Source organism: Nicotiana tomentosiformis, chromosome 9 (assembly GCF_000390325.3).
Source record: "Nicotiana tomentosiformis chromosome 9, ASM39032v3, whole genome shotgun sequence".
Lineage (NCBI taxonomy): Eukaryota > Viridiplantae > Streptophyta > Magnoliopsida > Solanales > Solanaceae > Nicotiana > Nicotiana tomentosiformis.
The window spans coordinates 47700679-47761626 of NC_090820.1; the positions used below are offsets into that span (position 1 = coordinate 47700679).

At 38.9% G+C, this 60948-nt stretch overlaps 3 protein-coding genes across 3 annotated transcripts; 1 reads left to right on the forward strand and 2 right to left on the reverse strand.

Annotated features, from left to right (window-relative positions):
- Positions 1-24077: 24077 nt before the first annotated feature.
- Positions 24078-26204, reverse strand: LOC138898734 (uncharacterized). The gene is made up of 4 exons (XM_070184830.1): positions 25690-26204; positions 25301-25574; positions 24537-24791; positions 24078-24425 (listed from the first exon to the last, which is right to left on the reverse strand). The coding sequence occupies exons 1-4, from the start codon at positions 26202-26204 to the stop codon at positions 24078-24080; spliced, it is 1392 nt and encodes a 463-aa protein (XP_070040931.1).
- Positions 26205-38213: 12009 nt separating this feature from the next.
- LOC104096455 (type IV inositol polyphosphate 5-phosphatase 7-like) lies at positions 38214-43590 on the reverse strand. Its single transcript, XM_009602824.4, has 13 exons — positions 42848-43590; positions 42625-42712; positions 42075-42140; positions 41875-41965; positions 41659-41763; positions 40778-41567; positions 40473-40666; positions 40117-40225; positions 39857-40005; positions 39428-39683; positions 38902-38979; positions 38624-38813; positions 38214-38486 (listed from the first exon to the last, which is right to left on the reverse strand). Exons 1-10 carry the CDS (start codon positions 42875-42877, stop codon positions 39461-39463), a joined length of 1845 nt encoding a protein of 614 aa, XP_009601119.1. The 5' UTR covers positions 42878-43590; the 3' UTR covers positions 38214-38486; positions 38624-38813; positions 38902-38979; positions 39428-39460.
- A 2999-nt stretch (positions 43591-46589) lies between these two features.
- Positions 46590-47963, forward strand: LOC138898735 (uncharacterized). The gene is made up of 2 exons (XM_070184831.1): positions 46590-47363; positions 47490-47963. Exons 1-2 carry the CDS (start codon positions 46590-46592, stop codon positions 47961-47963), a joined length of 1248 nt encoding a protein of 415 aa, XP_070040932.1.
- The last annotated feature ends 12985 nt before the right edge of the window (positions 47964-60948 follow it).

Sequence of the window (60948 nt, forward strand, 5' to 3'; positions counted from 1 at the left end):
GGCAACTGGGGCAGTAACCACGGCTTGAGAAATCTGGGGACCATGTGGAATACGTGGATCCAGAGTAGTCGGTGGAGGTTCACCCCTCCTAAGTCTGGGGAAGTCCCTCACCATATGACAAGTATCACCACACTCAAAGCAAGATCTTGGTGGGCATGGATGCTGGGACTGGCTCGGGCCTGGTCGGCAGGACTGACCATTGAAGGCACCACGTGCAAGAGGTGCACTAGAAAGTGGTTGAGCAAAGTGGGCAACTTAAGACCTCGGAATACTCGGAGCACCACTAGAAGCTGGAAGTGCTGAATGAACTGGAAGACTCACATAACCTCTACCATGACAGGTTGTAGCTACAATGTGATCACCACTAAATCCTCTTGTACCTCGAGGCCTCTTGGCCTCCTTGTCCTCTCACGACCTCGCATACTCTCCAACCTTCGTGCAATCTCTATCACCTGCTGGTATGGGGTATCTGTCTCCAACTCTCTAGCCATGATGAATCTAATACCATAGTTGAGCCCCTCGATGAATCGTCGGACTCGCTCTCTAACTGTAGAGACTAAGGTAGGTGCGTGTCTGGACAAATCACTGAATCGAACGGCATACTCCGACACTATCATAGTACTATGGCGCAGCTGCTCAAACTTTGCGCGCCATACATCTCGAATGGTGTGAAGAACAAACTCTCTCAAGAATAACTCTGAAAATCGAGTCCATCTAAGTGAAGCTTCCTCGACTGGGCTACCCTCCTCGTACACTCACCACCACTGATATGCCGCTCTGGACCACTGGAAAGTAGTGAAGGCAACCCCGCTCTTCTCCACAATACTCATAGTACAAAGAATACAGTAGCACTCCTCAAGAAAACTGTGTGCATCCTTTTGAAGCTAAACTGCTAAAGGTAGGAGGGTGATATTTATTCAACCTCTCGAGCCTAAGCTGCTTCTTCTCAGATGTTGTTGTTGTAACTGCAGGCTGAACTAGAGCACCAGGCTGTACCAGTATAATCTGAGGGACCTGATCGACATGGACTCACTGCTCTGGGTACGGGCCGCGGGAGTCTGTGCTCCTCCCCCAACCTGAGATATGGCTATTGCGAGTGGGATCAACCCCACCTGAGATAGAGTACCAAACATGCTCAAGAGTTGTGCGAGGGTCTCCTAAAGTGCAAGGGTGGCAACAAGCACCTCAGGTGCCTGCCCCCTAACTGGAGCTACTGGTGGCTCTTCTATCGTAGATCGGGCGGGTGCTCTGGCTGCACTACATGCCCATCCTTGGCCTCTACCCCGGCCCCAGCCTCTTGTAGCTCTAGCAAGGGGCACAGATGTCTGATTGTTGGATCTAGCAGTGCGTGTCCTCACCATCTGTGAGAGAATAGAAAGACAAAGATTCATAATTTTAAAGTCAACAAATTTGCACGATAAGGAATCAAAGAAGTGAAGTTTTCTAACAATTCTATAGCCTCTCGAAGATAAGTACACACGTTTCTGTACCGATCCGCGAGACTCTACTACACTGATTATGCCTCGTAATACCTATGAACCTAAAGCTCTGATACCAACTTGTCACGGCCCCAATTTCCCTCGGTAGGATGTCGTGATAGTACCTAGTCTCTAAGACTAGTTAAGCCTAGCATACATGAAGAATTTAACTAAACATGTAATAAAACTTTCAATTTAAATAATAGCTATCATAAAAAGGACTCCGCAACACAACTGAACATAACATCAAAATCTGGTGATACCGAGTCACAAGCTCTACACGAGTGTACTGAACATCCCTATCCAACAGTATCTATAAAAAGGATAATGAAATAGAACTAGATAGAGGGTGACTTTAAGCCTGCGGACGCCGGTAGGTGTACCTTGAAGTCCCCGATCCAAGCTCAACTCATTGATGCCTAGGCTGGTACGAAGTACCTGGATCTACACAAAACGTTATGCAGAAGCATTGTATGAGTAAACCACAATGGTACCTAGTAAATATCAATACTAACCTCGGTAGAGTAGTGACGAGGTCGGGTCAAGACACATATTAGAATAAATAAAGAACTGAGCAGGTATAGTATAGTATGATAGTGAAATAAGGGAAATGATACAAGGGAGAAATATAACAAGAATAACTACACTGAGACTAAGGAAATTATGAGATCACGGAAGAAACACATAATAAGAGTGCCATGGAAATGATGCAAACAAAACACAAGTGATGTAATTGAAAGGTATCAACAAAAATCACTATCGAGGTATTGCCTCATAGTCTTACTTCACAATTCAAATCACAATCTTTCCTTATACCGCCGCATGAGCCTTACATTTGAAATAGATTTTGGAAATGGTTTTTTCTGAAATAGCTACACGCACTTTAGCCCACCTTATGACACCGTGTAGCTTCACGTAGTTCACCTATAAGAAACACACACATAAGTCTCACCTTATGCTGCCGTATGCACATTAACCCCAAGCCTTATACCGCCGCATATGCATCAATATCACATCATAATAACAACTCGCACCACAAGTGCCCATATATCACAACTTGCTAACAAGAAACAATATCAATGTTTCAACAACAATAGCCCATGCTCAACAAAGAAGATGTTTCAACAACAGCAGTTTTGCCTCAACGTGATAACGGCCTTTAGTACTTCAGTAGCGATAACTCAACAACGAGAGATAATGTATAACCACGACATTAAATAAGAATAACTCGCAATGAAAGGGATAACATGTAACAATAACTTCAAATAATGGAAATCAACAAGGAAAGAGATAATATGAACTATAACTTCAGGTATGATAATCAATAATGAAAGAGATAACTTGGACGATAATTTCAAATAATGATAATCAGCAATGAAAGTAGTAACATGTAAGAATAATAGAGGAAACAAGTCCAACTAAAGCATGAGAGCAATTTATCACTTAGAATGTAGAACAAGTGTTAACAAAATCATTTAAGGCATGAAAGGATAGACTAACACTACTAAAAATAGATTGACTATGAGAATTTTGAACATGATACTACAATTCAAATAAAGCATGGAAAGAGACTAAGTAGCCTAAACTGGTCAAATAAATCAATTCAATACCAATCCTACGGGGTAGTTCCCCCATACAAAGTTAGGTAAGATACTTATCTCAAACCACACTAACTCAATCCACTAGTAAGCCTTCTCTGCGATTATCCAACTCCGAACGGCTCGAATTTAGCCAAAATAACTTGATACCATATATACAAACCATAGGAAACTATTCTAAATAATAAAGTTGCAATATTTAAAGAAACTTAAAAAGTCAACTCAAAAAGTCAACCTCGAGCTCGTATCTTGGAACCCAACCAAACTTTCAAAATTCAAACACCCATTCGATAACAAGTCCAACCATGCTAAAATTGTTCAAATCCGACCTCAAATCGCCTTCCAAATCCTCAAAATATAGTTTAGGGAATTTTCACAATTGTTCCAAATTTTTCTAACCCAAAATACTAATTAAATATTAAAAACAATGATGGGTTCATGTGAAATAATCAAATCCGAGTTAGAATCACTTATCGCAATCAATTCTTTGAAAATCCCTCTTAAAATCTCCACAAACCGAGCTCTCTAAGTCCAAAAGATGAAGAATGAAATAAAACCCTCGTTTTTTAAATTTAACACTGTTGCACCAGTTATCCTCTTTCGCGATCGCGGACAAACACTTGCGATCGTGGAGAACAATTCTTCCCAGCTCATAAAACCTTCTTCACGATCGCGTGAAGCCAGTCACGAATGCGATGACCAGCTTTCTCAACTTACGCGATCACGCCCTAGGCCACGCGAACGCGAAGAACAACGTATGTCTTAGCCCCAACCTCCCCTTCCTTATACGCTAACGTGATCCACCTCACGCGTTCGCGATGCCCAAGTTTATCAAACTTCGCGATCACGCCCCTTACTTCGTAAACGCGAAGAGAAAACTCCCAATAGTCCTTAAGGACTCTACGCTATCGCAGGAGAACCTCCGCGAATGTGTAGAAGGAAACCAGAATAGAAAAACCAGCACTCCTATTTCAAGAGCAAATGGTCCATACTCAATCCGAAACACGCCTGGGGCCCCTGGGACCCCGTCTAAACATACCAACAAGTCCTAAAATATGATACAAACTCGATCGAAGCCTGAAATTACATCAAACAACACTAAAATCATGAATCGCACATCGATTCAAGCCTCATGAACTTATGAACTTCTAACTTCTAAAACCAATGCTGAAACATACCAAACCAACTCCAATTGACCTCAAATTTTGCACACATGTCATAAATGACACAACTGACCTATTCCAACTTTCGGAATCGGAATCCGATCACGATATCAATAAAGTCAACTCCCGATCAAACTTCTCAACCTTCTAAACCTTCAACTTTCTAACTTTCGCCAATTCAAGTCCAAACGACCTACAAACCTCCAAATCAATATTCGAACAACGCTACTAAGTCCAAAATCACCATACGGAGCTAGTGGAACCCTTAAAACTCCATTCCGGAGTCATCTACACAAAAGTCAAACTCCGATCAACTCTTTCAACTTAAACTACCAACTTTGGGACTAAGTGTCTTATTTCTCTCTAAAACTCACTCGAAATCAAAACCATACACCTTGGCAAGTCCCATAACTAAAATATAATATAGAGGAGGAAACAAATAGGGGAATCGAGCTAAAATACTCAAAACGACAGGACGGGTCGTTATAATTTCAAATTTATTTGATCTTAATTATTAGTCATTAATATCTAATTTCTTGATTTCTTTATTTTTAAGATTTTTCCATCACCTATCACGGAGACGACAGTGTGTGATACTCGATTTCCGGTGACGCGGGATCTTATTCAGGATCCAGATGAGACACTGGTTTGACTATATATTTTTTAAGCTATTATGTTACTATTCTATATATCATATACTAAAATCTTCTAATATTTTGTAGCTTATCGATGGCCCATCGGACGCCTCTACTGATCCTGCTAGCCTTCCAGATGATCATGCTGCAGCGGATTCTTAAATAAAGAGGCGACGGGATGAGGATGATCCGGATAGCTTAGCTAATCGGGATGGTATGCGCCTCAGGCCAACCAATGCACTAGAGCATGTAGGTTGTGGGACACATTGATATTTAGTTTGATTTGTATATATGAATTAAATATTTTTTTAATATTATTGAACTTTTTACATTATAAGCTTTGTGTTTTTAGTTTTAGAATTATTTATTAGGTTAATACTAGAACATAAAAAATACGTCAGATTAACATACATTAAAATATGATATAAAAAATACATAATACATGAAATCTGAAACATAAAATAAACACTACACTTAAAACAACCATGTGTTCGTTTAATCACTATCGCCCATTATTCTCTGCTTCAACCAGTGAAATGTTTCTTACAATCGATAATTTTCTTCTTTTGCCTCTTTCAGTTGCTCATTCACTGCCGTAAGTTGTTCTTCGAGTTTCTAGATTTGTATTTTGTACTCCCCGGTACGATTTCAAAAGTTTAGCAAATATGATTTGTAGTATTCCTGGTTAATGAGTTCGTCGTACCATTCTTCAAAATCACATTGATTTTCTTCCTACAAATGTTGATGATAAAAAAACAAATATTAATGAAGATGTTATAAATAATCTATTAACCAGCATAAATTTCAATATTAATAACTCACAACTTGTTTACACATCCAATGTCTGCGCCCTAGATTGCAAGTTGACCAACATGGATTAAAAATTACATGTTTCCAACAGTAACACCTAGGCACCTCATCATGTCCAGACATATCCTATTGATTGAACTTGAAAATTTATGGAAAATAGTATTCTTTGTTTGGTTAAGTTATGATGATCCGCAATGAATAATGTAAATATGTGGGGTTTTATAGGTTAGAATGAGTGATTTTAGGTTACATAACGCATATTGTTCATGATCCATGTTTCACTAATGAATGGAATAATTATGGTACAAGTGCATACAGGCTTTTTTCAGTTCGACAAGACAAGACGCGCATTAAATTTATACTATTTTCTAAACTGGTGTATAATGCAAATTGTCCATGCGCTATGTTTCACTTACAATGGTGTCACGGCCTAAAATCGGGGAGCGCGACCAGCGCTCAACCGAGTGAACTCGGTCAAGAAAGCATGTTAGATACTTTCTACCCAAACTCACTTATGAATAAAGATAATACATATTTTCGTTAATTAGACCATAAAGAGATCATGTATACAATACCAAATTATTACCACTAGTTACTTCATTTTAAAGTCTCAAATTTCACACACATTTTTCATGGTCTTGAATGGAACAAGTAATTAAACACAACATAACATTGTTTGACTTTCCCAGCACCAATATGCAACCCACACTATATCTACGGAGCCTCTAATAAGTACATAAGAGTATTATGATAATGCCGGCAACAAGGCTCCGGCTATACCTCAAACACAATACACAAGAAACAAAATATACATGAGCACAAAATTAAGTGAGGCTCATCAAGTCAGCTGGGAAGAGGGTGTACCGCTATCACTAATCAATGTCTCCTGTTGTGGAACCACCTGCATCCATTGAAGATGCAGCGCCGCTGGCAAAAGGGACGTTAGTACATATGGAATAGTACTGGTATGAATGATAAAACACCCTCTCAATAGAATGATAAATAACACAAGAATAATTATAATATCAGTGGAAGCCACAACAACATCAAACCTCAAATTAGGATCAAGATAATGTTCAACTAAATTTCTATATCTTAAGTTGGGAAATATTTAGTACCAAAATGCCACCTTTCACAATACCGATGTTCACAATATCAATACCACCGTACTTTTAGCACGAAATCTGATCACGACCCGATCGGCTAGGTCATCTCATTCGAGACATCAACCACAATCACAATTTCAATTACAATTTCCAGCACAATCACCACCATGTGTTTGGCATGGCGTCCGATCACGACCCGATCGTCTAGGCCATCTCATTCGAGACATCATCCTTTTATACTATGACGACCTGGCCGGTCGTCTTGAGATTTATAGCCCCGATCCCTTATTAACTACTTCTCCCATATCTATTTCTGCTATTGTGCCTTGCCGGGAGGTTTCATTTTGGTTTTTGGAAGTGTTTGGGACACTTAGTCCCTAAATGGAGGTTTAAGCCTTGGGATGGGCATCGTAGTCGGAACTTTGTGACGATGACTCCGGAATGGAATTCTGTTGATTTTGTTAGCTTCGTTGTGTGATTTTGGGCTTAGGGGCGTGTCTAGATGGTATTTTTGAGGTCCGTAGCTCATTTAGACTTAAAATAGCGAAAGTCAAATTTTTGAAAATTTTGGCCCGGTAGTGGAATTTTGATATCGAGCCCGAAACGAAATTCTGGAAGTGTGAGTACGTTTGTGGTGTCATTTTTTTATTTGTGTGTAAAATTTGAACTTATTCGGATGAGGTTTGCTATGTTTCAACGTCATTTGTAGAATTTGAAAAATTCAAAGTTCTTTAGGCTTGAATCCGTGAATAATTCATGTTTTTTTATGTCGTTCGATGTGGTTTGAAGGTTCGACTAAGTTTGTATGGTATTTTAGGATTGGTTTGTATTCTTGGTTGAAGTATCGGGGGCCTCGGGTGTGTTTCTAATGCTCAACGGATGAAATTTGGACTTAGGAAAGTTGTTGAGTTCTGCTGGTTCTGGTGTTTCGCACCTGCGGAGGGGAGACCGTAGGTGCGGAATCGCACGTGTGGAAGACCAGGTGCAGATGCGGAAGTTGGAGGATTGACCAGGGGTTGCAGGTGCGAGGAAGTTCCGCATCTGGAATGCCCGCAGATGCACCCTAGGATTCACAGGCGCGGAGGATGACCGCAGATGCGAGGGATTTTCCGCAGATGTGGCATCGCAGGTGTGACCCAAGGCCTGCAGGTGCGAAGATCGTTGAGCAGAAAGGGGCAGAATCGAGGGTTGAGGTTCATATTCACAAATTTGATTTTTGAGCTCGGGAGAAGGCGATTTCTTGAGGGATTTTTATATAAAGCTTTGGGGTAACAATTCCTAACTTGTTTTTGGTTGTATTTCATTAATCTATTGTTGTTTTATTCATTTAAGTAAGGATTTTGAGTGAGAAAGTTGGAAAAATGGGGGAAAAGTTCCCCAACCAAATTTCTGGGTTTTGAGTGGGATTTAGACATCAGATTTGGATAATTTTAGTACGAGTGATCTCGTGAGTGAATGGGTGTTCATATTTGGTAATATTTACCCGATTCTGAGACGTGGGCCCGGGGAGATATTTTGGGCGTTTTTCTAATTTATTGCCTTAGCTTTGATTGCGTTAGCAAGATTAGATTCTTGTAGCTATACTTATGTTATGTAATTGGTTTTGGTTAGATTTGAGCCATTCAGAGTTGAATATTCGTGGAAAGAGCATTGTGACGAATTGATTTGAGCTTGGTTCGAAGTAAGTGGCTTGCCTAACCTTGTGTGGAGGAACTTCCCTTAGGATTTGGTACTGTTTAATATGTGCGCGCCGTGTACGTGCAGTGACTAGTACGTACACGGGCTATTTGTTATAAAACTTTGTTTTTCACTAAGTCATAACTTGTTTTCTCCTTATTGAAACACACTAGCATATGTAACTGTCTTGTTTAGACTAGAATAGCATGCCTACTTGTTTAACTGCCTATTTGGACTCTGTGCAGCAAGTTTAGTGAAATTACCTGCTTTCCTTGACTTGAACTTAGTCTAAACTATAGGATTTCCTGATGTAATTGTTATTTTGGTTGGTTCTGTTGCATATTTACTTTGGCACTACGGAACGATATTCCGGGAGATCCGCTTGTACTGCATATTTACTTTGAGACTACAGAATGGTATTTCGGGAGATCCCCATGTTTTGCATATTTATTTTGGGACTACGGAACGGTATTCCGGGAGATCCCCCTGCACATTTACGTTTGGGACTACGAGACGGTATATCAGGAGATCCCCTGTTGTTATCACTGTGTTCTGAGTTGTTGTCTTTCATTTGATTCTATTCCTGCTAGTTTTCCGTATTTATTTTACTGTGATATTTCATTCTGCCTTATTTCATTATATTTATACCAGTAGGGACCAGACCAGATCTCATCACTACTCGACCGATGTTAGGTTTGGCACTTACTGGGTACCGTGTGTGGTGTACTCACACCCTTTTCGGCACATATATTTTTCGTGTGTAGATCCAGGTTCATCTTACCAGCCTCATCACTAGTTGCAGTCGTTGCTGCTTATCGGAGACTTCAAGGTACATCTACTCGCGCCCGCAAATCCTTGGAGCCCCCCTCTATCCCTTTATGTTCATTTTTCCTTCTTTCTGTAGAACTGATGTATAGAACGGTTAACACTTCTTAGTAGCTTATGACTTATGGTATTCCGGGTTTTGGAAATTATTTTGTACATTTTTTAGAGGTGTTAATTGTATATGCCGAGTGGCATTCAGTTGCTTATTAGATAATTGTTACTGTTAGTAGTTAATGTTTGTGTTTTTGTTTCATTTCCGTAAAGTGTTAGGCTTACCTAGTCGTAGAGACTAGGCATCGTCACGACAGTTCACGGAGGGAGAAATTAGGTCGTGACAAGTTGGTATCAGAGCCCTAGGTTCATAGGAGTCGTGAGTCACAGGCCGGTTTGTTAGAGTCTCGCAGATCGGTGTCTATACTTATCTTCGGGAGGCTATTGAACTGTTAGGAACAAACATACTTCCTTTGACTCCTTGTCGTACGAGTTATTGGCATCAAATTCTAAAAATTCTCTATTCTATTCTTTCTCGCAGATGATAAGGATCCATACCGGAGGATTTGATGACCAGACACCCACGCCCCCTGCTAGAGCTTCCAAAGGCCGGGGTCGGGTAGAGTACGGCCACGCGGTACAACCAGAGCACCCGCGCGAGCTGCGACAAAGGAGCTCCCAGCAGTTCCAGCTAGAAGGCAGGCACCGGAGGTCCCTATTGCTACACCAGCCCTCCAGGAGACTCTAGCCCAGTTGATGAGCATGTTCAGCACCTTAGCTCAGGTTGGATTGATCTCATTAGCTCCCGCCACATCTCAGGCCAGGGGAGGGGCACAGACTCCCGCAACCCGTACTCTTGAGTAGAGGGTCCAGGTTGATCAGGCCCCAGAGTTCATTCCTATGCCACCGGTAGCCCCGGTTCATCATGAGACTAGGACAGCCGCTTCTGAGGCGGAGCAGCTCAGACTTGAGAGGTACCAGAAGTACCACACACCATCCTTCAGCGGATTGGCTACAGATGATGCTCAGGGTTTTCTGGAGGAGTGTCTTTGTATTCTCCATACTATGGGCGTAGCGGAGATGAGTGGGGTCTCTTTTACCTTTTTCCAACTTAGAGGAGCAGCCTATTAGTGGTGGCATGCTTATGAGTTGAGTAATCTGGATGAGGCAGTTTCACTTGCATGGACACAGTTCTCGGACATATTTTTGAGAGAGTATGTCCCTCAAAGCCTCAGGGACTCATGGCGCACAGAGCTTGAGCAGCTGCGCCAGGGTACTATGACTGTGTCATAGTATGAATTTTGCTTTAGTGATTTGGCCCGACATGCACCGGCCTTGGTTTCCATAGTTCGAGAGAGGGTTCGATGATTTATTGAGGGACTCCACCCCAGTATCAGTATTACTATGGTCAGGGAGCTGGAGATGGATATTCCTTACCAGCAGGTTGTGATTATTGCTAGGAGATTGGAGGGCATGCTTGCCCGGGACCGAGAGGAGAGAGAGGCCAAGAGGTCTCGAGAGACTGGTTTTTATTCTGGAGCTTGTGCCCCAGCATCCCTCCATGGAAGGGGTTATGTAGGTCTCCCCGTTCATTTAGCTCTTTCAGCCGCCAGTGGTGTTCCAGCCCCTTCTAGGCCCCAGGTGCCTTATTATGCACCGCCAGTATCTAGTGTGCCTCTTGCTCAGGGTACTTTTAGTGGCCAGGCCAGCAGACCTGGCCTGAGTCAGTCACAGCAGCCACGCCCTCCGAGGGGTTGTTTTGAGTGTGGCGACACCCGCCATATGGTGAGGGATTTCCCCAGACTTATGAGGGTTGCACCTTCATAGACTTCTCAGCCACCACGTGCTCCACCGGGTCTCAGGCCATGATTCCAGCACTAGCTACCGCCCTACCTACTCATCCAGCTCGAGGTGGAGGTCGGGGAGGTCGAGGTTGCCTAGAGGGGGAGGCCAGCCAGGTATTATGCTCTTCAGGTTCGTACAGAGGCAATTGCTTCCGACTATGTCATTACAGGTATTGTTCCAGTCTGTCATAGAGATGCATCGGTATTATTTGACCCAGGATCTACATATTCATATGTGTCCTCTTATTTTTCCCCACATTTAGGTGTATCTAGGGATATTTTGAGTTCCCATGTTTATGTGTCCACTCCTGTGGGAGATTTTCTTGTTGTGGACCACGTGTATCAGTCTTGTTTGACAGCTCTTAGTGGTTTTAAGACCAAAGCCGACTTATTATAACTTAGCATGGTAGAATTTGATGGGCATGGTCTGGTTGTCTCCCGATTATCCTATTCTTGATTGTCACGCTAAGACCATGACGTTGGCTATGCCAGGCTTACCGCGATTAGAGTGGAGGGGAACCTTAGAGTATACTCCCAGCCAAGTTATTTTATTTCTTAAAGCTCAACGAATGGTTGAGAAGGGGTGTGACGCGTATCTAGCTTATGTGAGAGATGTCGATATTGATACCCCTACAGTCGAGTCAGTTCCAGTAGTGAGGGACTATCCAGATGTGTTCCCAGTTGATCTTCCGGGCATGCCGCCCAACAGAGATATTGATTTCGGCATTGATTTGTTGTCGGGCACTCAGCCCATCTCTATTCCTCCATACCATATGGCTCCTCCTGAGTTGAAGGAGTAGTTGCAGGAGTTGCTTGATAAGGGAATCATTCATCCAAGTGTGTCACCTTAGGGTGCTCCTGTCTTGTTTGTGAAGAAAAAGGATAGTTCTATGCATATGTGTATTAATTATCGCCAGTTGAACAAAGTCACAGTGAAGAACAGGAATCCTTTGCCTCATATTGATGGCCTATTTGATCAGCTACAGGGTGCCAAAGTATTTTCCAAGATTGACTTGCGTTCAGGTTATCATCAGTTGAAGATTCGGGAGCCAGATATCCCGAAGACTGCTTTCAGGACCAGATAAGGTCAATATGAATTTCTTGTTATGTCTTTTGGGCTGACCAATGCCCCAGCAGCTTTTATGCATTTGATGCACATTGTGTCCCGGTCCTATATTGATTCTTTCGTCATCGTATTCATAGATGTCATTCTAGTGTATTCCCGGACTCGGGAGGATCATGAGCAGCACCTGAGGACTGTGCTTCACACTTAGAGGGAAAAGAAGTTGTATACAAAATTTTCTAAGTGTGAGTTATGGCTTGATTCAGTGGAATTCTTGGGCTACGTATTATCTAGTGATGCGATCAAGGTAGATCCGAATAAGGTGGAGGCGGTGCAGAGTTGGCCTAGACCATCATCAGCTACAAAGATCCATAGTTTCCTTGGTTTGGCAGGATATTATCGTCGCTTTGTAAAAGGATTTTCCTCTATTGCAGCACATATGACCAGGCTGACCCAGAAGGGTGCTTCGTTATGGTGGATGTAAGAGTGTGAGGAGAGCTTTTAGATGCTCAAGATAGCTTTGACTATAGCCCTAGTATTGGTATTACCTTCAGGGTCGGGGTCTAATACAATTTATTGTGATACGTCACGAGTTGGCCTCGGTGCAGTATTGATGCAGGACCGTAGGGTGATTGCCTACGCTTCCAGACAGTTGAAGGTGAATGAAAAGAACTATTATTTCCACGACCTTGAGCTAGCAGCTATTGTTCATGCCTTGAAGATTTGGAGGCACTATTTGTATGGCGTTCCTTGTGAGATCTACACTGATCACCGGAGTTTGCAGCATATGTTCAAGCAGAAGGATCTTAATTTGCGTCAGAGGAGGTGGTTAGAGCTGCTTAAGGATTATGACATCACCATTTTGTACCACCCGGGGAAGGCCAATGTGGTGGTCGATGCTTTGAGTCGTCGGGCAGAGAGTTTGGAGAGTTTGGCATATCTACCAGCAGTAGAGAGGCCTATGGCATTGGATGTTCAGGCCTTAGCCAGCCAGTTTGTGAGATTGGATATTTCTGAGCCAAGTCGAGTATTGGCTTGTGTGGCCTCTCGGTCTTCTCTTTATGATTGTATCAGGGAGCGTCAGTATGATGACCCCCATCTGCTTGTCCGTAAGGACACGGTTCATCACGGTGATGCTAAGGAGGTCACTATTGGGGAGGATGGTGCATTGAAGATACAGGGCAGGTTTTGTGTGCCCAATGTGGACGGTTTGCGTGAGCTGTTTCTCCAAAAGGCTCACAGCTTGCGGTACTCTATTCATTCGGGTGCCGCGAAGATGTATCAGGACCTAAGGCAGCATTATTGGTGGAGGAAGATGAAGAAGGACATAGTAGAGTATGTGGATAGATGTCTAAATTGCCAGTAGGTGAAGTGTGAGCATCAGTGACCGGGTGGGTTGCTTCAGAAGATAGAGATTCTGAAGTGAAAATGGGAACAGATCACTATGGACTTCGCGGTTGGACTCCCACGGACTCAGCAAAAGTTTGATGAAGTTTGGGTGATTGTGGACAGGCTGACCAAGTCAGAACATTTCATTCCTGGGACGATTACCTATTCTTTTTAGCAGCTGGCTCTAGTTTATATCCGAGAGATTTTCAAACTTCATGGCGTGCCGGTATCTATCATCTCTGACCGAGGCACGCAGTTTACATCACGGTTCTGGAGAGCCGTACAGTAGGAGTTGGGTACTCGGGTGGAGTTGAGCATATCTTTCACCCTCACACGGACGGGTAGTCCGAGCGCACTCTTCAGATTCATGAGGATATGCTTCGTGCGTGTGTGATGGAGTTTGGAGGTTCTTGAGATTAGTTCTTGCCACTTATGGAGTTTACCTACAATAACAGTTATCAGTCCAGCATTTAGATGGCACCGTATGAGGCTCTGTATGGTAGGCGGTGTCGGTCACCAGATAATTAGTTTGAGCCGGGCGAGGCCAGATTATTGGGCACGGACTTGGTTCAGGATGCCTTGGAGAAGGTGAAGGTGATTCAAGACAGAGTTCACACAGCCCAATCTAGACAGAAGAGCTATGCGGACCGAAAGGTTCGTGATGTTGCATTCATGGTTGGAGAGCGGGTCCTGCTTCGGGTTTCTCCTATGAAGGGCGTTATGAGGTTCGGAAAGAGGGGCAAGCTGAGCCCAGGTAGGGGAGGTTGCTTATGAGCTTGCCTTACCTCCTAGCCTAGCAGGAGTTCATCCGGTATTTCATGTTTCGATGCTCCGGAGGTATCACGGTGATCCGTCTTATGTGTTGGATTTCAGCTCAGTCCAGTTGGACAAGGATCTATGCTAGGTTGAGGAGTCAGTGGTTATTTTGGACAAATATGTTCGGAAGTTGAGCTCAAAGGACATTGCATCAGTAAAGGTTCAGTGGCGGGGTCAGCCGGTCGAGGAGGCAACTTGGGAGACCAGGCAAGATATGTGCAACCGTTATCTTTATCTTTTAACAGCTTTAGGTATGTCTCTATACTCGTTCTAGGAAGAACGATTGTTTTAAGATAAGGAGGATGTGATAACCTGGCCGGTCGTCTTGAGAGTTATAGCCCTAATCCCCTATTAACTGCTTCTCCCTTATCTATTTCTGCTATTGTGACTTGCTATGAGGCTTCATTTTGGTTTTTGGAAGTGTTTGGGACACTTAGTCCTTAAATGGAGGTTTAAGCCTTAGGATGGGCATTGTAGTTGGAACTATATGAAGACGACTCCGGAATAGAATTTCGTCGATTTCGTTAGCTTCGTTGTGTGATTTTGTACTTAGGGGAGTGTCTGGATGGTGTTTTGGAGGTTCGTAGCTCATTTAGGCTTGAAATGGCGAAAGTTAAATTTTTGGAAGTTTTGGCCCGGTAGTGGAATTTTGATATCGAGCTCGGAACGGAATTCCAGAAGTGGGAGTAGGTTCGTAGTGTCATTTTTGACTTGTGTGTAAAATTTGAAGTCATTCGGATTAGGTTTGCTATGTTTCGACGTCGTTTATAGAATTTGAAAATTTCAAAGTTCTTTAGGCTTGAATCCGTGCATAATTCGTGTTTTTGATGTCATTCGATGTAGTTTGAAGGCTCGACTAAGTTCGTATGGTATTTTAGGATTGGTTGGTATGCTTGGTTAAGGTCCTGGGGGCCTCTGGTCTGTTTTGAATGCTCAACGGTTGAAATTTGGACTTAGGAAAGTTGCTGAGTTTTGCTGGTTCTGGTGTTTCACACCTGCGGAGGGGAGATCGTAGGTGCGGACTCGTACGTGCAGAAGACCATGCGCAGATACGGAAGTTGGAGGCTTGACCAAGGGTTGCAGGTACGAGGAAGTTCTGCAGATGCGATGCCCGCAGATGCGCCCAAGGATTTGCAGGCACGGAGGATGACCGCAGAAGCGGACAGTGTTCGGCAGGCGCACACGCGCAGGTGCGGCCCTCATTGCCGCAGATGTGGACCCATCCCTCTTAAGTGATTCTGCACCTGCGAGGGAGTTTCCGCAGATGCGGCATCGCAGGTGCGACCCAAGGCCCGCAGGTGCGTAGATCATTGGGCAAAAAGAGGCAGAATAGAGGGTTGAGGTTCGTATTCACAAATTTGATTTTTGAACTCGGGAAAAGGCGATTGCTTGAGGGATTTTCAGAGAAAACTTTGGGGTAATGATTCCTAACTTGTTTTTGGCTGTATTTCATTAATCTATTGTTGTTTTCTACATTTAATTAAGGATTTTGAGTGAGAAAGTTGGGAAAATAGGGGAAAGGTTCCCCAACCAAATTTTGAGTTTTGAGTGGGATTTAGACATCGGATTTGGATAATTTAGGTACGAGTGATCTCGTGAGTGAATGGGTGTTCATATTTGATAACCTTTACCCGATTTCGAGACGTGGGCCCGGGGAGACCTTTTGGGCGTTTTTCTAATTTCTTGCCTTAGCTTTTATTTTGTTAGCTAGATTAGTTTCTTGTAGCTATATTTATGTTATGTAATTGGTTTTGGCTAGATTTGAGCCATACGGAGTCGGATATTCATGGAAAGAGCATTGTGACGGATTGATTTAAGCTTGGTTCGAGGTAAGTGGCTTGCCTAAACTTGTGGGGGGGAACTCCCCTTAGGATTTGGTACTGTTTATTATATGAGCGTCGTGTACGTGAGGTGACAAGTACGTACATGGGCTATTTGTTGTAACACTCCATTTTTCACTAAGTCATAACTTGTTTTCTCCTTGTTGAAATACACTAGCATATGTAACTATCCTGTTTAGACTAAAATAGCATGCTTACTTGTTTAACTGCCTATTTGGACTATGTGCAGCATGTTTAGTGAAATTACCTATTTTCCTTGACTTGAACTTAGTCTAAGCTGTAGGATTTCCTGCTATAATTATTATTTCGGTTGGTTGCGCTGCATATTTACTTTGGGACTACGGAACGATATTCCGGGAGATCCCCCTGTACTGCATATTTACTTTGGGACTAAGAAACAATATTTTGGGAGATCCCCTTATTTTGCATGTTTATTTGGGACTATGGAACGGTATTTCGGGAGATCCCCATGCATATTTACGTTTGGGATTACGAGATGGTATCTCGGGAGATCCCCCTATTGTTATCACAGTGTTCTGAGTTTTTGTCTTCATTTGATTCTGTTCCTACTAGCTTTTTGTATTTTTTTTACTACAATATTTCATTATATTTATACTAGTAGGGCCCTGACCTGATCTCGTCACTACTCGACCGATGTTAGGCTTGGCACTTACTGGGTACCGTTGTGGTGTACTCACGCCCTTTCCTACACATGTTTTTTCTTGTGGAGATCCAGGTTCATCTTACTAGCCTTATTACTAGTTACAGTCGCTGCTGCTTATTGGAGACTTTAAGGTACATCTGCTCGCACCCGCAGATACTCGGAGTCTCCCTCTATCCTCGTATGTTCATTTTTCCTTCTTTCTGTAGAACTGATGTATAGAACGGTTAAGATTTTTTAGTAGGTTGTGACTTACGGTATTCCGGGTTTTGGGAAATTGTTTTGTACATTTTTCAGAGGTGTTAAGTGTATATGCCGAGTGGCATTCAGTTTCTTATTAAATAATTGTTACTGTTAGTAGTTAATGTTCGTGTTTTTGTTTCATTTCCGCAAAGTGTTAGGCTTACCTAGTCGTAGAGACTAGGTGCCGTCACGACGATTCACGGAGGGTGAAATTGGGTCGTGGCATATACCAATCATCACAATTCATACTTCTTTCACATCTTTTCATTTCATTGGCACTAGTGGCCACAATTATAACATCATTCTTGGCACGTCGGTCGTATTTAGTATTTCATGCTCACCTTTTTCACTTCCAAACATTATCATCATCAACAGCAAGGCATTACAAATCAAGGTTTTTAATACACATGTGAGCAATTAAGAGTCTTAGGCACATAAAGATGTTTTATAAAATCTGGCATAATAGCCTTCGTTTGAACTTGACTTGAAGTCGAAACGTTTTTTTAATGCACAGCCCATACTTTGAACACATTCTAAAATTATAACCTAACATGAAAAAATCATTTGGGATACATATTGAACATATATCTTTCTATACAAGCTTATTCGGAATAGCCAATTTTATAATGAACAACTCGGGACTTACATGAATATCGTTGGATTCAATTCTAAGAGAGGGGTTTAGCCAACATACCTCAATTTGAGCTTTCCTTAAATTACTACAACGTTTCGAAAGTTCTAGCTATTCCAATCTATTTTGATACATAACAAAATTGAACACAAATTAGGAATATATTCATGGTTTCAGCTCATTTTAGCGTTTTATCAAAAGCTAGGTGTGCAAATTTGGCTACAAGGTTCTTCTACGAGATTTCCTTCATTTCATAACCCAATATTTACTTATTTGAGCTCAACAATCTTCCCACAACCCTTATCAGTACATGCATGTATACATAATACTCTTACACCCAAGAATCATACTCCTAATCACCCATCTATTACCCCCAAACTTGAAATTGAAGAATTGGGGGAAGAAATTCTTACCTCTTTGAAGCCCTAGCAAGATCCTTGTGAAATCTTCAAGCCATGAGCAAGAATTGATGAACCAATGACTAGGTCTTCCCTTTCTCTCTCTAAGATACTCTCAACTCTCTCTAAAAATATCAGATGAATCACTTAAAAATGACACCCAATACCTTTTTTATAAAAATGGGATCGGGTAAAATTTCCAAAACTTAAACTTGCCGAAACCGGGTTTACGATCGCAGACCGTACCGAGAACCATTATGCGGCTCGCATATCGATCGCATAATTGACTCTCCAAAACTGGGGGTCGTATGGTTGGGTCTGCGGTGATTATACGGACTGCAGACATGTTCTGCGATCGCATAATGCACCGCATAACTAGTATGTGATCGCATAGTGTACGGGACCTTACAAATGGATTCTTTACGGTACAAGTGCGTGTATGCTTTTTCAGGACGACAAGACAAGACGCACATTAAATTTGTATTGTTTACTAAGCTACTACATAACTCATATTTTTCATGCGTCATAGTTCACTTACAGTGGAATATTTACAATACTAGTACGTGAAGGCTTTTTCAGGTCGACAAGACAAGACACACATTAAATTTGTATTGTTTACTAAGCTACTGCATAACACATATTTTTCATATTCCATGATTCACTTACAGTGGAATCTTTACGGTACTAGTGCGTACAGACTTTTCCAGGTTGACAAGACATGATAACGTATATTGCACATGCATCATGTTGAACTTCTTCCTATTTGATTCTTCTTAAGTTGAACCAAATTTTTAGTCATTCATTTAAACAACCCTTTCCAAAATTCCACTTATATTTAATAAGTGGTTTAAGAAGATGCAAAGGAGTGAAGGTAGTTTAAAAGATCCACATGGAACACGTCAGAATACGATCGATCCCTTCCATAAAAAAATATGTTAGGTTGCTATACTGATTCGATAGATGACAAGTGGTATAGTGTTTTACGTCTCTTGAAAAATAAGCCCATAAATATATATATATATATATATATATATATATATATATATATGAGAGAGAGAGAGAGAGAGAGAGAGATCTTAAAATTTCAAAACACATTATAGAGTGGGAAGCGCATTCTACAAATCCTTAAGGTATACGAATTTGGGGTGAAAACCTACAATGGGTTTCACTATACTCAAAAAGATGTGATTATGAAGTATTATGTCTTTCGCATGGGCTAGTTATACCATAAGCATTATCTGCAACATTCTAAACTAAAACACACAAAGATAAACCAAAAGTTATTCGGCATTTGATAAAGGAGAGTTTAGAGATGGAAAAGGCACTAGCCATTCATCATGCATTAGATGATTTTAACTACCTCCAAGGATCAAAGGATCAGCATTGGGCTTTATTAGAGAATGAAAAATTGCATAGAGATCTTGATTATCCTGTATTCCTAACAGTTGTGGAGTGGGAGGGACTACCAAAATTTCTACCGCAGACATTGGATATGTGTCACGAACTAAAAACACGTGACCGGCAATAGGTACTCTACCCGACCCGAGTGAACCATCCCATAAATTAATACTTACCTATGTGCCTAACAGGAGGATGTGAAAGCCCCTTGCCCCTTGACTGAATTAGGCACTACACTAAAAGTGCCAAAAGTCCTAGCCTTTTTGTTCTGCTCCCTATTGGCCCTCTCCTCCTTATGAATCCTATCAAGATCCATTTCTAAATCCATAAAATCAGTAAAGGTGGTGTTTCTTCTCCTAGTAGTTGTATCTTTTCTGATGCCCGAAATCAAGCCACGAGCAAAGCGGTCAATCTTCTCATCCTCAGTAGGGATGAGGTAGGGAGCATAGCGGGATAACTTCTAAAATTTGATGCTATACTCTAGAATGGTCATAGTATCCTACTTTAAGGTCTCAAACAATATCGCAAGGGCAGCTTTCACTCCTGGTGGTAACCACTTCTTAATGAAGATCTTCTTAAACTCCGCCCAAATCATTGGAGGTGCATCTTCCGGTCGACTCTTCTCTACCCCTTTGAACTAGAGGTTAGCAATGTCTTTCAACTGGTCGGCTTCCAATCGAACCACTCGATAGTCTTTAACTCCCAGCAAAGTAGTAGCTTTCTCAACTTCCTCCGAGAAGTCCTGAGGGTATACAGTAGGATTTGTACTGGTGAAAACTGGTGGCTCAAGTCTCACAAATTTCATGGCCAACTGCGCCATGTCCTCAACCACTGGTGCTCTCATCCCTCCTTGTTGGAGTGTCTGAATACCCACTTGAAGGTTATGTAGGGTCTACATAGCCATGGGTCTGCGAAAGTATCCATAGCCTTCCTAATATCATTGAGGGTCTTCTCTAAGTGATTTGGTTCTAGAGGTGGAGCAGGTGTCTCATCAACGTTTTCCTCGAGCTCCTGGACCATCCTTGGAGCCATTGGATCTGGCACAGTCTGTGCTCTTGCAGCCTTCGGAGGTCGCCCCCTAGGTCTAGCGGGTACCCCTCCCGAAGCTGCATCAGGTATAAGAGCAGCTTCCTGGTTCATATTACTGCCACACGTGTTCACCATTTTCTACCAATGGATATAGCTTACGAGTTAGGAAATATTTCTTAGCTCTATTACATGATTCTAGAATAAGAAGAAAGAGTTAAGTGTTCTTATAATGTCCATATAGCCTTGTCGATATAAGTATGGTGCACAACACACCAATACAGAGAAGTCTACCAGACACGATTCTATAGACTTCCTAGGACTCAAATTAGAACCTAGGGCTCTGATACCAAGTTTGTCACACCCTAAAATCACGTGATCGGCACTCGGTATTCTACCCGACCCGAGTGAACCATCCCATAAATTAATACTCACCTATGTTCCTAACAGGAGGATGCAAAAGCCTGTTAAAGTACAAACATTTTAAGATATAAAACAAGACATGAATAATATCTTTAAGTAAATATTTTTCTTTGAAAGAAAACTTCATAAATATAAAAGAAAGTTTCATTCATGCGTGCCATATTAGTAACCATAGGATTACAACCCAAAATGAATACTACTATTGTTTGTGGAATCTCTATGACACATAATGAAATAGTTAACCTAGGCATAACCCAATGGCTTAAAGGATAATAATATAATAAAGTTCTCCATGGGTACGAGTGTGGAGTCTCACCAAAAGAATCAATAGAAAATGTAGAGCTGCCCTAACCATGCGGTCCAAGCTGCTCAGGTCTAGTCGCTCAAAACGGAAATGGAAATGTGGCTGAAAGGCCTAAGCTCTACATGCCTAGTACGAATCATGAACCGTTCCCCAAAAGAAAATAGGACAAAACTTAAGAAGATATAAGATATTCAATAACAATTGATATAGAAAGAAGCCTTTATATCCATTAACAATTTAGAAAATAAAATAAAATAGTATGGTAAAACATATTCAAAGTCTTCCTTTAGCATTAATATTTGCAAATCATGTTACATTTTTCATTTACTAGGAGCACTATACCATCACCGACACGAAAGAAGGTCAACTAGGTTATGTACCTAGCGGCAAAAATCATATACCCTACTTGCTCAGTTCGTCTCATCGTTGTACCGCATGAATCGACTCAGTAATGCTAATAAAGTAGCACAATAGTACCCCCCCCCCCCTAATGGGAAGTACTCTGTCGTAATTTCCAACTGTAAGGTAGGTTCTACGCCTATACTGGCACATGTAGTTTCATGACCTAATGAGAAAACGTATACAAGGTTATTCTCGGTGAACTTAAGTAACTCCCAAAACATTTACATTAATCAATGAGGATGTTCATAGCCAAATCAACTATTTTAGAATAGTTAAATCCAAGATATTTCACAACTCATATATTTCCATTTCAAAAATACTACAAGTGCTATTCCTTATTTTTGTTTTAAAAATTTGAATAACATTTCAAGAAAATAATATTCATAGCTCTTAAATCTTTTATGATGCAAGAAATGGTACAATCCCAACTCACTCATTCCCACAAGCTAGGACTCACATTTAGAAACTCAATTTAATCGTATTTCGATATGAGTATGGAGAAAGGCTGTGAGGGTAATAAGTTTCAACGTACCTCAAATAGCTTCCAAACTTACCCCAAATGATCCAATAATGTCGATGAGCCGCAATCTACATATATGAACTCACATAATTTAATAATGCGTCACAATAATACCAACTAAGCCAACTAAGTGTCTAACACTTAAGTCCAACTTAATAAGTTTATCAAAAATCCCCATTTCATCATTTGAAGGCCAAAACTTGAATAATAACTTCAACTCATTCATTAAACTTGTTATTGGATCTAGTCGTTCCACTAGAAACTCAAAATAACATCATTCAAGTAAGACCCAACAGTATTCATCATCCCTACCAACCAACTCTTCTAGGGTTTCATGAATAAATGTTTAAATATAAATCTTTCTTCATAAATATACTCTACTATGTTCATGGAGTATAATATATAAGTTTGGAGTGAAGAAATTACCTCTTTGTCAAACCCTATAAAATTCAAGATTTGAGTTCTTGAAGTGTTCTTGAGATTTTCTTTAAGAATCTATAATTTTCATGTAGTTGAAGAGTTAAGAGATGTATTTAATGAATTAAATCAACCAAGAAAGATTTAAATTCTTACCTTAAAGGTGTATTAATGGTAGAGAGTTCTCTTCTCTCTCTAAGTCTTCAAAGACAAATCCCCAAAATATAAGACCAATCTCCTCCCGTAATTGCCTTTAAAAGGCTTGAGAACTCGGAGGCCGCATGGGACACGTCGCATGCTTCATCGCGTGCGTCCCAGCACCTTCAATTTGTGTGGACGCCAACTTTCGCGATGGGACAAGTTCACTGCCTCAAATTTTGGCAGTTTCAAAATCGAGACATATAAACTTCATTCTTTGTTTGCTAATTTACCACTCTTGGACTTTGTATTCCTTTGTCTCCTTGTCCCCTTACTTCGTGACATCCCTTACTTTTCCAATTCATTTTTAATTAGCCACCTTTGTTGCAAGTTTGATTTATTTATTTTATTTTCACTTATTTCCATGCATATTATTCAATTCCATAGCATTTAATAATTAATTCCTTGGGTCCCATAATGTGTATCTATCCCAGCCACTCCAAAACTCAAACATTCGTCAAAAGCTTCATCTTTCTGACATTAATATTTTCCTTTCAAGGGTTGTTAATAAGATTTTTAATTACCATTAATCCAACACTCATTCTTCGATAAAATAATTATTTCCAAATATCTCAATAACTTCGTTCTACTCAAATAATTCATGTAGCTTGGGTTAGATCAAATTACATCCTTAAGCTCAAATTAAATCCAAATTATTCATAGAAGTTACGGGGCTTTACATTCTCCCTCACTTAGAAACATTCGTCCTCGAATGTAAGTCTTTAGTCATTTTTAAATCCAAAATTTTACTATCCAAGCTTTTCTTTAACTTGCAAATCGTTAATGCCTCAAAATTTGACTAACTCTCCAAATTCTAAAACTTTCGGCAGAGTTTTCTTTGTTTCTAGGAATACCTAAATTTTCAATCCACCTGTGAACCATGAGAATACAATATAAAATGCCCCACGCGGCTCTACTCATCACAACTACATCAATAAAGGCCTCCACGATTTCACAATCTTCAAACACCATTACATAGCCTCTCTCGGCATCATGAAAATAAAATCTATTACCATGAGACAGATCTTACCATCATGAGCAGTAAATGAATCGATGACATCGGAAAATACCGAATCCCAACCCATACGTAAAATAAATCAATTGATCATTTTCCCCATGGAAGTAAAATATAAACTCTAAGCTCAAGATTTCTAAAAAGTAGTCATACATGAAGTCGCGAATAAGTGTGGGTATCTAATTTTCATATCTTCCTCGGCCTCCTAAGTAGCCTCCTCAACATCATGATTACGCCATAAAACTTTAAGTGAAGCTATGTCTTTAGTCCTCAACCTACGGACTTGCCTATCAAGAATCTCAACCGGTTCTTCGTCATAAGTTAAACCGTCATTTATTTCTACTACCTCTGATGAGATGATGTGAGTAGGATCTAGAATATACCCTCGTAGCATCGATACATGAAAAACAGGGTGAACTGAAGTCATCGATGCAGGTAACTGCAGCTTGTAGACTACTTCACCAATCCTTTTCAAGACTCGATATGGACCAATGAATCTAGGACATAGCTTGCCCTTCTTCCCAAATCTCATAATGCCATTCATTGGTGATACCTTCAAGAATACTTGATCACCCTCTTTAAATTCCAAATTACGATGATGTACATCTGTATAGAGTTTTTGTCGACTCTGAGCGGTCTTAAGTCGTTGTTAAATCAAAGCCACCTTCTGTAAGACATCATGCACAAGACCAGGACCAAGTAGTCCTACCTCAGTCGGCTTAAACCATCCAATAGGTGATCTATAATGCCGTCCATACAAAGCCTCATAGGGAGCCATCTGGATACTAGCCTGATAGCTATTATTGTAGGAAAATTCAACCAGAGGTAAGTGTTCATCCCAATTTACACCAAAATCAAGGACACTGGCCCGCAACATATCCTCAAGCATCTGAATAGTTCTCCCAGCTTGTCCGTCAGTCTGTGGATGAAAAGCAGTACTCAAATTGACACTTGTACACAATCCTTCTTGAAAGGACTGCTAAAAATGAGTAGTAAACTGGGTCCCTCTATCAGATATAATGGAAACTGGAATACCGTGAAGTCTGACAATTTCTTTCAAGTACAACTTAGCATATTGCGGTGTCGTGTCAGTCATATTTACCGGTAAGAAATGCGCCGACTTTGTAAGTCGGTCTACAATCACCCAAATAGAGTCATGCTCTAAGCAAGTGCGAGTCAAACCCACCACAAAGTCTATATTAATCATCTCCCACTTCCAAAGATGAATCTCAATATTCTAAGCCAACCCACCAGGTCTTTGATGCTCAGCTTTTACTTGCTGGCAATTGAAACATCTAGCCATGAAGTCTGAAACGTTTTCCTTCATTCGATTCCACCAATACAACTCCCTCAAGTCCGTGTACATTTTTGTGGACCCTGGATGTATAGAATATCTCGATTTGTGTGCCTAAGCCATAATTTCATTACGAATTCCATCAACATGCACAAATGACCGTTCATCTTTAACACCCCATCCTCATCAAGAGAAAATGCAAGGATATCTTTAGATTGTACACCATTTCGAATATTCATCAAATTTGGATCTTCAAATTGCTTAGCCTTGACACGCTCAATAAGTGAGGAACGTGCTATGGCACAAGCGGCAATGTCTTTAGCTATCGGTAAATGTGCCAAAGTACCTCCTGACTTTTGGCTTAGCGAGTCGGCTACCACATTCGCCTTCCTCGGATGGTAATGAATGCTTAAATCACAATCCTTCAATAGTTCTAACCATATTCTTTGCCTCAGGTTTAATTCCCTCTACTTGAATATATATTGCAAGCTTTTATGGTCAGAATATACTTCACAGTGCACACCATACAAATAATGCCTCCAAATTTTCAAAGCAAATACCACCGGCAAGTTCCAAGTCATGGGTCAGATAGTTCTTCTCATGGATCTTCAATTGTCTAGAAGCATAAGCAATAACCTTACCTTTCTGCATCAAGACATAGTCCAACCCAACTCTAGAGGCGTCACAATATACCACAAAGCCATCTGAACCTGTTGGCAAGGTCAATACCGGCGTCGTAGTCAATCTAGCTTTCAACTCTTGAAAACTTCTCTCACAAGCATCCGACCACTGAAACTTCATTGCTCTTTGCGTCAACTTGGTTAACGGAGATGCAAGAGTAGAAAATCCTTCAACAAACCATTGATAGTAGCTCACTAATCCCAAGAAACTACGGATCTCTGTCGGTGTAGTTGGTCTAGGCCAACTCTTAACCGCTTCAATCTTTTGAGGATCAACCCTAATACCTTCACGAGTTACCACATAATCCAAGAATGCTACGGATTCAAGTAAAAAATTCACACTTAGAGAATTTGTCATACAACTTTTGCTCCAAAAGCATCTACAACACTATCCTCAAATGATTGACATGTTCCTCGTTACTTCACGAATAGACTAATATGTCATCAATGAAAACAATCACGAACCTGTCAAAAAATGGTTTAAAACCCTGATTCATTAGATCCATAAAGGTTGCGGGTGCATTTGTTAGCCCAAATGACATCACCAAAAATTCATAATGCCTGTAGCGGGTCCGAAAAGCCATTTTGGGAATATCCTTCTCTCGAGTTTTCAATTGATGATACCTTGACCTTAAATCAATCTTCGAGAAGTACTTCGCCCCTTACAACTGGTCAAACAAGTCATCTATTCGAGGTAATGGATACCTATTCTTGACGGTCACCTTGTTAAGTTGCCTGTAGTCAATACACGTCCTCAAAGAACCATCTTTCTTTTTCACAAATAACACTGGCGCACCCCAAGGTGATACACTAGGTCTAATAAACCCTTTATCCAATAAATCTTTCAATTGCTCCTTCAATTCTATCAACTCAGCTGGAGCTATTTGGTATGGGGGAATAGATATCAGGTGAGTATCTAGCACCAAATATATCCCAAAGTCGATGACCCGATCTGGTGGAATACCCGGAAGCTCTGCAGTAAAAACATCAGGAAATGCATTAACAATTGGCACAGACTGAATGCTTGCTACCTCTACAGTTGAGTCGGTGACTTTGACTAAATGATAAAGACAGCCCTTCGTAATAATCTTATTCGCCTTAAGGTATGAAATAAACTTACCTCGAGGCTCAGTAATATTGCCTTTCCACTCACGAACTGACTCATTAGGAAACTCAAACTTGACCACTTTAGCATGACAATCAAGAATGGCATAACACTTGTATAACCAATCGATCCATATGATCACATCAAAATCAACCATTTCTAACTCAATGAGGTCTGTCGTAGTCTCTCAATCCTTAATTATATTCACACAGCCCCTATAGACGCGGGAGGCAATAATAGAATCTCCCACCAGAGTTCACACAGAAAATGGTCCAAGTAGTTGTTCTGGCTCTATCCCAAAATCCAAAGCAAAGTACGGAGTAACATAGGAAAAAGTAGATCGGGGGTCCACAAGAGTATAAGCATCTAGAGTACAAACAGTAAGTATACCTGTGACGACAGCATCTGAAGCCTCCGCAGTAAGGAGAGTAGGCATGGCATAGAAATGGGGATGAGACCCCTGGGAAGTAGTTGTTGTCTGTGGCACTTTTCCTGCATTGCGCCCATTGTGGGCCCCATTACCCCTAGGTGAGGGCGGTGCAATCGAAGTAGTAGCCATAAATGGTGACAGATGAGCTATCAAACCCTGCTGACTATTAGGACAAAACTTTCGGATATGACCCATCAACCCACAACCATAGCACGGACCACGGGGTCCCTTGGTAGCACTAGATTGACGTTGATGAGATCCCACACTACTCTAAGCCTGTTGTCCAGTGCGGTGGTCGCCCTGAATTGGCATAGACTGGCTTCCTTATCTAGTACTGCTCTGCCCCTTGCCCGAATTAGGCACTACACTAAAAGTGCCAAAAGTCCGAGCCTTTTTGTTCTGCTCCCTATTAGCCCTCTCCTCCTGATGAATCCTCTCAAGATCCATTTCTTAATCCATAAAATCAGTAAAGGAGGTGTTTCTTCTCCAAGTAGCTGTATCTTTTCTGATGCCCGAAATCAAGCCACGAGCAAAGCGGTCAATCTTCTCATCCTCAGTAGGGATGAGGTAGGGAGCATAGCGGGATAACTTCTCGAATTTGATGCTATACTCTAGAATGGTCACAGTATCCTACTTTAAGGTCTCAAACAATATCGCAAGGGCAGCTTTCACTCCTGGTGGTAACCACTTCTTAATGAAGATCTTCTTAAACTCCGCCCAAATCATTGGAGGTGCATCCTCCGGTCGACTCTTCTCTACCCCTTTGAACTAGAGGTTAGCAATGTCTTTCAACTAGTCGGCTTCCAATCAAACCACACGATAGTCTTTAACTCCCAACAAAGTAGTAGTTTTCTCAACTTCCTCCAAGAAGCCCTGAGGGTATGCAGTAGAATTTGTACTGGTGAAAACTGGAGGCTCAAGTCTCACAAATTTCATGGCCAACTGCGCCATGTCTTCAACCACTGGTGCTCTCATCCCTCCTTATTGGAGTGTCTGAATACCCACTTGAAGGTTATGTAGGATCTACATAGCCATGGGGTCTGCAAAAGTATCCATAGCCTTCCTAATATCATTGAGGGTCTTCTCCAAGTGATTTGGTTCTAGAGGTGGAGCAGGTGTCTCATCAACTTTTTCCTCGAGCTCCTGGACCATCCTTGGAACCATTGGATCTGGCATAGTCTGTGCTCTTGAAGCCTTCGGAGGTCGGCCCCTAGGTCTAGCGGGTACCCCTCCCGAAGCTGCATCGGGTATAAGAGCAGCTTCCCGGTTCATATTACCGCCACGCGTGTTCACCATCTTCTACCAATGGATATAGCGTACGAGTTAGGAAATATTTCTTAGCTCTATTACATGATTCTAGAATAAGAAGAAAGAGTGAAGTGTTCTTATAATGTCCATATAGCCTTGTCGATATAAGTGTGGTGCACAACACACCAATACAGAGAAGTCTACCAGACAAGATTCTATAGACTTCCTAGGACTCGAATTAGAACCTAGGGCTCTGATACCAAGTTTGTCACACCCTAAAACCACGTGACCGGCACTCAGTATTCTACCCGACCCGAGTGAACCATCCCATAAATTAATACTCACCTATGTTCCTAACAGGAGGATGCAAAAGCCTGTTAAAGTACAAACATTTTAAGATATAAAACAAGACATGAATAATATCTTTAAGTAAATATTTTTCTTTGAAAGAAAACTTCATAAATATAAAAGAAAGTTTCATTCATGCGTGCCATATTAGTAACCATATGATTACAACCCAAAATGAATACTACTATTGTTTGTGGAATCTCTATGACACATAATGAAATAGTTAACCTAGGCATAACCCAATGGCTTAAAGGATAATAATATAATAAAGTTCTCCATGGGTAAGAGTGTGGAGTCTCACCAAAAGAATCAATAGAAAATGTAGAGCTGCCCTAACCATGCGGTCCAAGCTGCTCAGGTCTAGTCTCTCAAAACGGAAATGGAAATGTGGCTGAAAGGCCTAAGCTCTACATGCCTAGTACGAATCATGAACCGTTCCCCAAAAGAAAATAGGACAACACTTAAGAAGATATAAGATTTGCAATAACAATTAATATAGAAAGAAGCCTACATATCCATTAACAATTTAGACAATAAAATAAAATAGTATGGTAAAACATATTTCAAAGTCTTCCTTTAGCATTAATCTTTGCAAATCATGTTACAATTTTCATTTATCGGGAGCACTATGCCATCACCGACACGAAAGAATGTCAACTAGGTAATGTACCTAGCGGCAAGTATCATATACCCTACTTGCTCAGGTCGTCTCATCGTTGTGCCGTACGAATCTACTCAGTCGTGCTAATAAAGTAGCACAATAGTACACCTCGTACTTCCCAACCGTAAGGTAGGTTATACGCCTCTACCGGCACGTGTAGTTTCATGACCTAATGAGAAAACGTATCCAGGGTCAATTTGGGTGAACTTAAGTAACTCCCAAAACCTTTACATTAATCAATGACGATGTTCATAGCCAAATCAACTATTTGAGAATAGTTAAATCCAAGATATTTCACAACTCATATATTTCCATTTCAAAAATACTACAAGTGCTATTCCTTATTTTTGTTTTAAAAATTTGAAAAATATTTCAAGAAAATAATATTTATAGCACTTAAATCTTTTATGATGCAAGAAATGGTACAATCCCAACTCGCTCGTCCCCACAAGCTAGGACTCACATTTAGAAACTCAATTTCATCGTGTTTCGATATGAGTTTGGAGAAAAGCTCCGAGGGTAATAAGTTTCAACGTACCTCAAATAGCTTCCAACCTTACCCCAAATGATCCAATAATGCTGACGAGCCGCAATCTACATATACGAACTCACATAATTTAATAACGCGTCACAACAATACCAACTAAGCCAACTAAGTGTCTAACACTTAAGTCCAACATAATAAGTTTATTAAAAATCCTCATTTAATCATTTGAAGGTCAATCATTGAATTATAACTGCAACGCATTCATTAAACTTTCTATTGGATCTAGTCGTTCCACTAGAAACTCAAAATAACATCGTTCAAGAAAGACCCAACATTATTCACCATCCCTACAAACCAACTCTTCTAGTGTTTCATAAATAGAAGTTTAAATACAAATATATCTTCATAAACTTACTCTACTACGTCCATGGAGTATAATATATAAGTTTGGAGTGAAGAGAATACTTCTTTGTCAAACTCTAGAAAATTCAAGATTTGAGTTCTTGAAGTGTTCTTAAGACTTTCTTCAAGAATCTATAATTTTCATGTAGTTGAAGAGTTAAGTAATGTATTTAATGAACTATATCTACCAAGAAAGGATTAAATTCTTACCTTAAAGGTGTATTAATGGTAGAGAGTTCTCTTCTCTCTCTAAGTCTTCAAAGACAAAGCCCCAAAATAAAAGACGAATCTCCTCCCGTAATTGCCTTTAAAAGGCTTTAGAACTCGGATGTCGCATGGGATGCGTCGCATGCTTCATCGCGTGCGTCCCAGCTCCTTCAATTTGTGTGGACGCCAACTTTCGCGCTATGGGACAAGTTCACTGCCTCAAATTTTGGCAGCTTCAAAATCGAGACATATAAACTTCATTCTTTGTTTGCTAATTTACTACTCTTGGACTTTGTATTCCTTTGTCTCCTTGTCCACTTACTTCATGACATCCCTTACTTTTCGGATTCATTTTTAATTAGCCACTTTTGTTGCAAGCTTGATTTCTTTATTTTATTTTTACTTATTTCCATGCATATTATTCAATTCCATGGCATTTAATAATTAATTTCTTGGGTCCCATAATGTGTATCTATTCCAGCCACTCGAAAACTCAAATATTGGTCCAAACCTTCATCTTTGTGATATTAATATTTTCCTTTTAAGAGTTGTTATTAATCTTTTTAATTACCATTAATCCAATACTCATTCTTCGATAAAATAATTATTTCCAAATATCTCAATAACTTCGTTCTACTCAAATAATTCATGTAGCTTGGGTTTGATCAAATTACATCTTTAAGCTCAAATTAAATCCAAATTATTCATAGAAGTTACAGGGCTTTACGCATAAGACTTCCATATTGTTGTAAAAATCAAGCAAGTGATCTTATTGATGATAGCGATAAAATACGAGAAATGTGTATCAACTGGGGCCTAGATTGTGATGCCCTCGGTCCGAACAGATGCGAACAAGACAGTGACGAAGAAGATGAAGAAAATGACAATAAAGAGACCGACGAAAGTAATGATGAATTAGTCCCCAACAGTGACGATAATGACGAATGAAAATCATTATTTCTTTCTTCAAGTTTTTTTAAGTATTCGATTGAATCTTCAATGCTAAGTCTCAATTAGAGTTAACACTATTGAAAATATAATTCTATTTCATTAATACTACAAGCACGCACCATTACAGAAACTTATTCCTACTAAATATATTGCTACAAAAAACAAATTTTATGCTTGAAAATTGCCAATATTGGATGAACTGCCACCTGGAGCTGAATTATCGCCGCTTCCCAAACTGGTTGTAGGATATTTACAACGACCGTGTCCTGTTTGGGAATATATACCATATTTACATGAATATACAATATCACTAACATCCATTTGGTTCTGTATCCGCGTTCTTTTTTTCACTTGCCTATGACGTATGAAATCCTTGTTAAAAACCATTTTAAATGGTTTCAGCGGCCAATAATGGTCAAAACCCACTGGTCGAAAGTGGTCGTTATAGGTGTTTGTGTATGCAGCCACAATATATTCTTTATCAACATACCTCGTCGCTGCAAACCTACTATGTTGAAAGCACTTCATGGCATGTGAGCATGGCAAGTGATAAATTGGCCATTTCTCACATGAACATAATCGTGTGGATTCATTGATGGTATGGGTATTATTATCACGGTTTTGATGTAAACCGGTGCGAACTTCAAAAATATCTCGTTCGCTGCAATATTTCAAAATATGTAAGCCAATGTGTCTGCTTCCTATATTTTTCAAATCGTTTCATCGGTTGTGATATAAATTGAACATCCTTTTCCAACAAGGATGATGCACTGCAAAATCTTTCGACAAACCTCTCCGCCAGTTGCTTGAATGACATCTGAACCATGGCAATAACAGGCAATCCACGGGCAGACTTCAACAACCCGTTGAAAGACTCTTACACATTTGTAGTCAAAATTTCCCATCTTCTGCCACCATCCTTATGCAAAGTCCACTTACCAAGCTCATATTGCATCAACCAATGATAAGTTCCTTCGTCTTCCTACCTAGTCAATTCCATTCACATCCTGAATTTACACTCTTGATGGTCTGTTGTAGCCATCCACATTAAATCATATAAGCTCTTATTCTGATAATCCCACTGGAAGTTGGTCTTCAAGTGCCTAACATAGTAACGGTGGTAGGCGTATGGCTCCTTCCATGCATCCAAAGTACACACGGAACTTAAAATCCCACCGTACCGATCAGATATTAGATAAATATTTGAACGTTGTCTCACAACGTGCTCCTTCAAGTGGTTTAAAAATATGTCCAAGTCTCTTGACTTTCATTGGAACAAATAGCAAATGCAAGGGAAAATATGCTTCCATTAGCATCTATTGCAACGACAATCAACATCTTTATATCATACTTTCCATATACATGTGTTCCGTCTACGGAGATCACCGGCCGACAATGAACAAAACCATCCATGGATGGTTTAAATGCCTAGAACACATATCTGAATATGTATTCTGGTAAGTTAGGACTCTGATCGTGCTTCTATTCAACAACTGTACCGGGGTTAAAGTGTTGAAAAGTAGCCATGTACCTCGGTAGAGCCGCAAATAACTTATCCCAGTTGCCATAAACAATATCAAACGCACGTTTACGCCCGAGAAATGCCTTTCTTTTGGTAATGGTACACCCATATACTTGCACAACTGATGTTATACACTTTTTCACCTTTTACCATCTAGACGATTCAATGTGTAGAATCAAGACAAGGGCAATCAAATCAACATTTAAGTTAAAATAATTCCCATTGAATGTGTCCATATCACAAGTTTGCTTGCCAATGTATTTTCCCACATCCACATATTTAGTTTTCAACTTTCTCACACGCATCATCCACTTACAATCGTGGTCCCATATACGACAAAAAACCTTATATAAATGCTTAGATGACTCAATAACCTCGATCTCTTGAAAGTTTTTTATGCTGGAAATTCGCACCGCCCTGCTAAGGCATGACTTGCCACCAAAAAGCATATTCTTACAGAGCTCTATTGGTCTAGATTCATCCCACATTGTTGTATGAATATCGTCAAGATCCCTTGTGAGGGCATCCACATCCGGCATATTGGGCAAGTGATCAAGGTAGGGAATCTCCCTTGAATGAAAGGACATACGGGACTCATACATTGTGGGTCTAACGGTAGGTGGAGTTTGCATATACGAAGCATGCTCAGTTGTGGCATCATGCTCCCTCGTCAAATCGTGTTGCTCATTCTCACTCTCATATGCGAAGTGTGGTTCCTCATCGTCGCTCTCATCAGGGAAGGTTGTATCATCTCCAGACTCATCAGCATTGTTGTCATAATCACTAACATCTTCCTCACTATGTACATCTGCCATATCTTGATTCAATATATCGTCATCGCGCAACTGAGTTAGGACAGGACCGCAATGTTGCTCGTTTTCACTACACAACCAATAAAATAATGAGTTTCTCAGTGTCACCACAGCATAATATATAACTTTATCTCTCAACTTATAATTCATAATCTAAAGATAGTCCATGATGCACATTATCGAGTTGTTGATGACTCGCGGATAGACCAGCATGATCCAAACCTCCAAAATTAGGTATATTTCAACTGTTGGTTGATTCATAAATTGTAAAATTCATATCTGCCGGTAACATCTTTGAAAGATATAAGTGTTAGTACGAATAAGATACATAAAAGAAAAAATTATACTACAACAAAGAAAATTAAAATTTACCACTCGGCGTGTGAATTATGTAAACTTGGCAACCCTCCATGTTGCTGCATTGGGGAGAAATTATGTTCTTACTCCTCATTCGTCCGTGGAGATAAGTTTAGATCTGGCCAGACTCTTTCATACAGAACTTGTTCGGATAAAACTACTCTAAAAATACTACCAGATAATTGAGTGTTATCCATATTTTGCGGAACATCAATATTGTTGACGTCTTTAGACTAGACGTACATTTTCAGCATTTTTTAACACAAGAATATCTCGGTGTTCATCCGGAGTCCTCAAAAAATCTTGTAGAGTTTCATCATTTTCGATGTTAAACTCTTCATAACAAGTGATCCCTTGCAGAGTAAGCGAATAAGGATATCTTCCTGTTACCTTAATATTACGAAACGTTTACTCACACTCATTCTTTTACAAAACAAAGATACCAATTTGTCGTACCCCAATGTGCATGTGGCAACTTAACAATACTCTGTGGAGAACAAATGTAATGTATCAAGTTATTCTCTACCACAACCTCACCACCCCAATATAATGCAACCTTAATTTTTCGTTCTTCGGACATTCTAGTAAAGTTCAAAAAATATTGATGAATATGAAGTGATACAAAGGATGTTGAAGAATGAATTTTTCAGAATGATTTTTTGAAGAACGAATGGTGTACCTTAAGTAAGCAAATATCCAATGTGAGGGGATGGCAAATGGTATATATAGCGCATGTATTATATGTGTTGTATGTATATTGCATATAATATACGAGCTATACTCATCAATTATTATGGGTCAACAAATAATAAGCACAACGCATGTATTTCATGTGTTATACTTTAACGGAGCAATTGACCGTTAAGGTATAGCGCATGAAAAGCATGCGTTATATATAAAAATGTCAGTCAACTTTTTTTTCCACTTATTTTTGTGTGTTGAGTCCAATTTTGCATCATTTTGGTTCGGAATCCAAGTATATAGAGAGGAAAAGAGCCGCACAGACAGGGATACAAGAGATGTCTCAAATAATGAGTAATTCTTTTTTCCCTTCAATCACATCATCATCAGTGAAAGAATTGTGATCGAAATAACCCCTAGTTGTACTCTAGCCAATTTCGAGACAAAACTCCATTGCCACTTGACATTTAAAAATAAAATAAAAAAATACACCCCTGCCATAGAACTTTTCTTTTCCTTTTCCTTTAACCATACAACTTGTTAATCAATAAGTGACAAGATGGTTCCTGCTACGAAATCAATATATGAACAGGGCGGAGCTACATGCTTCGAAATAGTTTAATTGAATTCTTTCCTCCGAAAAATATACTTTTGCAAATAGAGGATAAAAATGATTTCTTTTGTGTACGTATAAATTGTTGAATCCTAATGTTGACATTAAGAAAGCTTCTAGTGTAGAGACGGAGTGGCTCAAAAGTTCTTTTAGGTCAGACTCAAATCTCTAGTGTGATATTCTTACATTTTTTTAATCGTCTCATTAAAATTCTTACTTCTGTCATTTTCGTCATGCAGTAGCGTAGTTATACAGTAAATGGTGGTCAATTGAATATTTCTCTTTGAAAAATTATGTCATGCATACAAAAATTATACTACCTATATAGGTTAAAATTGCTTTATATATATATATATATATATATATAATTTACATTAAATCCTAAGCGAAATTCTTGCCTCGTTCATCTTCCCATATATATGAACACAGGAAACAAACTTAAAAGAAGGATTTGGAGGTTATTTGTAAATGTGTGGCATGGTTCTGGTCCCAGAAACAAAGCAAATGGAAGTGTGGACAGTCCAAATGCCATTAGAATTTGAAGCAATGTCCCATTCATTAAAAGTATGAATACCAACGTTAGTGCTCTCTCAGAACTCGTGAAAAGAAAAAGTAATTTATTAAAACAAATGATAGTATTAGTTTTTCTGTTTTATGTCGAGCACTCTTTGCTGCAAAATTACAAAACTGAAATAGACGTGTCTTATTAGAAAAAGAAAAAGAGTCTTACTCTAAATCATGACTTCTCCCATTATCCTGTACTTCTGCAGCAAAAAATCTGCAACTTGTCTTCTTCTTTTTTTCTTTTTCTTGTTACCCCTTTAGATTATTTTTTTTCAACACCTTAAATTTTCTTTTACCTGTCAATTATCTATCAACTTCCAGCTCCATAAAAAAGTGAAATACACAGACAAGGACATAATCAAGAAAACAAGCCTTTTATCCAGAGATATTCCCTGTCTAAAGCGGCAAAGAGAAGCAAAGAGTCTCCAGGATTTTTGTTTAGTGTTTCACTGCCTTAAAGCGAGATGAGTAGTTTTGGCCATCTTTTAACACTTGGTTAAATATTGTCTGAACTTGTATTTGAGAAGAGTTAAAAGGAAAAGAAAGAAATTCCATAAATAAAACTGTAAAGAATTGAGCTGGGACATGGGAATTAAAAAGAGAGTGGAGAGAAGCAAAAAAAAAAAAAACATTTAAGCAGGAAATAGGGCAGGTCAAAATCTTTGCGGAGTAAGATGTCATCCATCCCGGACCTAGTTGTTATTCCTAGAAAATTGAATATTTATAAGTTCATAATTTTGAGTTAATTATTTGCAAAGGATTTTGGATTAATTTTTCTTGTAATGATGAGATGTTTATTGCAACTTTCACACGTTATATGGATTTCAAAATAATATAACTTCCCTTATATATGAAGTATCAGTGACTAAACCTATATCTTTTTCAACTTAACCTTTGACTTACTATTAATAGGCCATAATTGTCACATTATGGAAATGTCACAAATAGGAGCAGCAAACTAGGTTTACTAACTAAATTGTCTTGTTCCTAAGTCCTAACCAACCAATTTTCTTCTGACCCAACTTTTGTAAATTCTAAATCCAGTAAAGCAAAGGTATGTCACATCTTTAGGGTCCTCACAGTCATAATAAGTCATATCAAATCTTTAGGACCGTTAAAGAAGTCATATAATAGGAGCTGTTACTTTTCCTTTTAATATTCGCCCAATATCTTCCCTTGCTTGGTTTATGTAAGCTTTCATCACATAAAACCATACAAGGTAAGCATTTTGCTGCAGCCCAACCACTCATCCTCCTAAAATCCATAATTTGAAATAGTAAAAAGAAAGAAAAAAATAAGACTGTAAATTTAATACCGGTCTAAAGAATGTGCAAGAATTAAACTAGAAGTTTCTGGTTTTTTTCCTCTCTTCTCGTGCAATTGACCGTCTCAATCAACCTTGTTTCGAACTTTCACTTGTATTCAATCATTGGATTGATGAAATCCGTTTTCTGCCTCTATATATCATATTTTGAATCTCTTTAAAATAGCGGTAATCAAGGGGTTCAAAACCTTGTATTCAAAGCATAGCTCAGTAATCTCCCACTTGCCACAATTTCTTTTACCTTAGGCTTCCTACTAAATATTTAACCTCCGTCCAACCAAAAATGGAGCACTCTCGTGTAACTCTCTTAGCAAGAGATAAATCCAACTACAGAATTATTCCTAGCAGTAGCAGACACTGGAATCTGTAAAGCTAAAGTCTTTGGTTCTGACACAGCTAAGTGGTAAACAAAAACTGAAAATTTGCTATTACAGACAATAAAAAAGAAGAATGTGAACGGTATCCTTCCAAGAATAAAGTATTTCTGAATCTGAATCATGCTTTCCCTCCCAATATAACTTTAACTGTTATCTCTGTAAAATTTGTCTATTACTTTATCTTTAACCTTACAGAGAAAGAGAAAAAAAAACAAAAAAAACAGCAGACAACAGGGCTAAGGGAGTAACCCAAGAAAAACGACTTTTCAGGTAAATCATTGGCAAAAGACAGTGGAGGTGTTTCAATTAATAAATCTTTTACTATCACGTTTGCAATTGAGTATACATCAGATGATTCAGAATCTCTCTTCATTTCATTAAAAACAAAAAGGGGAAACTCAAACATGATTATTTTTCACTCATGTCCTCATGCTCTTCTTGTCATTGAATCTCTCTATCCTATTCTTAACTAATAAAAGAATCTTGGAACAAAAATCATTGTCATTTTCCCACTTGGCAGTCCTTTTTAACTGATCTTGGTCTAGTTCATCCTGCAAATAAATTGAAAAAAGAGGTACACATTTAGTAACCAAAAACATCATAACTACAGCTAATCACACATAAGTATAGATGATGGTTATAAACCAGCTAATAATTTCTCTAGAGATATAAAACTGAAGTGAATTACCTTATCACAACAGAAGAAAGATGATAACCATGCCAAAAGAGACACTGCCAGTGGGAGTTTGTTAATCAAACAGTCGATCGAGTTATGCTCCTAAGTTCTACTGAAAATGTTCATTTGCAACGAAAGAATGTATAGTCCTCCTCCACGTTGCTTCAAGTTAAGTTAAGTCATCAAAATTTTGAATATACACCTGGCCAAAGAAAGAGGACAGATATTTTTTTAGAAAAAGTGAAGGTAAAACTTGCAGAATCAAGAAAAGGATAAAGAGAAGGACTAACCTTTTTCGGTTAGTGGGATAAGGACGGTCCCAAGCACCCTTCAGGTTTGAGATTAGTCAAAGTGATTCCCGCCTGAATCTGGGGACCAAAAGAGAAGCATGATAAGGACCATGCAATAGTAGGTCCAAATGAAAATTCAGAGGTGAAGACAAATCCGGAGAGACCAAGGGACACGATGTCAAGAAATAGTACTAGTATCTACAGCAGATTCAAAACATATGCTAAAAACAAGAAATTAATTTGCTATTGGATAAGAATCCTATGAAGAATCTGCATAACTTATAACAAACAAACATTTTATGGATGGTTAACTTTCTCCACAGAGTGATAAAGATTAGTTAAGAAGTTCGGAAGAAAAAGAACTGAGCTTTTCTTTCTTCATAAGCCGCTTCATGCCAAAATGTAACTGAGAGGACTACTTTATTTACCAAATCAACCATTCCATGTAGAGATAGAAAATTACATCCACATAAATAAAAGCAGTCGTGAATATAAAAATGTTCCTAGAAAGAAATAGGGAGCATACCAAAAGCTGAGGTTCGGTATCATCCATTCTCCATCAAAAGAAGCAGAGTTCTGTATAACCGTGTGAGTATGGCAACAGCTCTTCCACCTCAATTCTTGAGCTTGAACAACTCATGCTTTTCCTCAATCTGCTAGGGACCGACTCCACTTCAGCCCAAAACACACTGGAAACGGGTCTATGATCTGAAAATCTAGACTCCCCACGAACATAAGATAATTGTTGAAGCCCACCTCCATGCCACAATATCCGATCACACCTTTATACAAGACAGGGAAAAAATCAGTTCTAGTCTCGACAGATAAATTAACCATTTTATTGATAAAGAATGCATCGGGCATTTATCTTGTTCACTTATCTTAATACTTCTGCCTATGTGCTATTTTTAGATTTCATGAATGATGTTGACATTTATAAAGGAAAATCTTGTACCATGCAGGTGTTCGTCGTTTCTCTTTTGGGTGCATGTCATCTCCTGAATACCTATCTGAATTCCTTGAATATTTATATGTCGGTGGGAAATATATCTTTCCTTCCTTCCATCCCACAAAAACCCGACCTCGTCTCTGTTCTATACGCAGCTGTCAAGGAAACTCAAACAAGATTAGTTCAAAATTGTCGTATGATGATTTCCAAACTGAATTTTAGAAAATAAAAGTTGGACAAAAACTCTACTCCAATTGTGAAAATACCTGGTCATTTTCCAACAATGCCCTCCAGTTTTGCATCTCAACAAGTGCTTTGGCAGAACGGTACGAGAGTGCAATTCGATAATTCAGGTCCCCGAGCCAAATAATTCGGCTAAAGAAAAAGGATAATCATTTAGAAAACATAAATATTATATATCTCAGATAAACTCAAATGGACAGTAGAAATTCACATTGTTCACTGTCACGACAAAACAAGAGAATTTGTTCCTTATGTTCGACAGAACTAATTATATAAACTTTATTTATTCCATTTTCCCGCTTTCATGATCTTGAGTTTAACATCAGAATTTAGGAGACAGCAACTACAGTTACTTGTACAGAGTAAATGGAGGTCTTACTCATGTTCAAGAATAGTTTCAGGGGACTTCTCTTCATCCGCACCATTTACTCGCGGAAACCTTGTTTTCTTTAGGATCTCCATCACATCTGCATTTCTGCGTAATTCATCACCTTCTTTCTGACCAGAGGTTAAGTGAGTGCACACAAAGCAAAAGCTTGTCTGATGCAACAGCATACTTACTGAAATAGATCCCTGCAAAACCGCACATGGAATAACACGTTAAGTAATGGATGCTTTTCCAGATCAATAGGAAGAAACACTTAATTCAGCCAAAGAGAGCAATTCTTTTCCAATCAATATTACCTTATTTCCAAGGTAACCCATCAACCCTCTGCCAACACATGATACTTTCATATTTCGGACATGCTCCCTCAACTCACTTCGCACCCATACAGTGAGAAAAATGCCAACCATCTGTTTACTGGCTACCAAACAGTATCTTGAATTTCTGGGCAATCTATTACCATCTTCACCCGTCACAGGTGAATACAAAACAGTACTTGGTGAATCTCCAGGACCATAATCTTCGTCTGAAGAGCCCCATCTGGAGAAATCACTTGGCCTCTGTCCCCAAGAATAGTCACTTGGCCTATGACCAGATGAATAATCACTTGGCCTGTGACCAGAGGAATAGTCACTTGGTCTGTGACCAGAGGAATAATCGCTCGGTCTGTGACTAGATGAATAGTCACTTGGCCTGGGACCATAGTCACTAGGTCTGTGCCCCCATCTTATGTTAGGATCAAAATCACTCTGTCTATGTCCAAAAATTACTCGATCACACACGCTGTATCGTCTATCAAGGCGAGGTTGTGAGATGGATGGATCATTTTCCATTCTCCAGCATTGAGGAGTCTGGAATGAACGACGAGGGAATAAGGATGATGCCTTGCGTCTACTTGACCCCTCAAAGTCAGCATTCCACTCAGCAATTGGATCTGGGACAGGAGAAGGAGTATAGCAGCCGCTGCCTCCACTAGTACCAGGACCATTGTTAAGTGTCTTCCGGATCAGAGATAGCCATTTCTTGGCAGGGCCATTGTCTTCAGCGCCAAGAATATTACCAGCATTTAGAGGAACTATTTCTTGAAATCTGAGTGTAAACGCAAATTTTTGTTTCAGTCAGCTACTGTAAAAGGACAAAACCTCTAAGAATACATAATGACAAATCTAAAACTTCATACCCAAGTACATAGATATCTGCAGGTGGTGCTGAATGAAGCCAATCATCTAGATTCAAATTACTCGACGGTGATTTTCCACCCACGTTCCATGTAGCTACGAAAACGCTGTGCCAAGAAGGGATATAGAGAGCATCAACAAGAAGGAAACACAATCATGCTTTTAGCCCTATAGAAGAAAAGTCTGCAATGACTTGGAGATTTATGAAGAGTACAAACCTGTAGTTGTGTACATTTATAATCTGAGGGTGATCAAGATCTGCTCTTCCTCGTCGAGGACGCTCCATACTCCGACTCGAATTTGATTTCTCTACTTATTCGAGAGGGGCAAGGTGACATGAATTAATCAGTATAGAACAGACTTACATATAGACTGGGAGTTATATTTCATTTACATTCACCAGTACCCTGTCACTAACCTGTTTTGGTTTTCTTAATTGTGCAATGCTCCCTCTCCGAGATGCTCGTTCTCCACTCATCACCACCTAAAGTAAGGAGGACACACATTTATGCTTCAATTCACAGTTGAAGGGTAGGTAAAGTTGGTAAAATCAACCAAACTCTAAGTAACAGAAATAGAAATGATTGAATTTGACTTTATCTTGGTGGCATTTTTTTAGGAAATGTAGCCATTGATTTCAGTAGGAGATAGAGAAAAAGAATAAATTATGACTTGTAGAAATTTTGTGATTACCCTTTACAATTTCACATTATAAGGCAAAAAACTTCAACATGTGCTCCAGACAGATAAATATAACCTTCCAGAATTTAGGACATGAAAGACAAAACATGAGATTTCCCATCTAACCACCCACCCCTCCAAAGCAAACAAGAAACAGAAAAAGAGAAAACAATAAAAGATTCACCTAAATTTGTTAGCAGTTGCCAAGGAGAAAACCCCAATTAACAAAAACTAACCAAAGAAAAAGAGAAGAAAGAGAATAAGCACAAAGGTTGAGGAAATCCAACCTCCATAAACAACTTCATCAGACTGGAATTCTTCAGTTTTGCCCTTAATATTGAACCACTTTCTGACAAGTTTCTTTGACCAGGAGAGCTTCAGACGATCAAAGCAGAAACAAAAAAATGTCAACTTGGAGGAATGCAAAAAATAGAATTCCTAAAAATTACAATTTCCAAGAAATGAAAGCAAAACAAAAAAGAAGAAGCTAAACACAAGTAATTCATTCACCTTGCTTTTCTTGGAATTTTCATCTCTCATTGTTTCACTATTCCTTCATGCACCCTTCTTTCTATTCTCCCCCACCTTCTACTTCCCAAATTATACTTAGAATCATACAAATTAAGATCAGAAATCAAGAAAGCTCGGAAATTAGCAAATTGCAAATGGGCACTCCTCAAATCTTGCTCTGATTACAAGAGAAGTTCAATTTTCAAGCATTACGTGAATCTCTAAAAGCACAAATATTGTTCCATTCTTGGCCAAAACCACTCTTCAGCTATATCGGTATTCCCATGTTTTTAACACAAAGATTACACTATATAGAAGAAAGAAAAAGGGGGCTTGAAACCAAAAACACAATGACCAAGAATAGAGGACAACTACACTACTTTAAGTTAAGCACAAGACAATGTAGGCCAAAAATAGATATAAGAAATAAAGAGAGAAAAAAAGAATGAGAGAGAGAAAGTAAAAGGAGGGGTCCTTCTCTTCTTTCTTGAACTTAGTAACAGCAACAAAGTAAAGAATTTGAACAGAATAAAGTGCACACACAATCACACACACTGAAGACTGGTTTCTTTATTTTTTTAATTTTTTGTTTTCTTTGCTTTTTAGTATGTTTCACCCAAAACCCAATGCCCCATATGTCGTTTTGATGTGATTGGAAGTATAAAACGACTTGGTCAGCTACACTAAAGATGTGCTGCCATTGGTCAGCAAAAGGTTGAGAGGGTAGAAGATCTGGTTAGACTAATACTACCCCATCTTTAGAAACAAAATTTCTTTGGTCTTACAGAAATCAAAGTTAAAAAATAAAGGTACTTAAAGAAGGCAACTAAAGATAAAGGCACAATGTGATGTTGTTGTTGTTGCAGTAATTGTAGTACTACTCTTTATCACATATTATTACTATCTGTTTTTCCTTTTTTATTTTTAAAAATGTTATGTTTCCTTAAGTCTGTTTGCTTTTGATGTTTCTTCTTCTTCTTGGGCTTTGTTGTTAATATTATATACTCCTATGCAAAGGAATGTTTTAGGGAAGAAGGAATTGTCAATTGTTTGTGAATATAGGAATGCTTCTCCAACAGGCTTTCTGGGATTTAATACTCTTTTTTTTTTGTTCTTTGTAATAAAACTATTTGGGATAATGGCATTTTTGTTATCTTTTTATGGCAATAATGTAGTGTGTGAATCAATGCTCATAGTAAACGAGAAGATAACGAATCAATTGTAAAGAATTAAGTACTAACATTTCGAAGAAGTCATACTCTGATGGGAATAACGAATAACAAAAAAAAAAAAAAAAAAGCGAATTTGTGCGAGAAAATTTATGTGAATCAAATTCATCTAACTTTGTCTCCATGTTGCTAACGTAAACTGCAAATACAATGATTGTTTTAAGTACAACGCACACTACTACTTTGTAGTAATGGATGCAAAATAAATATAATGTGTATCTATTTACCAAAACTGTTTGACTATATAATGGCTCAACTACCATTCGCCCAAAGATGCTGTATCCTTCAAGTAACAGTACAATAGTGAGGAAAAAATAAAAGGTTTTGGGCAGAATATGGTTGCAACCTTAACTAAAACAAGGACTAATGAGTAAATGACAATTATCTTTTCAGAAACTATTTCCTTGTAAAGCATTTAGAGAAACCAGGTTTTAATCAAACAACATGGAGAAAAAAGAAAAGGAAGATAACATCATTGATAAACTGTGAAAAATGCATTTTTTTTAGTGTACTTTTATCTCATAACGTGTGTGAATACGGGAGGTTAAATATGTTTTTGTAATGAATTATGCTCATTACATGCATTATTATGTGTAGGAGCGAGTTGGACGAAAGATGAGCAAAACAAGTTGATTCGGGACCAAGAGACAAAAGAATAAATTTGCTCGTTCACTCTCGTGTGCACACAAGAGACTGAACAAGCTAGCTGAGGGGAGCTTGAACAAAACAGTCGATTGAGGCAAAAAGGCATGAAAGTACACTAGAGACCTAGAAGGAAAAGAAAAGGAGAAGAACTTCGCTCGTTCACTCTCGCGTGCGCACGAGAGAATGAACGAGCTAACCTAAAAAGGTTGTTCCGAAGTTGGCGTGTATTATTTCGCCCCATGCAAACCCTATACCATATAAATAGTCCTTAAACTCACTTTTGAAGGGGGAGATTCGATCTAAGAAGGCAAGAACACGCCAGGAGCAAAGCGGAGAATTTTTCACTTTCCTCTTTCAATTTTCCATTATTGGTTATGAATTTTAGTATTGTAGTTTTACATACTATTATGAATAGCAAATTTGTTATTTAGGGTTTTGATGGAACCTTTTGTTCGATAAATTCTTGTTTTGTTTTTATATAGTTAAGCCGTTGAATTTCTCTACTTGTTCAACTACGTGTTTATTGTTGTTGATTGAATGACCATCAATTGACTGTACATATTTAGTGTGTATTTCTTGGAAAAGAGTCCACATTTAGGTAGTTATTGAACTACATCACTCCTAACGTTTGTGAGGAATCAATACGGAGGGTCTAAAGGTGGGATTAGGAATAACGAAACATTGGTCTGATCTTAGTGAGCGGTAGCATAGTTTGAAAGAATATGTCTAGTAAATTGTGGTAGTTGCTCGAAAGAGAATTACGACACCCGAAGTACTCACGACCGGTAGAGAATACTTATGCGATATTATAGGAGATGTAGAAGGAAGGATTCCGACAATCGGAGAAATCATAACTCTAGGCCTCCTTAGTCTTATCTCCAATCCTTAGCATCTCTAGTTGTTAATTGATAAGTTATGTGTCTTGTTATGTTTTGATGATCTAACAAACGTAATGTTAAGAACCAAATGGGGAACCTACTCCACATCCTCAAAGTGCTCAAGATCATCAAGTCTCAAGTCTGGGACATGTTCCAACACTCAGAGTCAAAGAAATAACAGAGGGAACAGATAGACATCAGTTCCCTTGCTGACTGTACCAGTCAACTCCCCACAACTGTAAAGTGGCTGCAACTGTGCCTCAGCACACACGCAATAGTGTATACAGTGCGCCAGTCACTTTATGGGGAATGTCCTTGTACCAAACATGCTTACATCATTCGAGTGATGTCACTTATGTAATATTAACATGAAGCAAAGGCAAAATATCACACTTGCCCATTCCAGAATTCATCAAGCTCCCTCTCAAGTGTGTTGCCAATCTGCAAGTGGCATTCAAGGTGTCAAGAATAAAGAACAACATAACGAAGGACCTATTTCCTGCATTGATTCATTATATGTTCTTAGTTGTGTTGTACCTTTGTTAAAGTGATTTACTTGTAATTCCTACTTAGCTTAGTTAGAAGCATTGTGTTGGAAACCTTTTGTAAAACCATAAACATTGTGTTTTTGTCTTGGCTAGAGTTAGTCGAGTTGTAATAGAGTTATTACAAAGGGGCTTGTAATAGAGTTATTAGAAGTTAGTGAGGGATTATGAGGTTAATTCCTAGGTTACAATAGTTTGTAATCTGAAGTTTGCTCAGTAGTGAAGTTAAAATCCTACGAGTGTAGGTCGTGGTTTTTAATCTCTTAAGCTGGGAGTTTTCCACGTAAAACTCTATTGTGTTGATTATTAACTGTTGTGTGTGTGTGTGTTATGTGGGAACTAATAGAGAATCTGGTTCTCTATACAATTTGGTGGACCCTAAATTTGTATCAATTGGTATCAGAGCAGGTTCTTTCTATCACGCTAACACCTATAAAGGATCCTCATGGCTGCTCCACCAAACTTCGAAGAAGGTCAATCCACCTACATACCACCAAGATTCAATGGCCAATACTATGGATGGTGGAAGACAAGGATACATGATTTTATTATGGCTGAAGATTCAGCGTTCTGGGATGTTATATGTGATGGTCCCTTCATTCCTCTGAAAACCATTGGGGAACCAGAAGTGACAGTTCCCAAGTCTAGGAAGGAATACAGCGATGCTGACCGCAAGGCTATAGAGAAGAACTTTCGAGCAAAGAAAATCCCTGTTTGTGGCATTGGGCCAGATGAATACAACAGGATTTCTACTTGTCAATCTGTCAAGAAAATCTGGGAAGCTCTCCAAACAGCACACGAAGAGACAACTCAAGTCAAGCAGTCGAAGATTGATATGCTAACCACTAAGTATGAACTCTTCAGGATGAAGGACGATGAGTCCATTCAGGACATGCACACTCGCTTTACCCCTATCATTAATAAGCTTCATTCCTTGGGAGAAATTATTCCAAGGAACAAACTTGTCGAGAAAATACTCAGCGTATTACCTGGTTCCTGGGAAAGTAAAGTAAATGCTATCATGGAGGCAAAGGATCTACAAAAGCTAACCATTGATGAACTCATTGGTAATTTGAAAACTTATGAAATGAAGAAGAAAAAGGATCATGAGAGAAGAGAGCCCAAAAGGGAGAAGAACATGGTCCTCAAGACAGACAACAATGAATCAAGTGGCGAGGATGCTGATATGGCTTACTTGATAAAGAGATTTCAGAAGATGGTCCGTAGAAATTGAGGTATTCCAAAGAAGGGCAACTCCAACAAGCCAAGAGGATATGACTTATGTCATAAGTGCGGGAAGCCAGGACATTTCACCAAAGATTGTCCCCTCCTCAAGTAAGACCAGTACAGGCACAACATAGACAAATTAGCCAAGAGGAACCTGGTTCCTAACAAAAGATTTAAAAGAAAAGAAGTTGCTGACAATGTTGTGAAACTAGCTCTTGCTGCATGGGGGGACTCTTTCAGAGAATCTGGAGAAGATGATGCACAAGGTGACACCTCCATGATGGAAATCGAAAATGAAGCAACTGATTATGATTCCATCTTTGCCCTGATGGAAAAAACTGACGATGATGAAGATAATGATGATGATGAGGTAAACGTTCTAGACGTTCAAAGAAATCTGAAGTCTTACTCTCAGAAAAAGCTTATATCTTTGGAAAATATTTTAATTGACACTTATCACAATCTTATAAATGATAAAAATGCCTTAACTATAGAGCTAGGAGAAGTAGAAAATGAGAGAGATAATTTGGTAGTTGTAGTGGCCGACCTAAAAGAAACTATCGAGAATCTAGTGAAAGAAAAAATGTTATGATTAAAAAGGTTGAAAACATAGAGAATGAGATAGATGACTCGTTAGTAGTCGTCATGGACCTAAAAGAAACAATAGAGGAATTAAAATGGGAAACAGTTCTGGGACTGTCCAAAAGGGGAAGGAAGTTGCAAGTGAGGCACATATTAAGCTTGAAAATGAACTTCAATATGTGAAATCTAGTCTGTGTGTTGAACTTGAAAGAAATAGACAACTTCAAGAAGATCTAGGCAGAGTTAAAAATGACCTCGAAAAATCTCTAAAGTGGACCTGGTCCTCTGATACAATTGCCGCCATGCATACAAGCAATAGTGGGAACAGGCAGGGAGTCGGGTTCCAAAGGAAAAGGACTCTCTACAATTCACATAGCAAATATGTTACTGTCCCTGATAACTGGCTTTACACTTACTGTGGCAATACTGGTCACTTTAAAGAAAACTGTAAGGCTAGAATTCAGTCCCAACAGAGAAACAAGGTGTTTGTTGTAAAGGTAACTATTACTAAGGAACCTGGTCCCTCCGTTAAAAAACGTATACTGTCTGTCTGGACAAAAAGAAGTTTAATTCGACCCTTTCCTCACTACAAGGGATCCAAACATTTTTAGGTTCCTAAGTCTAATGGTACATGGATAGTGGTTGTTCTAAGCACATGACTAGAAGCATCGATGATTTCATTTCACTCAAAGCCCTACAAGGAGGGAGTGTGTCCTTTGGCAATGGCAAAAAGGGATACATTCTGGGAGTAGGAAGAATTGGGAAGTCACTCACTCACTTAATTGAAAATGTGTACTATGTGAACGACTTGAAATATAGCCTACAGAGTGTTTCCCAAATCTGCGACAAATGAAACAAAGTGGAATTTGTGTCAAAAGTCTGCACAATCACAAATATTGTGACTAGTGAAGTGGTCATGATAGCAAAAAGATACAAGAACATTTATGTTGCTGATTTTGAGTCCCTTGAAAATGGGGATCTCACTTGTCTGAGTGTTGTTGATGATAATGCTGAACTATGGCACAGAAAATTGGATCATGCAAGCTTTAAATTGCTGAACAAACTGGTCAAGAAGGACCTGGTTCGTGGCATGCTGATGTCAAGTTTCAAAGAACACAAGGTGTGTGATGCATGTGTAAAAGGAAAGCAAGTCAAGTCTTCTTTCAAGCCCAAAAAGGATGTTAGCACCTCAAGGACACTCGATCTCCTCCATATGGATTTGTATGGACCTATGAGGGTGCCAAGTAGAGGAGGAAAGAAGTACATTTTTGTTATAGTGGATGACTATTCTAGATACACCTGGACCTTGTTCCTCAAAACCAAGGATGAAACTTTTCTAGTGTTTGTTGCTTTCATAAAGAAGATCCAAGTGAAGTTGAGCCACAATGTTGCGTGTATAAGATCTGATCATGGCACAGAGTTCGATAATGCAAAATTCGACAAATTCTGTGCTGAAAATGGCATAAGTCATAATTTATCAGCTCCAAGAACACCTCAACAAAATGGTGTTGTGGAGAGAAAAAATAGGACTCTTGAAGACATGGCGAGAACAATGTTGATTGACAGTGGCATTGCTAAAAACTTCTGGGCAGAAGCAGTTAACACTGCATGCTATTTGGTGAATAAGTGCATGATCAGGTCCCTCATGAATAAGACTCCGTATGAACTGTTGAACGAAATGAAACCCAAGCTAACACATTTGAGAACATTTGGCTGCAAATGTTTTGTCCTCAACAATGGTAAGGAAGCTCTTGGAAAATTTGATGCCAAAAGTGATGAAAGAATCTTTCTCGGCTATTCATCACAAATCAAAGCATACAAAAGTCTACAACAAAAGAACTCAATATGTTGAGGAAAGAATATATGTGATCTTTGATGAATCACACCACCTACGTGAGAAAGATTCACATGATAAGATTGATCAAGACGGAGAGCAGTCAACAGTCCCTGGTGAAGTCATTGATATGGCAAATCGAAAGGCTGACATGATGAGCTACGTGAAGGAATCAAATGATGATGATGCAGATGTATCCCCAGCTGATGTAGAGGAACCTGGTTCCTCGATCACAACAACTGAAGCTGAGAACGGAGTTGCTGATGTTGTGCAAGGAACCCCAGATGTTGAGCTGAGAAGCAGGACTCACATCAACCATGGGTCACATTCAGAAGTACCTGGACCCTCTCACAATGAGATTCAGGTATCTAACTGGAAATACAAAAGTTCACACCCTCTTCAAAATATGATCACTCCTCTCGACTCAGGGATCCAAACTAGATTGAAGTCGAGAAACTCACTTGCCTTTTCAGGCTTTCTCTCTCAAATTGAGCCCAAAAATATTAAGGAAGCATTGAAAGATGCTGACTGGATTACTGCTATACAAGATGAACTCCATCAATTTGAGAGGAACAACGTATGGAACCTGGTTCCTCGACCTGCTGACAGAACTATTATAGGAACCAGGTGGGTATTTAGAAACAAACTTGATGAGTTTGGGAACACAACAAGGAACAAAGCAAGGCTGGTAATTCAAGGGTACAATCAAGAAGAAGGGATTGACAATGATGAAACTTTTTCCCCAGTTGCTCGAATGGAGGCCATCAGAATCCTTATTGCATTTGCATCTCATATGGAATTCAAATTGTTCCAAATGGATGTCAAAAGTGCATTTCTGAATGGCTTTCTAAAAGAAGAAGTCTTTGTCAAGCAACTTCTTGGCTTCGAATGTTATGAGCATCCTGAGCATGTTTTTAAACTCGATAAGGCCTTATATGGGCTGAAGCAGGCTCCTCGTGCATGGTATTAAAGGTTGCCCAAATTTCTCATAGAAAATGGTTTTACAAGAGAAAAAATTGACAACACCTTATTTCTGAAAAAATGGGGGAGGAACTTGCTCATTGTGCAAGTTTATGTTGACGACATACAAATGATTCTCTGTGTAAGGAGTTTGCAAAGCTCATAGGAAGTGAGTTTGAAATGAGCATGATGGGGGAATTGAATTTCATCTTAGTCCTGCAAGTCAAGAAAACTCCTAAGGGCACAATGATAAGTCAGCAAAAGTACATCAAAGAGCTTCTGAAGAGATTTGAAATGGAAAGCTCAAAAGTCATTGACACTCCTATTGTTATTGCCACTCGACTGGACATGGATGAACCTGGTTCCCCTGTGAACGAGACCATGTACAAAGGTATCATTGGGTCACTCTTGTACCTCATAACAAGCAGACCAGATATCGTTTTCGGTGTGGGACTATGTGCCAGGTTTCAATCAAATCCAAAAGAATCCCATCTGAAGGCTGCCAAGAGAATCCTAAGATATCTAAAGGGAACACAAGACTTGGTTCTCTACTACCCCTCAGGAGACATCTTCGACTTGATCGGGTATGATGACGCTGATTATGATGGTTATCTGGTGGATAGGAAAATCACTCAGTGGCTCTTTCAACTGCAGAAGCTGAGTATGTGGCAGCTTCCTCTTGTTGTGCTCAATTGTTGTGGATCACGTAGCAGTTAGAGGATTTTGGCATATTTTCTGATTGTATGCCACTACTATGTGATAACACCAATGCTCTCAACATGGCAAAAAACCCAATTCAGCATAAGAGAGCAAATCACATTGACATGCGACATCATTTTCTCAGAGATAATGTTGAAAAGGGCTTATCTGCATGAAGTTTTGCAACACAAAAGATCAAATTTCAGACATCTTCACCAAAGCACTGAACAGAGAGCACTTTGAAAAGAATCGTCTGGAACTTGGGTTAATAAAATCAAGCTGAGAACCCGGTCCCTCGATGATTGGCTATGAAAGAAATGTACAGGTAAAACAGCTAAAAAGTATTTTTTCGCAATGTCTAACTCATTTCTATACCGTTACAGGTAGACACGCATGACAATTACAGAGAAAACAAGGAGCTAATGTATTTCACTTTGGCAAAAGGATGAGGCTCACATTTACAAAGTATGTCAGGGAACCTGGTTCCTTTGACACAGGTTAGTAGTTCCTTTGTACTCTCATGCACAACTTTTTAAACGGCTAAAAAAGGTGTCTAATCATTAAATTGTCAGTTTCTTTTCTTTGGAACCCAAACGTCCTACCCGTTACAAAATGACATGTCTACCCAGAAAATCAATACCATTTTCCCAACAGGTCCCTCACCCCCTTTTAATAAACCCAAACTCTATCACTCTCACAACTGTTCACATCAAAAGCCAAAATTTCCCTTTTCTCTCAACAACCAAACACTCTCTTCGGTCATAAACTCTCATTACACTCCATAATGTCTGAGAATCTCGAAACCTCAAATGTCCCTAGTATCATCCCTACTGTATCTTCATCTCTTGAAGCACCAATGATAGAGTTTAAGTACCCTACGCCACGCATTCCAAATCCTAGGCAAGATTCCCAACCACCCACTGCCTCTTCTCCAATCCAATCAAGTTTTGGTTCTCATCGGAGTCACAAAACTTTGAATCCCAAGTGATTTGTGGCTACGACCTCTCCCTCTGCCTCGTCGAAAAAAAATGGCTGAGGGAGAATAAAATCAGGAAGTTTCCAGTATGCATTTGGAAGAGAGTTCTTAGGAACAACAAGGTGTGGTTCGTACTGGTGAAGAATCAACAATGGCTACCCCAGGTCTCAATTTGAATGTTGTATATCCTACAGGTAATACTCTTCTTATGCCTTCTGAGTTTACCTTGGAGTTAAAAACAGAAGAGGCCATAGAGAATTTGTTATCAATAGCTCTTGAGATATATTTGGTTGGTGGTTATAAAGGTGTGTCTGAAACCAATGAGTCTCTGGGGGAGGTGATAGTCTACAGGGAGAGGGTAGGGAATTGGTGCATTTAAAAAATCTGGCACCTAAAAGTACTACTTGGGAACTACATGAGGGACCTGACCCCTCTACCCAAGAGGATCCCTCTACTCCTACTTGTGATGAAACCCCATATTTTTCAAAAGAACCCCACGTCAATACTGATCCCGCTCCATCCCCTCATTTCTATGCTGAGCCATTAACCATTGTCGCTCCTGAGATGAGATCTCTATCTAAGGAAGAGAATGAGGGTAGTAAAGAAGACTATGACAATGTGGCCCTTGCAAGCTTCATTAGTTCTAGGAGTAGAAGGGCAACTACCAAAATGCCCACTCCTTAAAGACCTACTACTAGGCTGCAAAGGAAGGAAGCTCTTGAGTTAGCTCTAAAGAAAAGTAAGAAAGAAAAGAAGAGGAGAAGGTTGGTAAAGGGTGGAAAGTTAGTACATGAAGAGGTAGTGCCTAAAGCACTTATTTACGACGTTGATGACGAGGTGGAGGAGGAACCCAGTTCCTTAGTTTGTAAGTCCTCCAAGAAACCTACTGTTCCAAAGTCTGGGAAAGAGTCATATGTGAGAGTGATGGAGGTTAGCAATGTTGAAATGGGAGAGTCTGGCTAGAAAGTGGCTGAGAAATCTGTGTCTGAGAAGGTGTCTGAGAAATCTGCAAAGAAAGAGAAGAGTGTGCAAAAATAAGTAAAACGGAAGGCTGGTGCCAACGAGGAACGTGGTTCCTCCAAGATGACGAAAGTGGGTGTGGCCAAGAATAGAGGAAGGGGAAATCTGAAAAACCAGAAGTTGCTGTGGGGCAGAACATTTGCCTCTGATATTCTTGACATGGCAGAGATGCGCCAACTGGTTGATATCTGTGACTCTCAACAGTGGACACATATGTTCACAAATAAGAGTCCTAAGGTGTATGAGGCAGAGGTGCGCAGTTTCTATGACGACTTCTTCACAGTCGAGGATGACAACATCTGTATAAAAGTGAATAGGGTTGACTTTGTGTTGGATGAAGCTATATTGGGAACCATCTTGGGTGTGCCTACTGAAGGAATATCCTCCATTAAGGAGACTTGTTCTTCAAACTTCAGAAATGCCATCTTGAAGGATGATGCAGTGTAGCAGGGGGAACAGGTACACAAGAAGGCCCTGCTTCCAGTGTACCAACTGTTATTCGAGATGGTGAACAAGGTTCTGCTCCCTCGTGCAGAAAGGTGTTCCATTACTTCATGAGCAGACTTGTTCCTCATGGAGGCACTGGATGCATACTCCACTATCAATCTGCCGGGTATCATGATTGAGCACATGAAGAAAGTGGCAGATTTCAAGGATGGTAATCATGCGCTGCCCTACGGGTTTCTACTCACCAACGTATTTGAGTTCTTCAAATTCCCTTTGGGAAAGGCTACGGTGGGTACTCGCAAGCAGAGCTTCTCTAAAACCACCTTAGAAGAGTGTGAGTGCATCGATAAGAAAGGAGGGGTTGGCAACAATTCCACCATCTCCCAACTAATTGAAGCGTAGAATATTGCCAATGAAGAGATAAGGAAGTTGAGGGCAAGGAATGCTATCCTTGAGGGACAACTTAGTCAGGCCCAGGAGGCACCTGGTTCCAGTAGCACACAAGTCGCAGAGGTTGCTCGTCTGATAAAAGAAAATGCTGATATCAGGAGACAGGTCGGGGACTTGAAGGAGAGGTTACTCAATGAGCAAGGGTCCGCAAATGCTCGAATGGATATCCTCCTTAAAACTCTTTCCTCTTCATATCTGCCTCCCCTTTCCAGTGCTCCTTAAGCTCGTTCATTCCCAGTGTCAAGTTTACTCTGTCTTCGATCTGTTTTGGTCTCCCTTGTTTGGACATGTTTAGTGACTGACCGTTTTTTGTTGTTTTTTTTGTGGATGATTCTGTAACAATGGTACTGCTCCTTGTTTATTTCCAAAATTAATGAATATCCTATCATTTTTGTTGTGCATACGTTGCTCCTCTGCTATGTTTTTAGTCATGTTTGTGTGCACACATGTGGTATGAGTTAAGCCTGCTAAACTTCTTTATGCTTATTACTTGTTACTAATATTTTTATGATGCCAAAAGAGGGGAAAGTAATTGAAGGAGGGAACAAAGGGGGCAACAGGTTCAGGGGGAATACGAAATTCTTTTTTGGTACTATGTATGGTACTCTGGTTCTCAGGGGAAATTTCAATTATAAGTTTGTCATCATCAAAAAAAGGGAAATTGATAAGTTATGTGTTCTGTTATATTTTGATGATCTAACAAACTTAATGTTAAGAACTAGATGGGGAACCTGCTCCACATCCTCAAAGTGCTCAAGATCAACAAGTCTCAAGTCCGGGGCATGTTCCAACACTCAGAGTCAAAGAAACAACAGAAGGAACATATAGACATCAGTTCCCTTGCTGACTATACCAGTCAACTCCCCACAGATGTAAAGTGGCTGCAACTGTGCCTCAGCACACACGCAACAGTGTATATAGTGCACCAATCACTTTATGGGGAATTCCCTTTTACCAAACATGCTTACATCATTCGATTGATGTCACTTATGTAATATTAACATGAAGCAAAGGCAAAACATCATACTTGCGCATTCCAAAATTCATCAAGCTTCTTCTCAAGTGTGTTGCCAATCTGCAAGTGACATTCAAGGCGTCAAGAACAAAAAACAAGATAACGAAGGACTTGTTTCCTGCATTGATTCATTATATGCTCTTAGTTGTGTTGTACCTTTGTTAAAGTGATTTACTTGTAATTCGTACTTAGCTTAGTTAGAAGTATTGTGTAGGAAACCTTTTGTAAAACCATAAACCTTGTATTTATGTCTTGGCTACAGTTAGTCGAGTTGTAAGCTTTGTAATAGAGTTATTACAAAGGGGCTTGTAATAGAATTATTACAAGTTAGTGAGGGATTATGAGGTTAATTCCTAGGTTAAAATAGTTTGTAATATGAAGTTTGCTCAGTAGTGATGTTGAAATCGTACGAGTGTAGGTAGTGATTTTTAATCCCGTGCGTTGGGAGTTTTTCACGTAAAACTCTATTGTGTTGATTATCAACTGTTGTGTGTGTGTGTTCTGTGGGAACTAATAGAGAATTTGGTTCTCTATACAGTTTGGTGGACCCTTAGTTTGTATCATTAATTTAATACTTTAATTTGTTAGTTAATTAATTAGACATAAGAATCTTAATATTCTTAACTTAGAAATTGTTCGAACTTGTCTTCTTAGTGATAGTGAGCAGTTGTAGCCAAACCTTAGTTCTCTGTTGGATTCGACTCCGGACTCTTAGACTGGATTATATTTGCAGTTTGACCGCTTATCTTTTTGTAGGACTAAAGTTGGGCGTGATCAATCACCCTATCAAATTAAGTTCTTAAAAATTGAAATTTCTAAGCAACTTGACAAAGTCAGAGAAAGAAATTGAACTTAATCCGTGGAAAATATTGTGACTTTGCATGTCAAAGGTGTAATAATAATGATAATAAAAATATTATTAATAATAATTATTTTTATTAATAATATTGTTATTATCATTATTATTATTATTATTATTAGTAGTAGTAGTCGTCTTCAACTATACAAAACTCGTAGGAATAATGTCTGCACAATTCATTTTGACCTATTCCAATTACCAATGGATTCGGGGAAGTCTCCATCTAAATGATTAGATATGCTCAGCGTTCTTACATATATGAATAAAACTGTAACTTGATGTCACATTTCGAATTCAGGATTTTCATCTATCTAGTGTACGAGAGTAACCAACCTAGCTATCTTCTCTCAGTAAACTAGCGGTTGAGTCAATTACATACTATGTTCTGGTCTATTATGCTCGACTATAGTATATTCACTACTAGAAATTCGGCCAAAATCGATCGCGACCAACCGATCGAGTTCAGTCGGTCAAAAAAAGATCAAAGTCAGTCGATTTTTTAAAATATAATTTTTTAAATTTTTTTTACGCGAAACCGACCAACTTCGGACGGTTTGTTTTGCGCAAAAATGCGATAAACTATTTTAGCGTCCCGAGAAATTTATATTTTAAGAAACCAACCGAAATTGGTCAGTTATTTTAGTCAGTCATTTTAAAAAATTAACCAAAGTAATTTTATATTTTTAATAAAACTGACCGAAATCGGTCGGTTATTTTTGCACGAAAATATAATTAAAGAGTACAAATAAAAAAAAGAAAGTCTTAAACCAAAATGTACTAATGGTCTAGTGGTATAATAGTATTTTGCCACAGTACAAACCCTGGTCCGATTCCTAGACAGTGTATTTTTAATTGCATAATTAAAAATACCGACCGACTTCGGTCGATTTTTTCGGCTTTGGGTCGGTTTTAGGCAGTTTTCTAGTAGTGATTGTTCATACACTAGGTTAGGATTATCAATTCAGTCTAAGAGTTCGGAGTCGAATCTCACATAGAACAAAGGTTTAGCTACAATTGTTCGCTATCACTAAGAAGATAAGTTTGAACAATTTTCTAAATAATAAAGTTTGAGATTTTTATTCTAACAAATCAACTAACAAATACTAGAAAGCAGTAAAATTATCGACTAACTAGGATGACGTTGGATACAAGATTCAGGAGGCCTAGAATTATGATTTTCCCAATTTTCAGAATCCTTCCCGCTACGTTTCCTATAATTTCGCCTAAGTATTTTTTTACCGATCGTGAGTACTTCAGGTATCGTAATTATCTTTCGAGCAACTACAACAATTTAATAGATATATTCTTTCGAACTACGCTAGCTAGCACTATCTTACCACTCACTATGACCACCTCAAAGTTTTATTATTCCTAAACCTACCTTTAAACCCGCTGTATTGATTCCTTAATACGTTAGGAGTGACATTGTTCAATAACCACCAAAATATGTACCCTTTCCCAAGCAATACATAATAAATAGGTATAGTCAATTGATGGTCATTCAATCAACTGAAATAAACACATAATTAATCAAGTAGAGAAATCCAAAGGCTACATTATATTAAAATATAACAAGAATTCATCCTCCATAAGGATCCATCAAAACTCTAGATAAGAAATTAACTAGTCATAAAAGTATGTAAAAACACAATATTACAATTCATAACCAACAATGAAAAATAGGAATAAGAAGGGAAAACTCGTGGTTGAATCTTCCTCCTTGCTCCTAGTGAATTCTTGCCTCCAAATGTGTTGTTTAGCCCTAAAGTAGTGTCTGTCCCAAAAAACTAAGTTTATGAGGTATTTATATGCTAGGGTATAGTCTAGGCCGAAATAACAAAGTTCAAAAGTGACTGGGACTCAAAACTGCTCAAAAGACTCGTCAGTGCTGAGGCACCGCGTGGGACGCCATTAGAGGCACCAATTTCGCTCCGCCTTGTGCGCGCCGTCAGGGGCACCAATCTTGGTGTGCTGGACACTGCCTTGCGATATCTAAGGCCGTGAGTTTTTATGACCTTGCATTATTATGGACGTTGATGCAGTATCTTCTTTTTGTGCTTTATTTTGTGCTTTTAGTGCCATTTCATGCAACTTTTTCTCTACTTCATATCCATGTGTTCCTACACAAAAATTAAACTCAATCAAGCTCAAACGCCGCTCGAATTATTAATATTACATACAAAACATAGGGTAAAGAATGGTATAAAGTATAAAAATCTAGCCACACGTCAATTATTATTAATATTATTACAGTATTAATTTAATTTAGAAAGTATCTGTTGGACAAGTTTGAGGCTCAAAATAGGCAATGGTGCCCTAGGAGACAAGGGCAGCTGTCTCAATTTAGGTTGTTGTGGTCCTCTTTTTCAATACATCGTTCTCACACAAGCCGCCAAGTTTCGTGGGGTTTCAACCCTAATTTTTGACCGGTAAATTCTTGTTGATTTAATGCTTCCTCTTTAGGAATGTGACTTATCATTAAAGGGGTTTCTCATAGCTTTTTTCCCCTTTAATTTCCTTGTTATGGGGAAAACGAACGGACATGTTTCATAAGTACTATCTACGTAGCTAGTATTGACTATAAATCAAGATTAATGTTAATTTAGGAATTATTTTGACTACAAATATAGTTCAGTCGAAACATGATCTGCTCATGACCAATTTCTTAATTATATATAAGTACGAATTTACAATTGTTTATAATTATATAGTATATAGTTCAGTTTAAGATATACTAAATGCAAATGTACACACTTGTCAATATTCTAGATTTGCTCCTGACTACTACGGCCGTGCCGCTCCCTCATCCGGCTACATATGAATAATGAATAGCTAGGCTAACCGTTTTTAGCTGAATATATAGTTAATCATCCACTGAATTAAGCTTTTTAAAAAATATTTGGTTGACTGGTCATAAACATATGTGCAACAGAAAAAGAGAGGGACTAATCTTTCACGTTTTCATGATTAATGGGCCTAAGTAATCAATAAGCACAAAATCATATACTACTAAAGTATAGCAGTTAAATTACTTTAATTCAGCTGACGGCGGAAGTGCTTCTATTAGGACCCATATAAATTATAAGCCATAAATCATGTCACAGACAAATGAGAAGGATATCCATATTACTACAAACTCCACTACCAAGTGTATCTTCCACTACCGTGAAGCCATTTGGGTCCTCAATTTTGTGATCATTAAGGTTTGGAAAAAGAAAATTCATTTTTTGTTGTCCTCTGGTTGTCACAGTTTGTATATATTGGGTGGATATCTTAGTTGTCAAATTTAATTAAGAGCCCTAATTATAGTTCAATGAGTTTGATTTATAGCGCCTAATGGAATATTATTTGTTTATAATAGGTGATTATATAAAGATATATTCCCATGCATGACACCAAAAAAGACACACATTCTTATGACTTGACGATTCATAAGTTAAATCAATATGTAATCAAAATTTAAATAATGGGAAAAAATATTTTAAACTTCATATATAGTACATTTCCATGAAAAGAGACGTACTGAAAATAAATAAATGACAAGCCAAAACTCACAGAAATGCTGACTACTATTTTAATGGGTGATATTGTTACGAATAAAATTAATTAAATTTATATGGCTACTGAATGTGGATAACAACTTTTTCCTTTAAGAATATGTTGAACAAAATCAACCAAGTTGAATATATATATATATATATATATATATATATATATATATATATATATATATATATATAAATAAGTGGACTTTCTAATCAAGGTTATCTAATCAGCAGAAAATCAATTAACCACCTTGAAGTGGTTGTCATGCACTTTTCCATTTGTAGAAATGGTTATTGCGATGCACTTTTTCTTTTTCTATAGCTTCTAATACGTTGTCATGAATCATTCAAGACGCAGAACATTATATTATACAAAAAAATAATATGACAAACGGCAATTAATAAGTGATGAAAATTAACATGGCTAGTTTTTTGGACCCACTGATATTCAATAGCTTTAATTTTTGGTTTCATTTGCCTTTTTGCTTGTTTTCTAATGGAACGAGGAATTAGGTCTTGAGGAAAGTTGCTTGGATTCAAATTCTATTGGGATGGTTTGAGTAAGCAATTAAGCTCGTCAAATTAGGTTATAAATATATTTGACTTATTTACGCAGTTTGTACATATCAAAAGTTCTTATAAACTAAAAATCAGTCAAAAGCTAGCCATAAGTTGGTATCAATTTTTTTGCTATTTTATCCTTATATTTTCTCTATTTCTCAAAATTCTTTTTCCCAAGAAAAAGCTCCTAAATTGCTCTCCATTCATATCTTTCACTCCTAGTTCTCCCTGTAAAGTGTAACGACTTGACTGGTCGTTTTGAGCAATTGCGTCCAGTTTGACAGTTTGAGGTCATGAGTAGCTTCACCTAGTGTATTATGACTTGCGTGCATCATCGGCTCGGGGTTTTGAGTGGTTCGGAAATAATTTTAAGGAGTGATTCTCATTTGAGAAGCTCGAAGTTGAAAGAATTGACCTTTGAATATTTGACCTCGGATCGGAGTTTTGATGATTCCGGTAGGTCCGGATGATGTTTTTAGACTTGGACGTATGCCCGAATTTGCATTTGGATGTTTCTAGAGGGTTTCGATATCATTTGACGGAAGTTGGCAATTTAAAGATTTGAAATTTTCCTAGGTTCGACCATGGTTTGACTTTAAGGCTATCGAGTTCGGATTTTAATTTCGGAA

Bases quoted from the DNA above. Each gene is read 5' to 3' on its own strand.
- LOC138898735 (XM_070184831.1), top strand. From the start codon at position 46,590: ATGGCTGCTCCACCAAACTTCGAAGAAGGTCAATCCACCTACATACCA. The intron at 47,364-47,489 runs GTCCGTAGAAAT...AAGTAAGACCAG, and splicing joins TAAAGAGATTTCAGAAGATG to TACAGGCACAACATAGACAA.
- LOC138898734 (XM_070184830.1), bottom strand. From the start codon at position 26,204: ATGACAAATTCTCTAAGTGTGAATTTTTTACTTGAATCCGTAGCATTC. The intron at 25,575-25,689 runs GTGTGCACTGTG...TTGTGATTTAAG, and splicing joins TTGGAGGCATTATTTGTATG to CATTCATTACCATCCGAGGA. The intron at 24,792-25,300 runs GTAATGAAATTA...TTTCATCCACAG, and splicing joins TGTGCATGTTGATGGAATTC to ACTGACGGACAAGCTGGGAG.
- LOC104096455 (XM_009602824.4), bottom strand. From the start codon at position 42,877: ATGAGAGATGAAAATTCCAAGAAAAGCAAG. The intron at 41,568-41,658 runs GTATGAAGTTTT...GTTTACACTCAG, and splicing joins GCAGATATCTATGTACTTGG to ATTTCAAGAAATAGTTCCTC. The intron at 39,684-39,856 runs GTACAAGATTTT...TCTTGTATAAAG, and splicing joins AAACGACGAACACCTGCATG to GTGTGATCGGATATTGTGGC.